General features: G+C 42.7%; 3 protein-coding genes across 7 annotated transcripts; 2 read left to right on the plus strand and 1 right to left on the minus strand.

Moving 5' to 3' along the window:
- The first annotated feature begins 4,745 nt into the window (after window positions 1-4,745).
- Window positions 4,746-15,830, plus strand: LOC136942955 (zinc-binding protein A33-like). Its single transcript, XM_067236024.1, has 6 exons — window positions 4,746-5,147; window positions 14,246-14,341; window positions 14,457-14,687; window positions 14,784-14,806; window positions 14,882-15,000; window positions 15,141-15,830. Exons 1-6 carry the CDS (start codon window positions 4,746-4,748, stop codon window positions 15,674-15,676), a joined length of 1,407 nt encoding a protein of 468 aa, XP_067092125.1. The 3' UTR covers window positions 15,677-15,830.
- Window positions 15,831-39,878: 24,048 nt separating this feature from the next.
- On the plus strand, window positions 39,879-50,366 carry LOC136942802 (adenosine kinase-like). Of its 2 annotated transcripts, none has more exons than XM_067235788.1 (11): window positions 39,879-40,122; window positions 42,602-42,676; window positions 43,644-43,697; window positions 46,572-46,650; window positions 46,787-46,959; window positions 47,104-47,212; window positions 48,127-48,297; window positions 48,449-48,484; window positions 48,582-48,696; window positions 48,776-48,862; window positions 48,982-50,366. In XM_067235788.1, exons 1-11 carry the CDS (start codon window positions 39,980-39,982, stop codon window positions 49,104-49,106), a joined length of 1,167 nt encoding a protein of 388 aa, XP_067091889.1. In that variant the 5' UTR covers window positions 39,879-39,979; the 3' UTR covers window positions 49,107-50,366. The 2 variants fall into 2 exon arrangements, with proteins under 2 accessions (XP_067091889.1, XP_067091890.1); XM_067235789.1 differs by lacking the exon at window positions 39,879-40,122 and adding an exon at window positions 41,094-41,145.
- Window positions 50,367-67,940: 17,574 nt separating this feature from the next.
- Window positions 67,941-71,451, minus strand: LOC136943060 (dual specificity protein phosphatase 13B-like). 4 transcript variants are annotated; one of them, XM_067236212.1, is made up of 7 exons: window positions 71,189-71,451; window positions 70,738-70,853; window positions 70,312-70,553; window positions 69,997-70,210; window positions 69,687-69,812; window positions 68,505-68,728; window positions 67,941-68,300 (listed from the first exon to the last, which is right to left on the minus strand). In XM_067236212.1, exons 2-7 carry the CDS (start codon window positions 70,851-70,853, stop codon window positions 68,080-68,082), a joined length of 1,143 nt encoding a protein of 380 aa, XP_067092313.1. In that variant the 5' UTR covers window positions 71,189-71,451; the 3' UTR covers window positions 67,941-68,079. The 4 variants fall into 4 exon arrangements, with proteins under 4 accessions (XP_067092313.1, XP_067092314.1, XP_067092311.1 ...); XM_067236213.1 differs by having other exon boundaries at window positions 68,505-68,623; window positions 69,687-69,815; XM_067236210.1 differs by having other exon boundaries at window positions 69,687-69,815; window positions 71,189-71,450.
- Window positions 71,452-71,896: the final 445 nt, after the last annotated feature.

A 71,896-nucleotide genomic window follows, 5' to 3' on the forward strand; every position in this document is an offset into this window, starting at 1 on the left:
CATGACAACACGGGTTATTTATTTGAATGAAACACAGTCAGGAACAAGAAATAACGTTAGCCCCATTGCCAATAAACTAAATAATCACACATTCTACCGATGCTAGATACAGGCAGGATACGTTAGCATTGCTAAAACCTGTTAGCGACAACATCATACAGCTTGTGGTTGTGATGAACCTGAAGTCGGAACAGCACCTCTTTTCAGCAACAGCTTCATAGCAAATCCTGCTTTACATTGTCCCAGGTTTTCAAAACTCTCCTCTGTGACATGGTCCGAGCAAATTAATACTTTAGCCGTACTTAATAGGGATATTCCCATAGATAAACATCAGCCATGCCTGACTAACGCTGTGTAGTTGTTTTTTGGGAAGATGGTGAAAAGTGTCAGGATTCCCGGTACAGCCTGGAAAACTGCATTTACGGCGCTCAATTTTCAATATCTTGAAAACGTATTAACTTTCTTATTTGTAATTCCTGTGTATGTACAAAGCAGCGCGCAGCTAGCTAAAAAAGTGTCAGAGATCTACGCGACCTCCGTTAATGTTCCTGGACCAGAAAACCAGAGGGCAGGTAAATGTACATTTTGGGGCGTGACAAAGTTAATGCAGCAAGTTGTGATGTCACAACTTGCACTGTTTCAAAAGCTAGCGTTTTCAAGTTGCAGTTTCAAAAAGTGAAATTTTGATAGGAAAGAGGTTTCAATGGACTTTGAGGATCACTGTATGTCTATTTTATACACCAAACTGTCATTTTTCAACTATGACAAGGTAAAATCGGTTTTGCAATCAATCGCCCCTTTAAAGTCAATTCTGAAGGTAACAGTGAGCCAGTGTAAAGTAGCTAGGACAGGACTACTGTGTTCTCTCCTTTTAGTTATGGTTAATAATCGAGCTGCAGAATTTTGAATGAGCTGTAGTCTTTCAGTGGTCAAGACAAAGAAACTTCCCAACAGGCTTTGAAAGGACCACAAACCAAGGCCGGTGTTGGCACTTCAAACACCAAACGATGAACTGAAAAACATGGTGACTTAAAAACACGTGCAGTATTTACTGCAGTACCTGGAGAATTGAGCGCATTTAATGCATCTACTATTAAAAACGAAAAAAACTTTTGCAACAGAATTTGTTTTTACATTTCTTCTTGCAATTGAACAAGTTGATGACATACTTCTCCAAATGTCATCAGCCCGTTTACTCTGTTGACTATAACGCACTACTTCAAATGCTGACTGCAACAAGTGAATGCACCCATCAGTCACAGTGATCTCCTAGCTACAGCCAACCCGGCTCCTGAGGCAAAGCATCGACCACCCCTCTCAACAACTCATTGCTGCTAACGCTATCGAGCATAGACTGTGTTAAAAAACGAGTCAGTGCAGATGGTTATCGAAAACATTGATTGTATTGGAAAGAAACAAGGTAATTATGTCAAACTCCTCAACGTGTACCTGTCACAATAAAATGATCATGCAGAGTAGTAAAAAATAGACTGGTCCTGAAGAAAGGCCCCCTATATGTCCCAAATTTTTATTATTCACAAAACAATGATAACAAAAAAGGAAAAACAACTACATTCTGAACTCATCGATGTCCTCCTAACTTTTGAAGAACGCCACTTTTAGATATTGTCCTGTATGTAGGAAAAGATTATTTACATTGGCTCAACCTCCATGTAATCTGGCTGTGAGCAGAGACAACAAAGAGCTTCAATAGAATCTGAGGAGCTCTGCAGTCTGCAAATTGCAAACCCTTAAAAAAAAAACTAAGTTCTCCTGTCTGGAGGATGAAGAACCCATCTGCTTGGTATGTCAGACTCCCACTTGCTTTCAGGTCGATGAGGCAGCCCAGGAGCACAGGGTAAGAGGGATCATCTATGGGTTGTGTTAGAAGTAGTAGCAGTATCTCACTGTAGTTTTATCTTTATTCAAATGGTACAATCTGTAATTTCTAATTGTGGGCGGAACTTCAGATTTTCCTGAAGCTCTTAGAAAAGAAGCAGGAGAACTTGCAGGAAGTCAAACTAATCTGTGGTTAAACAGCAGATCACTAAGGTAAGTCTTAGCCAAGGTTGCATTCTGAAAGCATTCCAACTTAATTTACTGTTTCCACTACAATGTCATTTTTGGTAATGGGAACTTTCCCTCTGACTCTTAGAGACCCAGACAGACAACACATAAAAGGATATCAAGGAGTTTAAGAAGATAACAGCACTGAGGTAAAAAGAGATGCAGAAGAGTGAGAAAATGTAAATATTGAGGGGATGAATAGATATTGAGATACATGTAACCTGGTAAACTTGAAATAAAGTACGCCAGGAACAAAACTGTCTTACGGTTCTTTATTAGGCTTCTTACTATCTTACTACCTTCAGAAAAGAATGAAAGTAGCGTGACAGATCACAGACAAAAAATAAGATTTATTCTTTATGCTTAATTTTGTATCTCTCTAAATCCCACATGTAAAAAGAAACACGATATGCTTAGAAAACCATAGCGGTATCTCTTCCAGTTCTGTTACCAAAAAAACATGTGTCCTTCGACAGCCAAATAAAACATTATTTTCAGCTACATGTACAGTACATACATTAACGGTTCCTAATAAAATATACTTCTCTTATAAAATACTCTTTAATGACATTTACATTTCAATGACTCAATTTGGGCAAGTTTGAGGGGAAGCTCTGCCGACAAGTGACGCGATGACAAAGGAGGAGCTGACAGCAAAATATGTCTTATTCCTGTGGGTTAATAATGTTGTATCTTTACATTTAGTCATTTAGCAGACGCTCTTATCCAGAGCGACTTACAGTAAGTCTTTATGAATAAACTGAGTTGTAATTTCTTGTCAATCTCTTAACAGGGTAGAGATGGCTTTACTTATTGTTATTATTATTATTTTCCCTCCTTTTAGAACCTCAAAGCTACCAAGGAAAATAAAATTTAGGATCCCTTTCTCGCTCTGGTTCTGTAATTCAAACCTTCAGCAACACTGATGATGGATTCTTCCAGAACCCATTGTGGTGGACAGATGAATAAAACTGGGATGGTGACCAGGGACAAGCAGATGTCAACTGAGCACAGTCTGGTGTTTCTAGACGAGATATGACTTTACATCAGATGACACCTAAAGAGCACTAAAATGTCACATGATAAAATGTAGACTAGATGTTAATTTATCACTGAAATTAAAGAACATTAAAGATCCTGTAAAGTAAATTCCATGTTTTGCTTCTAAGTACATTATATACGTGTGAAATGAATTCCTGAAAGCATGTGCAAAGCGCTAAAACTTTGTCGCTCTGAAATGTGGAGTTAGACCGAAGAACAGTTTCTCTTCCGTTTTCAGATCAGGTTTTAATGGGCGGAGCCAAAAAATGCCCTATATACGTCATTTCGCCCCATCTACGTCAGATCACTGAATGGCTCCTCCTGCTGTACTGTTATTGTAGCTTACATCAGCTAGCTAGCTAGCTAGCTTCAGGATGTCTCCCACCACCCGCAACTGCATCTTCCCTGGATGCAAGAACTAGCTGCGCTGCAACGCCATTTAAGTTCCCTGTTGACAATGAAAGGAAAAATAGGTGGATAGATTTTATGAAGAGCCACGCTCATGGAAAACTTCGGATAAACTCCAACAGCCGCCTCTGTGCCACTGACCATTTCATGGCGGACAGTTTTAACATGGACCAGAGACAGACAGGGTTCACCAACACACGGCTTCTCTTGCAGCGCGGAGCCGTACCGAGCATCCCCCCCCCCCCCAGCTGTTCATCCTCCGGTCGCACCTGGACCATCCACCGCCGCCAGCAGTTCATAACTCAGTTCTGTGTGCTTGTTATAATTATACTAGATAACTTTTCCAGAGGTATCTCTGCTATAATTAGTGCAAACCGCTAACTTGATATTAGTCTACTCGGTGTAGAATTATGGTATTTTGATGAAATGGTAGCTAATGTAGAAGTAGAAGTTGGAGAGCTCACTGTCTGCTGTCTCTGCTGTAAAGGTTTACTCCTGTGTTACAGCTCAGGGGAACATTTCATTTATATGCATCTGTATGTTTCACTCATTGAACAAATATATTCTAATTCTATACTGTTTTGTTCGGCTTGACGTAGCGTCCATTATCTGGGTCGTAGGTAGCTTACTTGAGAGAGGCGGCGCCTTCCAGCGAGGGGGCTGAGCTTCAGCTCCTTCAGGTGACACGCCCCCCCAGTCTCAAGCAGAGAAGAGTGCTGATTTTCTTACGATTTCAAAGCCTAATTTAACATACTTGTCTGTGTTTTTTTTTCATTCGAATTTGGATGGGTAGTTAATAACACATTATTCTGTGGTGTGGTGAACTTGAAACTCGTTTTTAATTCCACTTTACAGGATCTTTAAAGAGCATGGAATAAAAACACTGTGAACAACTAATCTAAAAGCAGTTGTAGGTCCTGGTGAAACACTGTGTACCCCTGAACAAAACTAGAACAGAACAAACACATCAACAGCAGAAGGAAGGTAGTCTTTAGGCCAAATATAGGTGATTTAAGGCACTTACTGTCATCTACACTGTTAAACCTGTCCCACCAGTTTTTGAAGATTACTGCTTTTTACAAAAGCACAGAGACAGAGATGAAAAACAACTACCATTTCAACTCAACTGTGATCTTCGTGTACCTTTGGCATGTGGATGAATTAGTATTACTTTAAAGGTTGTAACTAGATTTTACATTAGTTGATCCAAAAGAAGGAGGTAAAGAGAGATGGCTTCCAGATCGTCTCTCACAGAGGACCTCACCTGTCCAGTGTGCCGTGAGATTTTTTCTGATCCTGTCATTCTCACTTGCAGCCACAGCTTCTGTAAAACATGTCTGCATGACTGCTGGAAAGACAAAGATTCTACAGATTGTCCTCTATGTAGGACAAGATTTACATTGGCTGAAATTCCTTGTAACCTGGCTCTGAAGAACCTGTGTGAGACCTTCAGTGACATGAGAAGTCAGAGAGCTTCAGCTGGATCTGAGGTGCTCTGTAGTCTGCACAGTGAGAAACTCAAGCTCTTCTGTTGGGAGGATCAAGAATACATTTGCTTGGTGTGTCAGAACTCCAGAAAACACAGATCTCACACCTGTGTTCCAGTAGATGAGGCTGCCCAGGATCACAAGGTAAGAGGAACAAGATTGTTATTGTGGATGCGACTGTCCATAGTCATGTTTGGTTATCACTTACATTCAAAATCCCCAAATATGTTGCAAGTATTCAATGTCTCCACCATATCACACCCTATCACAAAGATCTTGTAAAACCACCACCTGCAAAACATTATACACAACATTTTGGTATGCTTCCCTTAACCTTTTGCCTTTCAAATATTGGAACAATTATTCCCATGGTTCGTGCCTGAATCTTCGCCATCCAATCACCAATGTTATTTCTGAAAACTGCCAGATACTTGTCACAACATAAACTAAAAGCACAACTAATTGGTTAAGGGGTTAATGGGCATGAATAATACATGTATCAACATGTGTCATCATCGTCATCCAAAGTGGAGCCAGAGAGGAAACCATGGAAGATTTCCTCCAGTGTTAGATTTACTGCTTCAAATTGAAAACTGAGGCAATATTTCGAGTAGAGACAAGTTTCTACGAGAAGGGTTCAAGGTCTTTGGTCCAACTGCAGACCTCTCTCCTCTCTATACTTGTTTCAAGCCCCTCTCTCCTCAGGCCCCTCTCATCCAGGTGTTACAGCCTCTGCTGGTCGGAGGATGTATTGTATTTATATTACAGTTTTTCACAACTGCTAAAACACTAAGCCCCATTCATTGAATCAAATATTCAGTGGCCTAAACACATTTGTGGAATCAGACACTCGTTTGTCAAAACTCTAAACACATTCTCATTCACTAGAAACATTTTTAACTGTGATGCACTTCTGCTGCAAAATTGTAAACACAGGCGGCAAACAGTAAACACAACTACAACACAGTTGTCATCTGTAAAACCCAATGACTCACAATTGTTTCTAATGGTGGTTTGGGACAATGTCAGTATGCTTTCTTTTGTCTCCACAAATGCATTTGCTGTGTTTACAGCATGTAGCCTACTACAGTATTTGATTTGAAATATGTTCTGATCTTCTGCACAAAATGCAACCTTTACATATGTAGCGCCATAGATCTATATAAAGGGTAGATGTCTCGTCCGCGTTGCCGGACAACGGAGTCGAACGTCCGCACATGGCAGCCATCTTGCTACAGTCAACTCGCTCACCCATAACATTGTGTTGGTGCTACATGTACTTTTTAAATGACCATAACTTGCTCAATTTTCAACAGATTTCTAAACGGTTTGGTTTGTTATCAACGTCAGAGATGTCGTTATGCCACTGCATACTTCTATTCTATTTGTAAAAAAACTACATAATTATTCATAAGTATGCAGTGGCCTTGAGCTAACTGATAAGTGTCAGAGCAAGGGGAACTCTGCCCCAATGAGTGTACAGACACAGGTAATTTAGAAAAGTACAAAATTATGTTCTTTCATATTTTGAAGGGGGTTGTACCAGCTGGTCAATCAATACATAAAAGGTGGGAATCTTAACGGCCACCAGTTAATCAGTCAAGCCAAAGAGAGGATGAAAGCTAGTGGAAGATACAGTCTCTATACCACACGTGAATAAAGTGCACACAACCCTTAGGGCAACACACCGCAAACTTCAAGCTAAAACACTCGGATAATTGCTTAAGGACAACACAGCATTGCTAGACACTCAGTGAGTTTGACTACGGAGACCGGCTTCCCAAGGCCTACAAGGTGTTACGGCTTGACCAATACCGGGGCTGACTATTGGGAAGACAATGAACAAAACAAAAGAAAGAAAACTCCTCTAACCTGGGGGCTCACAGAGCTAACAGCATGGAAGACCTACCTGGCTAAGGACCCCAGGTATCTGTATTTATGCCCGTCTCAATCACTGCCCATTCCCCGCCCCTAATAATGACATCACCGAAGCAAGAGAGAGTGAGAAGGGGAAGAGAAACCTCAAAACAGACAGAGTGCCCTCAAGCAACGAGTTCCACAGGCTACACATAGACAACGTGGAGAGTACAGTACATATTTTGATCAGTGTGCAGTACTGGTGTGTTGTGTTCAGTGATGGGCAGTAACGCGTAATCCGGTTACTTCTTTCAAGTAATGAGTAAAGTAAGGGATTACAATTGCAAAAACAGTAATTAGATTACAGTTACTTTCCTGCAAGCAGGCTGCGTTACTGCGTTACTAAACCGTGATTTTGTTTGAGAGTGTCTCATGACAATCACGTAGGAGTGGTGCAAGGTCAGTGCGTGTGTAGATCAACAAGAGATAACATCAGAGAATGTCTAATCAGAGCCTGTCTAAAGGAGAACCTGTCCACTCCCTATTAAGCCCCATTGTACCGAATTTTGTTGCGTTCCACTGGGAGTGATCGCGGTCCAGTGCAAAATGAATGGGAGTCTATGGAGCTAAACGGCTGAATTTGGCTCTATCGCCTGATTGTCGTTGAGAAATCTCAGATTTGATTGTAGTTTTTGGATGTTCAATGTGGATTATAGGTTGAAAGTTGAATGAACGAGTACTTATGTCCTTTACATTTCTTACAGGGTGAGTCGTTGTTTCCCATAACACGCTAGCATTCTGCTAATGAATGCTGATTGGTTAGTGAAGTACTGACTACGAGCAGAGATCCCGCTTGATGGTATCCGAAGCGGAACCAGAATGTCAGAGCATTTTCAACATTAGAAACAACATTAGCAAGCCAAAACTCTTTCTAGCATGTGTATTGACAGGTAGAGCCTAACCTGTCAGCTGTGTTGTCGATGCCTGGAGAGAAAAAAGGAAGAAACCAGAGCTTGCCGTAAAGCAGTATCTCTGGTCGTACGATGTGTATGACGTCATTGACATTTTAAAAGGCCTTTTAGAACAGAAAGGCGACTTTAAAAAAACCTAACACCCAGCAGTGTGTATTGTTTTTTAAACAAAAAATGATATCCTGAGGAAAGTGGATTTTTATGGGTATAGCTCTATAGACCTCAATTCATTCTGCACTGGACCGTTGGCGCCCTCAACTGGAACTAGGGTGGAACTGCAACCAGTTCAGAACCCGGAAGTTTCCCGAGTGGCAGTTCTCCCATAGATTTAAATCGAAGAGTGGCTGTTTATCAATCTGAAGAACGCAAGTACAATCTTTTGAAGAACGTTTTTGCAAGTGTCCATGCGAGAATGGTCTTGGAAGACCGCAAGGACGGAGAATGAATTGAGATGCGGGTTTTCTTTAGCCTGGTCCTAACCAGACCCTTGTACATTTCATTTGTACAGAGGGTCTGGGATCGTTCCATTGACAAGCGTTAACTTCCTTGAAGGCGGGTACTCTGTTGAAGTTTAAAACTATTGGTCTGCCATAACCAATCGCTAGTGTTCGCCTTAGCCAACTCCTTCACCACGGAGCTAGCTGCCGTATCTGGAAAATCAAACTTTTCCCGAACCCCGTGGGGAGGAGGGCCACAACATCCTGACCACCAACAAAACTCAGCAAGTATTGTTCTTGCTCCGGCTTTAACTTATGGATATTCGGCAGCGTTGCCACAACCGCAGAATAGCTTCGCTCGCATCTTTCTCCGCCGCCATTACTGAACTACAACTCAAACTAGTGCATGACATCAACGTCATCGTTCTCAGCCACTCCCTCTGTTCGCTGATTGGACCTACAAAAAGTGTTTCTGACCGTGTTTCTGACTGATGCACTGAAATCCCAGACCTAGTACAAAAGCAAAATCCAAATTGAGCGGAAGTACGTAGGAGGGCAGAGCCAGGCTAGGTTTTCTTGGCTATTGCGCAATACCCTGGACTCGCTAGGTTACAAGCCCCCACCCCTCGCCCCTCGGCTTGAAGCAACGGCCCCGGTGGATGTAGGTGGTATTGCATTTCTTGTTAGACTTCCGGCTCTTCCGGTCGTTTTTATTCTATTAACTCCAGTCAACATTTACAAAACTATCTCCCCCAATAATTTTTGTTCGATTCTCGAACCTGGCTCATACTACTAGCTTTTTCATAATTATTTTTTTCCTTATTTTTGCTAAATTTGAAACCAATCCGAAATGGGTAAACTAGCACCCCATTTATTTGCTTACGTCAATAAAAGTTGCCTGCAAATGTGCTCGCGGATACTAACAGGGCACGAGCACAAAAGTTCACATTGGCCGATAGCCGATTTACCTGGAGCTGAATGAGCCAGATTGAATGAGCACAGGGAGAAATGGCTTGAGTTGCCTGCCCTGTTGTAGCAAGTTTAGCAAATGGTTGTCGCACATACATGAAATGTTGTTAATATAGTTTATTCCCGTTATTTTAAAACAGATTTGATTTTTCTGTCAAGAACGTTTTTACGTTCATGACACGATGGCAAATATTACATTATGTTAAGCGTGAGCATAGATTGTTGACATGTCTATCTGGAGCAGAGATGAAGATTAATACTTTAACTGATAACCACAATAAGAAATGATATAAATATGATTAGTCTTGCCTTCAGAAGCTTTTGTTAAACACACCCATTATTCTTTTTTTTAATCGTGTCATCAAGCCAGACTGCTTTTGTGGGACAATGAAGGTCCTCAGTTACTGTTTCACCCCCACTTATATCTGATGGAAACGTCTTGTATATAGGTCTAGTTCTGTTAATATGCCCCTTTCAAAGGCAAATGTTAAATAAAGTATATTTTAGACACACTTCTCAAGCTTTTATTTATTACATTATTTCCAAGTCTTGTTAGATCACGTTATATCCATTAATAGGCGTTTGGTTTTGTAGAACATATAAAACACAAGCCACATTTCTACACTGATATGTAAATTGAAGGCAGTGTGAAAAAAATAGCTTCTGTTTAAAGCTAGACCGGAAGACTCGGAAGTGGAAAGATGGCGCGGTCCAGTTTCGCGCTCTCGCTTGCCTCACTGCGCCACTGAGCACTTTTCATAGATATGAATGGGGACGCCATCTTGGAAGACAAAAGTTGCTTCCTCTAGTTATATTAACTCTATGCTAGGTTATCGAAAAGTCGGAGCAAATTTACAAAGTAGCCGTATCATCAATAAAATAAACACATTTTCTGCGACTACACTGCCCATTTTTTGTCACATTTTAATTCAGATGCTGATTTTCATGTACTAGCTGAAATATGAATAGTAAAGTTATGAAGTTTGTCCGCCTCTCCTGACATCTTGCAATGACTTCTGGGAAATAATGTGCGTTCTCGCTGGCCAAGTCACCATCCAATGCATCCTCGATAAAAGTGGCGGATCAAGAACATTTCCGGGTATTTTTGGCGTTCTTGGTGACTTGTGTTCTTTGGATTGGAACTGTACTTGGGCAATGAAAGATGACGTCAAACGAGTTCGCAAGAACGGAGAAAAACTTGGATTGATAAACAGCCAATGTCTAATATGGGGAGAACTGCCAATCTCTGGAAACTTCCGGGTTCTGAACTGGTTACAGTTCCACTCTAGTTCCATATGAGGGCACTAACGAGCGAGTGCAGAATGAATGGAGGTCTATGGAGCTATACCCATCAAAATCCACTGTTCTCTGGATATAATTTTTTGTCTAGTAATTTGAATTCTGAATTCGAAAGGGGAGGAAAAAAAATACACACTGCTGGGTGTTAGATTTTTTTAAAGTCGCCTTTCTATTCTAAAAAGCCTTTTAAAATGTCAATGACGTCATACACATCGTACGACCAGAGATACTGCTTTACGGCAAGCTCTGGTCTCTTCCTTTTTTCTCTCAAGGCATCGACAACACAGCTGACAGGTTAGGCTCTCCCTGTCAATACACATGCTAGAAAGTTTTGGCTTGCTAATGTCGTTGCTAATGTTGCTAATGCTCTGACATTCTGATTTTGCTTCGGATGCTATCAAGCGGGATCTCTGGCAAAATAAATTAACACAGGACTGGATGATATAGCAATTTCTTTTTATTTACAGTTTTTTCCAATTGCTTAGACACAAATGTCAAATAACACACAGTTAGTGAAATTTGACACTCAAGGAGCACAACAGAAGGCCAGACCTGCACAACTATAAGCACATTCTCATCCTCACACTATTTGCAAAATACTACACACAGTGTTTTGCAAATCATTAAACACACTTTTCTACATTAGACACAAAAATTTAAGATTAGGTCACTTCATTGCCTTTTTAGACACTGCCTTGTAAAATGCCACATATGTGAACAGATGGATCAAACACGGGCGTCAGGTGTACAAGCACTAAAGTGCTAAACTGTAAACATACCAATCAGGTGTAAGCACTATAAAAAGGCAACAGGTCAGTGTCCTCATCAAAAATGGAAGGCAATGTTGCAGGTAGAGGAAGAGGGAGAGGTAGGATGAGAGGGGGAGCCCGTGGAGGAAGGTAGGGAGAGGTAGACCTGGAGGCCATGGAAGAATAGGGCCAAATTTACAGTATCTAATGAAATTCAAACAACATTGAACATTGGTTGACCATGTTGTGAACCATGGGGCAACATTGACAGAGGCTGGAAAGAGAGTTCAGCCCAACCTCAGCAGATATAGTGTTGCAACAGTAATTTGGACAAGAGCACAGGTGAAAACTACTATTCTCTACTGTCTACAGTACAGTACAGTAAAATGTAGCTACATGTAGCTACAGCTATATGCACTACATCAGTACTTTTTTTGTACATATTTACTGCAGTCCATAATTGAAATAATATACTGTATTTCATTTGCTGTATTCTTTCTTTTGTCTCCACAAATGTATTTGCTGTGTTTACAGACTACTATGTAGCCTACTACAGTATTTGATTTGAAATATGTTCTGATTTTCTGCACAAAATGCAACCGTTACGTAGACAATTTGGAAAAATACAGTAAATATTTTCAGCAGTGTGCTGTAGCGGGGTTTGCTCGTTTAAAGATAGAAATACTTAATTTATCATAAAGTCTCGGGGCACCACCCTAATATTGGTTTAGGACATTAGGGAATCCTATGTTTAATATGTAATAATCAGTCTCATCTTTAGGAATGAATTCGTTCTAAGTGTAGAGCCAATCGTAACATCAGTGAACACGCATGTCAAAATATCTTTACAATGAATTTATTCAAGTAATGTAAACAGATCTTATGAACAAGTTGGATTATGGGTTTGATATGAGAGATTGGTTTCAATGAACAGAATGAAATGGTCTAACTTAAAAAAAGACAGAAATTGTACAGTCAATGATTACATCCTTACAAATCATAAACAGAGCTCACGCCAATGCCATGTCGAGGAGGAAAGAGCGTTAGCCATAGTTACGTTTGATCAGGGGTTGATCAATGATGTTGAGGGCGGTTTGCACCAAAGGTCCATTTGAAGAATCTAAAGTCACAGCGCGGCTGCGCTGGGTCATGTGACTGAGTCTGCGGGATCTCAGTGAAGTCGCATTTGGAATTTCGTTTTTGGTTCTTCTGTTGAAACGTCCAGATAGTGACTCGTTCACTATGAAGTTGAATCTCAGGAGAAGCTTGGCGACGTCCTTTGGAACGCCAATCCTGATGGCGCTCATGCCATGGTCGGTTTCGCTGGAGTCAGAGATTGATGGTCATCTTAGGGCTTTATACAGTTCGAGAGAGGACCCGTCTGGGGTCAGATGTGGATTGGGGGAAGCTGGGTTCTCAACTCCCCCCTCCTTCCTTCACACCTACCAAAGGTGTGATCTGATCTCTGGCTGGTTCATTCGATGGTTCAAATATTGTTCTGGACATCTTGGTACAGTTACAAAATATAGTTGAATGATTGTTTTATTATGATAGCTTCGTGTAGATACCAAGAATGACGTGGTTATCTTTCAGGAAGAAGGAGTTGTTACTAGAATCAAGATTTCAGTGAACACAACGTAAGTTGGTAAAGGTGAAGTCTCAAGAACTTTCCTCAAAAGTTCTGATCAAGGTATGTTCTTTGTTCAAATTGCCGCCAAAACGGATAGCAAATGGTCGCTGGAGAAGTGTTGTCTAAATCAGGCCCTTTGAAGCTTGCAAGCTAGCAGGAGGGCTGATTAGGTAGATTGGGGAGGTCCCCCCCCCCCCAATTCTATGGCTCCTTTGCATCGGCGTTTGGTGGGTAATCAGCATACTGAGGGTGTCACAAGGGCTGATTAGGTTTGTCTGATGTGATTGAATCTCTTCAGGTGTGGCAAGGTGTTGGCTCCGTGTGGTCTTGCGGACCTCACTACAGTGCAGTACTGGTCTTGTGTGTTGTGTTTGGTCAACATATTCATGTACTTGTACGTACTCTACTCGAACAATATCTCTGACAAAATCAAGCAGGTTATATCATTAGATAAGAATAGTTAGTGTAAAGGTGTTTTAAATTTTGCACTACAGTGTGTAACTGGTTCAAACAAAGTCCAATTTTATGAACCATGTGCGTGGCATAAGGTGACAGAAATTGGTTTTTATACATGATTGTATAGTTTTGAACGAAGTGTTTCATTTAGCAAAATGAATGGAAAAAACTGTAACTTTACTAACGATGGGCTTATCGTATTGATGCAGCTGAAACACTGGTTGTGTTTGGTCAAAATATTTATGTACTTTACGTACCCTACTGTAACAGTATCTCTGACAAAATCAAGCAGGTCATATCATTAGAAAAGAATAGTTACTGTAAAAGTGTTTTAAATTGTGCACAACAGTGTGTAACTGGTTCAAATAGAGTCCAATTTTATGAACCATGTGTGTGGCATACGGTGACAGAAGTGTTTCATTTTCCAAAGATTGGAGGTGTTCTGCTACTTTTGTGTCTGGTTGTGTGAATCGTGTGTTGTGTTTTGACAAAGTGAGCCCTGTTTTCAAAATTGTGCTTAAGCAATCGGAAAAAACTGTAAGTGACATAATCTTATAGTTCTGTGTCTAATGTAGAACAGTAAGTATAGTAATTTGCAAAACACTGTGTGTAGTATTTTGCAAATAGTGTGAGGCTGAGAATGTGCTTATAGTTGTGCAGATCTGGGCTGCTGTTTTGGTCCTTGAGTGTCAGGTTTCACTAACTGTGTGTTATTTGAAATGTTTGTGTCTAAGCAATCTGAAAAAAACTGTGGTAGGCCTAATCGTTTTATTCTAAATATCATCCTTATTGCTTGTTTTGTGCTTTATAATTTCTCAAGAGAAATTGTTTAGAGTGAAATGTCTTCATGAAACCCTCCATCATGTCTTTGCAGGAGGAACTTCAGACTGCCTTGAATACCTTAGAAGAGAAGCTGAAGGACTTGAAGAAAGTCCAACTCACCTATGATCATACAGCAGATTACATTAAGGTCATAGTCAAGGTTATATTTCTAAGGCATAGCAAATATAATAAATTTTATATTCTGAGTCAGTTAGAACAATAATGTAACTTCTGATAATATGAAATGTTTTTACAATTTACAGACCCAGACAGTGAACACAGAGAGGCTCATCAAGGTGGAATTCAAGAAACTTCACCAGTTTCTACAAGAAGAAGAGGAGGCCAGGATTTCAGCACTGAGGGAAGAAGATAAAAAGAAAAGTGACAAAATGAAAGAGAAGATTGAGTGGATGAATAGAGAGATGGCATCACTTTCAGACACAATCAAAGCTGTAGTGGATGAGCTGAGAGCAAAAGACATCTCATTCCTGCAGGTAACGATTGCTAGATTGTATATGTAGAATTACATTTGGTAAACTTCATAACATGATGAGATGGATGCTTATCATTATTATTTCGTCTTCCTTCAGAACCTCAAAGCCACCAAGGAAAAGTAAGTTCATTTAGAAAATCTCTTCGGTTCTGTAATTAAAACTGTTAGCAATACTGAGAAAGAACATTCTTCCAGAACCCAGGTTACACTGCCAGATCCACAGCTAGTCTCGGGAGTGCTGATAGATGTAGCCAAACATCTGGGCAACCTGACCTTCAGAGTCTGGGAGAAGATGAAAGGGATGGTCAAATATAGTCAGTACTGAAAATGAGATATAATACTGATTTGTAATGTTGTTATAGTTTTCTTAGTTTAAAATACACTCAATCAATTAATATCAAAGTAAACATATACTGTATCTAATGGGTGCAATTCTTCTGTCTTTGTTTTGCAGCTCCTGTGATTTTTGACCCCAACACTGCACATCCATGTCTTTCTCTGTCTGAAGATCTGACCAGAGTGACATGTCAGAACACATGGCAGCAGCTCCCTGACAACCCAGAGAGGTTCATGAAGTATGCAAATGCTCTGGGTTCTAAGGGGTTCAGTTCAGGGATGCACAGGTGGGAGGTGGAGGTTGGAGACCATCCTAGATGGAACATGGGAGTAGCTGAAGAGTCTTTAGACAGGAAGGGGGTGGCATATGCAACACCCAAATATGGCAGATGGGTTTTAATGCAGGACAGTGGTGCATTTGAAGTGGATGGGGGAGAGAACCTCACTCTGCAGAGGAGACCCCAGAGCATTAGAGTGCAGCTGGACTATGACAAGGGGGAGCTGTCCTTCTATGACTGCAAGGACATGACTCACATATATACCTTTAAACACAGGTTCGCTGGTACACTCTTCCCATACTTTGCTATTGGAGAATCTGATGAAGGGGAAACCTCTGATATACAAACGGCTCTGACTGTGATGTCATCCAAGTGAAGTGCGTGTGTGAAGAACCTGATAGGCATAGTAGGATTAGGCATATTAGGATAAGAAGAGGATGTAGCTGTTTAGTGGTGTGAATCAATCTTCTCCACTTTTTTTAAGTGATACTTAAAACAACATAATTTCAGGTTAGATTGTAGTTTTTAGTTTTGGGATTATGTAACATGTTAAATTTTGTCGTGTTTCATTTCTGTGGATAGATGGAGCCATTCAATAAATAAACAATACTGCAAAATTCAGACAATGGTACATCGGTTATTTTTATTGTCACATTAATTGTAGAGATTAAATTGATTTAGGTCTAGAGACCATGATTGCTTAAGACAGGTTCACAAAACAAGTAACGTGTAATGTTTTCGCCACATAAATGTAAATTATGCCTTAACCGTAAAACGAAATCTTCGCAGAGATACAAGTAACGCAATCAGGACCAAGACGAGCATTTTGACTCCGACATTGTGTTGAGAATATAGGTTGAGCCTTTCCAAAGGCAAGCACACCCAATGAATGCTGACTCCAAAAAGCTCTCAGTCCTTGCCCTTCTGGATCTGTCAGTGTATTGTCTTGTGTTTTGGCCTCTAGAGGTCCTCATGCCCGGCTTACTCAGTTTGTAATTATGTTGTTAGGTTCACCTGGGCCTCGTTCTGCTATGTGTATTTAAGGGACTCTGTCTCATAGCTGCCTTGCTTGGTGTTTAGGTGTTCTGAAGCCGGTTGCCTAAGTAAGTTCTCCAAAGTCATTGTGTTTTCTGTTGCCTGTGGAATATTTTTGTGGAACGTCCTTTTGGGACTGGTTTTGTTTTGAGTACTACTTTTTGCTATTCTTTGCCAACCTATGGATTATTGCTCGAACTGATTAAAACGTATTCAGCATCTCCAGTTCTAAGTGCGTCTTACTTTCGGGTTCACCATCATCCAGAGGCTCAAGGAGTGTGTTGGACCCTCACACGGGAGACCTGAGTTCGAGTCAAGACTCTGACAGGATCTGTGTGACCATTCAAATGAATGGTCGTTATCAGCCTTCCACAGAGCTTGATAAAAACACATTTGAATCAGGTGTGCTGGAGCAGAGAAACATCTCACACTTCAGTGTTGTGCCTGAACGCGTTCATTGAACGAAAGTTCATGAACTCGTTAATAATTTTGGTGAACGTGAACTGAACATACTGTATTACTGCCTGATGAACGATACTGTGAACGCGTTAATTCTGGTGTCTGTGAACGGCACGTTCACTCTTTTAAATTTTGTTCAATAAGGTGCCAGATTTCTAGACTTCCAAGCGAAAAACACCGTTGACAGTACTGTATCCAGGGTTGCCCAACCAGTCAATCGCTGCATGTGCTTTCTTCTACTGTGTATGCCTGGCAACTGTGAGAGCGCCAAATTTGCGTAGAGGCCGAGAGCGGTGTGTTGATATGCAATGTAATACTGGATGTGACCAGTAGAGGGGGCTATCCAGTGGTAGAACCTCTGTGGTGTTAGAAGAAGAATGGGTAGATGATGTGAGAGTGGGAGATAATAAAGTCAGGAGCACATGTAGCCTGGTCCTAACCAGACTCTCCTACATTGCATTTGTACAATGAGTCTGGCCTCGCTCCATTGACAAGCGTTGACTTCCTTGTAGGCGGGTACTCTGTTGAAGTTTAAAACTATTGGATCTGCCCAGAGCCACTCTGATCTGCCATAAACAATCACTAGCGTTTTCCTTAGCCAATTCCTTCACCACTACTGTAACAGAGCGAGCTGCCGTAGCTGGAAAATCAAACTGTTCCCGAACCCCGTGGGGAGGAGGGCCACAACATCATGGCCACCAACAAAACTCAGCAAAACTTGTTCTTGCTCCGGCTTTAGCTGTTGGATATTCGGCAGCGTTGCCACAACGGACCGAAGGGCTTTGCTTGCATCTTTCTCCGCCGCCATTACGGAACTACAACACAAACTAGCGCACAATGTCATCGTTCTCAGCCACTCCCTCTGTTCGCTGATTCACCGGTAGAAAATCAACCTGAAAAATCAGACTTACGTACCTCATGGCCAGACCTATGTACAGAAGCAAAAATAAAATTTAGCGGAAGTACGTAGGAGGGCAGAGCCAGGCTAGAGCACATTCCCATGTTAAACTTAAAACAAACCAAGTCTCATCCTTGATACACAAACAACACATGGTACCAGGAGTAAACAGTTTTTGTCAAGCTTCAGATTGCCTTGTAAAATGGATGTTTTGAAGCCACCGGAGGGACTGAAACTGGTGGGTAACGTGGACAGCAATTGGCGGTCTTTTAAGCAACAGTTTGAGTTGTATATGGCTGCCATTGGACTGGACAATAAACCTGACGCCAGGAAGATTGCGTTGCTACTGAAGGTAGCGGGTCCCCAAGCCATTGAAGTGTTTAACACGTTCGAGTTCGGCGCAGATGAGTACAAAGAGAAGTAGGACAGCATAGTGGGGAAATTCAGTGCATATTCAGTGCACAGAAGAACATTGTGTATGAAAGGTATGAGTTCCAATCACGGATGCAACAGCCCAACGAAACTTTTGATTGCTTTGTGACTGATTTGCAGCTTAAAGCGTAGTCATGTGATTTTGGAGATCTAAAAGAATCTATGATCCGCGATCACATTGTGTATGGTATCCAAGATAAGAGGATAAGGGAGAGGCTGTTAGCAGATGCTAAACTGACTCTGGAAGTCGCAGACAGACTGTGTCATGCTAGCGAATTAGCCCAACAGCACGCGAAGACGTTCAATGAAGCGAATGCCACTGCAGTGCATGACAGTGCCAGTGTGGCTGTAGTCACACATATGACAAAAAAGTATTCTCCACAAAAGAAAGACGGAGAAGATGCAGCAGTATATTCCTGCAAACGTTGTGGTGGAAGACATGAGCCAAGGCAGTGCCCTGCCTATGGCAAAATATGTTTGAATTGCAAAAAAAAAAATCATTTTGCAAGACAGTGCTTATCAAAGGCCAAGTCGGTGAGGCTAGTTGAAGATACTGACCTGAGTGAGACTTTCTTCTTTGGCTTGGTGTCATGTGACAATGTTAAAAATGATACCATAGAGGAAAATGTAAGGCACTTAGAAAATGAAGAAACATGGATTGTGTCATTGCCAATTAATGGAGCTTTAGTAATGCTAAGGATTGACACAGGCGCACAGGTAAACTTAATCAGAATGACGGAAATTAAGGCCATGAAAGAAAAGCCTAAAATAACCACGAAACCAGTGCAACTGAAAGATTACAACGGACATGACATAGAAAGCAAAGGTCAGTGTAGGCTGAAAGTGACAGTAAAGGACAAAAGCTACAATATCCTGTTCTTTGTTGTACCTGAGGGCCGGGAATCCCTGCTCGGTGGTGTCTTCTCAAATAACCTGAACCTGGTGAGGAGAGTCTACCACATTAACTGCTCAGAAGCAGTAAGTGGACACACAGACACAGTTGAGTCCATTGTGCATCTTTACTCTGATGTTTTTAAAGGACTAGGATGCCTTCCATGCACGTACAAAATCAAACTCAAAGAGGATGCATCTCCAGTGATCCATGCACCAAGGAGAGTTCCAGCTCCACTTCGGGAGCGCCTCAAACAGGAATTGGAGAGGATGTGTCAGCTAAAAGTCGTCACAAAGGTGGAAGAACCGACTGAGTGGGTAAACTCGATGGTCTGCTTCGACAAAAAGAACGCAAGCAGAGAACTGAGAATATGCAAGGACCCAGGAGATTTAAATCAAAACATAAAAACGTGAGCACTACCAGATACCAAAACGGGAGGAAATCGCAAGTATGATGGCTGGAGCCAAATACTTCTACTGGCAAATCAAGTTGGATGATGAGAGCTCAAGATACTGCACATTCAATACTCCTTTTGGGAGGTATAGATTTCTGAGAATGCCGTTTGGCATAATCTCAGCATCTGAAATATATCATAGAGCAATGGACAACATGCTAGAGGGTCTAGAAGGGGTTCGTTGCTATATAGATGATGTGGTAATCTGGGGCTCCACTCTGCTAGAGCACAATGAAAGACTGACAAAAGTGCTCCAGAGGGTGTGTGAGAATGGACTGAAGTTAAACAGCGCCAAATGCCAATTTGGTGTGCAAGAAATAACATTCCTTGGAGACAAGCTTTCTTCTCGAGGGATAGAGCCAGATCAAGACAAAATAAAAGCCATTTTAGGCATGCCGTGCCCCACAGACAAGAAAGGTGTGCTCAGAATAATGGGAATGATCAACTTCATTGGAAAGTTTATACCCAACCTATCGGTGAAGAAATCAGCACTGAGAGGACTTCTCCATGACTCCAATCAGTTCAAGTGGACATCGGGAAATGAGCGAGAATGGAATGCTCTGAAGGTCACACTGACGAATGCGCCTGTGCTTGCGTATTATGATCCAAACAAGAGCCTGAAGATTTCGAGAGATGCGTCGAAGGACGGACTGGGAGCTGTCTTGTTACAGGCGGAAGGGGATAGCTGGAAACCAGTTGCTTACGCTTCTAGGTCCATGACTAAGACTGAAACAAGATATGCTCAAATTGAGAAGGAATGTCTTGGATTATTTTATGGACTACAGATCTTTCATTGCTATGTCTATGGGCTTCCCACATTCACAGTTGAGACAGATCATCGTCCTCTCGTATCAATCATCAAGAAAAGCCTCAATGAGATGTCACCGAGGATTCAGCGGCTCATCATGAAACTGCAACGGTATGATTTTGAGCTTATATATATGCCAGGCAAGCACCTAGTGCTGGCAGATGCGCTATCATGAGCGCCAGAGATGAGTACTGCAAGCTCTACAGAAGAAGAGATTGAGAATCACGTCAACATGATCGTTGAGTCGCTACCTGTATCCTGCAAAAAAGAGATAAGTGACGAAACAGTCAAAGACAAGGAGCTACAGACAGTGATGGAAAACATTCACAGTGGCTGGCCCAAGGGGTCCTGTCCAAAATATTATCACATTAGATCAGAGCTAAGTGTGGCAAATGGACTGTTATTGAGGGACTGTAGAATTGTCATTCCACACAGCCTGAGGCCAGAGATACTTCGTAGGCTACACGAGGGACACCTTGGCATTGAGAAATGTAAAAGGAGTGCCAGGAATGCCGTGTATTGGCCTGGAATCAATAAGGAAATTGAAAACATGATAGGAAAATGTGAAACATGTAACAAGTACAAGAGCAAACAGGCAAGGGAGACTATGTTGATCCAGGATATCCCCACAGCTCCTTGGGAGAAAGTTGGAACAGATTTGTTTCACTGTAATGGCAAAGACTATCTGCTAGTAATAGATTACTATTCAAACTTTCCTGAAATTGCTCTGCTCACAAGTGCAACTTCCAGCAGTGTCATTACTCATGTCAAGTCCATGTTTGCCCGGCATGGGATACCAAAGGCTGTAGTGAGTGACAATGGTCCTTGTTATAACAGCAAGGAATGCCAACAGTTTGCAAGGCAATATGGATTTCACCATGTCACTTCAAGTCCACAGTATACACAAGCAAATGGCAAAGCTGAAAAAGGAGTGCATATCATCAAGCAGCTTCTCAAAAAAGCAGCGCTATGACAAGTCAACCAAAACTCTCAGACCACTTGCCAGGGATGATGTGGTGCGTATCCAAGACCAGGATGCGTGGAACCGGAAAGCTACTGTTCTTCAGGAGGTCGGACCAAGATCATATGAAGTAAGGACTGAGGAGGGTCACATGCTCAGAAGGAACTGTCGCCACCTTCTAAGAACCGAAGAGTCTTTCAAAGAAACCGAATGTGAAGATGAAGATGGACCTGCTTCTGTGTCACGTGGAGGAACAGTGCCAGACCTGGAATCAGTTGGCTGTGTACCTGATGTGGACACAAGTAAAGGTCACTCATGGTCACCTGTCTTGAGGAGATCTGAGCGTCAAGTGAAAAGACCAGGGCTGCGTTTCCCGAAAGCATCGTAAGCCTACGTTGATCGTAGAGTCCATCGTACGATGGATCTTAGTTGTACGGGCCATTTCCTGAAACCATCGTAGCTAAAGAGGCACTTGAAAATCCTTGTAGATTAACGAGAGCTCCAGACCAGTCGTAGATCGGTAAGTGCATCGTAGCACAGAGACTCAGTGGAGACACACGTAGGCCGACCATGAAAACTACATTAGACTAATGCTGAAAGTTACTTCCGATGGAAAATAAGATTATTTTGGTTCTCTTTTTACAGCAGTTACGCTGGAACTGGGATATTTCTTAGTGAACCATACAAGTTTAAGTGCCGAAAAAATATCAGAATCCGGTTTATTCTCAAGTAAATTTAGGTTACACAAAATAATTTGATTTGGTGGGTTTGGCGCATGCAATGAAGGTATTTAAAAAACAAATGTCAGTCTTATTCAAAATACTATAAAATTGAAATGTGGCTGTTGTAATGTGCAATAGTAACTAGAAATGCATTAACGTAACGCTTGTACAAGTACAATAACACAACAACAATTGAACATTGAAGATGTTCAAGCCCGGTGGATGAAGAGGCTGGTGGCAGAGCCGAGCCTGATGTTAGGAGATGGTGGTGCCCAGGAAATGGAAAGACTCCACAGGGTTGACTGGGAAGTCACACAGGGTGAAGGGGCTGGGAGGGAGTGAAAACTCGTACAAAAATCATAAAAGCCATTGAAGATAGCCTAAGTCCTGCACCGCAGACTTGTTCCCTCTGGTTGTGGGGAATTGGATGTGGTCTGGGATGTGGCAAAGTAATGCAGTTGTGACAGCCTGCACAGATCCTGACACTGAGGCCTTAGAGAGCCCATGTCCATCTCCAATAACCTCCAGAAAACTGCCAGTGGCATATAACCTTAACACTGCCAGTAGTTGGGTTGCAGGGGTCAGTGCAAAGGACCTCCTTGTTAGCCTCTGCATGTCTGCTTCTATGTGGTTCAGGAGCAGTTAATTGATTAACCATCAATTAAAGTAGAGTTGATTATTCATGTCAGAAATAATGATTCCATGTTGAAGATGGGGTATTCATTACTTATGTGTTTGTCATTTGTCACAATGTCATTTGTGGCCAATATGTGAGAATTATGAGATTGCAAACATGGTCTTGGAAAGCTGTTGGCCTATGCAAGATTGTAGATATAGTCAGCACTAGAAAATAAGACAGTAAATATGTTGGATTGAGATGCTTGTATTTGTACACTGAATGATTTAGGCTGCTAGCTGGGACATGCCATGTGTGATACCATTTATATGCATGGTTTTTAACCTTGTAGTTCAATTAAGTAGTAAATATAGGACTATATATATATATATTTGCCTATGGATAGTGGAGTAGCCTACCAAGAAGAGTTAAAAACCAAGGCACAAGTAATTTGAGAAATAGTTGTTTTAGTGGAGTTTGTTCTCCCTGCTCCTGCTCCTCACATGGATCTATAAGGTAAACATGTAAGGATTGGACAGGCAACACTGAATATATGATACAATACACAATTCAGCCTTTACTTAATTTAAATAAACATTGTATGCTTAGGCTATAAGGTAACCTAAATTTGACACTACCTTGTTGATTGGGAAGAAGAATAGGCACAGAAATGGAGGGCCTTGTGAACTTCATCTCTTCAAACAAGAGCTTCCTCCCCTCAATTTGGAGACAAGCCCACTTAATTTCCAAGACCTCCCATTGGTATTTAGCATCCTGTGTCGCTGATTGCAGGGTCCTAACACCGGTGTAAAACTCAGACGCAGCATAGTTTGCACGTTCACCTTATTGTCTTTGCCTTCATGTAGCATCATACAATGTTCATTGAAAAGTACAAAAATAAGTAGCCTATAATAAATGTAAAGTTTTCTGTAGCGACAGAAAATATTTTTTGTGTACCGTAATTCGTCAAATATTTTGGTTAACGTTTACTTTTTAAAGTCTTAAAGTTGCGTCAGAAGAATCACATTTCAGTACAATGGACAGCGTCTTGTTAAGTGCAACTTAAGAGACACGTACGATGGTTCTCCTTATGAGCATGTTCGGGAAACGCATGTAAGAAACTAGAGAGGATACAATTTCTGGGGAAATTGTAGGGTGTGCTTGCTTGCGTCGGTTGCACAGGGGTCTGTATATTTTATATAAAAATGCATCGGGCCTACTTATTATTTATAAAGATTACATAGATTTAAAAGCATCTTTTTTTTGCTGCTCATTTACAACTCAAAATACGAGTGAAGTGTAGAATGAAATATGATGTCTTCTCATTTCCCCTGCAAGAGGCAGCTGACAGGCTGAATCAAAACGAATACATTTGGCAGACCGGTGTTAAAATGGACCTAATCTCTATGACTTAAACGTCCTTTTAAGTTGTCCCTTCTCGTGATATTTTCAGGCATTTAGCCTACTCATATTGCATTCATTCATTAATAAAGAACCCCCTTTGAAGATTATTCTACGACTTTACCGGCAGAAGATAGAATCGCGATTCAAACAGTACCATCTGCTAACTGAAAATATGCCCCCAAAAACGTAAATAAGCTTGACATTTATTTAGTGGAAAATCGCTCATTCATAAAAAGCTCACTGGTAGCGATCATTGTCAGTAACAACGCAAAATGCGATATAGCCCTGTGTGGAGAAGCTGCCCCGGTAAATTTTACTACTACAGTACAGTACTAGACTACTGCTGTGTTCGTCTTGTTAGCGATTGCGTTGGTTGAATTCGATTTAACGTTCCGTTGTACGGTTTAGGCTGAAATTAATTATTTTCATGAACAGATTGACAAAGTTTAGGCTGTGGCAATGAAGTTCAGGTTAGTAGTCAGATTGTTTCAACTATTGAAAGACTTTTGAGTAAGGGGAGTGCCGAACATGTTCTGTCGCCGTTTGACTTGAACAGCTGAGGAGTTTTTGTTAGCTACTCACACTAGTGTCTCGGGGAGGCTACAGCGTTGCAGTGAGCTACACTGGTTTGAAACAACAGGTAATGGTAATTTCACCAACAAATCGTTTAATAATGTCAGAATAAATAATACAACGAAAATGTATATGTGAGGAATGTTTATTTTAACGATTGAAAACAGATACATCATAGACCACTGTAGTATGTGTTGCCCGGGCAACACAGGCTAATGTCATGATGCTAATACTTCAGTGAAATAGTAGACTACTGTTTCCGAAAGTAGATGTACTTCCTTAATAATATCAGCTTATATTGTACATTACACATCACAATTGTGTGTCATATCACAAAGTAAAATGAGTAAATATTTATCACCCTGGCCTCTTTGCTTGTGGCGTTTCTGCAGCTGCCTTGCAGTAAAGCTATAGTTAGCCTAGCTATCCCCCAAGTTAACAGATGTGAAACGAATGTTCTGCCAAAGGTAGTCACGCGTGTTTTCGTGACGTTAGTGACGTAGTGACGTTAGTAACGTCAGTGACTGGGGCTAGCAAATTAGCCACCATTAGCTTCACTTTTCGCCACAAAAACTTAACTGACGCCTAAACCATGCAACGGAACGTAAATTCCAATAGAAGCAACTCAATCGCTACCAAGACGAAACTTTTGACACCTACGTTGTCTATGTAGGCCAAATATTGACTGAGTTTTAGGGGGGCAAAAAGAATAAAAATAATAATAATAAAAATAATAATATATATGTGAGAGAACAAAGGTTGTGCCCTTGCCGAAGGCAAAGCACACCCAATAACGATGGATCGTTATTTTGATCGTAGAGAACCCTCGTAACAGCTACGATTGTTATCGGGAAACGCAGCCCAGTCAGACTCGATCTGTGAATCAAGGGTCTAAAAAATATATATATGTGTATAAGTTGTGAAGAAATTGTGAGTCTGGTTTTTCATCATTGTCGTTTACATATGTTAAAGCATGTTTTTGTTCACTGCTTCAGGGAAAGGGGGATGTGTTGATATGCAATGTAATACTGGATGTGACCAGTAGAGGGGGCTATCCAGTGGTAGAACCTTGGTGGTGTTAGAAGAAGAATGGGTAGATGATGCGAGAGTGGGAGATAATAAAGTCAGGAGCACATGCCCATGTTAAACTTAAAACAAACCAAGTCTCATCCTTGATACACAAACACAAGCGGTATTGCAGACAGATAGAGATTTAAATCTGGCAACGGCAGCCACCAGTGTCGCACCGCCGCACTGTCTGTGGTTCTATATGGGCTGTGGAAATAATTTAGAAAAATTATAGCCCGTAACATATTGAAAAAAAGAACTGAACTAGTTCATTTTTTGGAGCTGTGAACTTAGTTCAAAATTTTGAATTATGAACTATGAACTGAACTAGTTCATTTTAAAATTTGTGAACTATGAACTGAACTAGTTCATGTAGAAAGTGAACTTTCCCAACACTGTCAAACTTACAGGACAGTGGACCCAGAGGACCAGGATTTTCTTTCAGTTTCTGAAAACCAAACCGGAAAGTTTCCAAAGCAGACATCATGTTTATAAACTGGAAGCAGACCAGGGATATGTTTATAAACTACAAGGATACTGGAGGATCTCCACAGCCTGGATGTCTATCGTCCCTCGACTTTTATAGATCAGAGTGCAGCTGAGCAGAATAGCCAGAGACAAAAATCTATTCAGTATTAGAGCACCACGTAGTGGCCTGTAAAGAAAATCGTTTATAAAAACGTTGCACAGTGGGCCTGTGAGACTCAACATTTAATGACACAATGTGTCTGTATTGTTCTGCTTTTGGTGAAATGAAAAATAAAGTGGACTTGAACTTGATCCTACATTTTCATCACCTGCAATTCTTTCATAACAAATATGCTGTACATGTAGCCTAAACAAATTTGGAGAACTGTTTTAATGTTTGTTTGTTTTGTCATTGTACATGGTTCAGTCAGTGTTCATCCAGATGCCCTTAGTCTTGGACTGTATGGTGGATAAAAGGGGAAATCCTAAAATTGAAGCAAGCATTTTAAATTTGTGTTTACACTATACATTTTGTGTCAAAGCAACAAGACATGTGACAGTATTTTACAATCGCTATGACAATTTTTTCAATACTTACAACAAGTTTCCTAAACTCCTGACACAGTTAGCACAACATCCGTCTGTGTTGGCTATTCAATTAACACATTTATTGTTGCTTTGACACAAAATGCATAGAGTAAACACAAATTTAAAATGCTTGAACTTCTTTTACACACAAGCTCAACCAAGATCGATCTTGATTTTTACTGCCCAATTTACCAATGCTTTCACACTTTGTCAGAACAAATAACATCATGTTCAAAACCTAACTTATTGGCTGAAGTCAAAGTGAACAGCTGTTAATACTGTGAATTGAAACACAAATATATCCCCTGTATTTAATTCCATTGCTACTGACGAACAGCTGGTTGAAGTTATGCAAATACTGTAAATCACAGATGATTCCCAACTAGGAAACAATCAGGTGATGAGGTTCTTTCAATCGCATGACCATATGGTATAAAGAGTACCTCTTTGGGCTGATCTTGTGTGGACAAAGAACAATATAGAGCAACAAGAAGAAAGTGTAACCAGGTTATATTTTGAGGTTGTTAATTTCTTCTCAGTTGTAATGGGACATGTATCCTTTGAATGCCAGAAAACTACATCGACATCATGTGGTAATTCCTTGGTTGGGTGGCTTGAGGGAGAGTTGGTGGTTCTTGGTTAATATTGCTTGTAAGTGGGACATTTGTCTTAAAATACTGTAATAACAATGCAATAGTGTATATATTTGATTAAAGATCCTGTAAAGTGGAATTGAAAACAAGTTTTAAGTTCACCACACCACAGAAGAATGTGTTATTAACTACCCATCCAAATTCGAATAAAAAAAACACAGAGAAGTATGTTAAATTAGGCTTTGAAATCGTGAGAAAATCAGCAGTCTTCTCTGCTTGAGACTGGGGGGGCGTGTCACCTGAAGGAGCTGAAGCTCTGCCCCCTCGCCGGAAGGCGCCGCCTCTCAAGTACCTACGACCCAGATAATGGACGCTACGTCAAGCCGAACAAAACAGTATAAAAATATAGCTGCAAGCAGCAATGGCGGATTCCTCCTTCAAAATGGCAACATGTTGTAAAATTGACGTAATACACTGGGATTAACTAGAAAACTTGAAATGGTAATTTCTGTCAGAATAAAATAAAAATAAAAGTTTATACCTCTGACTGGATTAGAACCCACCACCCTTCACACATCAGCACTGCATCTCATCCTACTAAGCCATTCACAGACTTAGACATTTAATTGTTCAGTTTTTGTATCAGGAAAATAAGATATTTCTCCAATGGCACGCATTGTCAGATTTGGTAAGTTCAAACAGCTGTAATTTAGTCCTATTTATATATGGGACATAAAAACGGGACAACGGGATGACTGGGTTGCTGCTGTAAAGAATAGCTTACTCGTAGTGCTTTTAAAAGGTTGTTTGGGGTGCCATAACTTGTCATGGAAGGGAATTTCAAATCATGCATAGCATCAGTGGCGATGTGTCCTGGCTTAGGTAACTGAAATGAATTTGTGCAACAGGCAAGGGATCCACCTGAACAATCAATACACTTCATTTAAGCTAACTCGGTTGTGAATCTGACACTACCATGCATAGACTACAAGTAGCTAGCTACTGTGGTGAACCTGGCTTGTTTTGCAGTGGTTTACACAGTCTCGCTAAACAGATGATCGGAGTGTTGTAATGGGCTCAAATAAATACTCATTGCTATGTTTTACAACCGGAGGATTGACCGGAAGACCAGAAACCGTTCTGTCAAAAAAAAAAAAAACTTCGTTTACCAGCACAACATCTCATCCAATTGAGCCATTCTCAGGACTTTGCCATGTTCAGTAACTGGATAATAAAATCAAACGTTTCTCCAATGGCAAGCATTGTCAGATTTGGTCCAAGCTCAAACATATGTCATATTTTCACATATCAAGGTGAAACTTTGTAGGGTACGTCAGGGGGGTGTCACCTTAAAGCCTATTAGGTTTGAAAAACCATCATTCAAAATGACATTTGATTTAGTGACACAAACATATTGAGGCAATGTGGATCTACATAAATACACCCCTTTCAGCCATTTATTTGATTCAACTTTCTTAGGTAACATTTTTAAATACGTCAATGATACATATCTGTACAAAATGTCAAGTCAATTTGAACTTTTTTTTAAGAGGAGATCGATTTTGAAGGTTTTCCCAAATTATCACTGCACAGAAATATCCATCATGGCGGACCTTATGGGTCCTTGGGGCTTTTTTGTTCCTCATGAAAAATGAGGCATGCACACCAAGTTTCAGAAGAATTGGAGCAATGGGGTGGAAATGCCATCACTTAGGGAGGAACCCTAATAAGAATACTAACAAAAACAATAGGTTCCCTCCTACCGGAGGAACCTTAATAATACCAACAATTACAATAGGGTTCCTCCTGACGGAGGAATCCTAATAATACCAACAATTACAATAGGGTTCCTCCTGACGGAGGAATCCTAAATATAGCTGCAAGCAGCGATGAGGGTTCCTCCGCAAAATGGAAAAATATTATAAAAATTTACATTGTAGAAGATCAAGAGTTGGACAACAAGAGAGAAAAATTACTTCATGTTGACCAACGACAACAGGCTGAATGGAGATTCAAACTCAAGAGCATGAGGTTGCAAGTCAGCCTCTCTGCTACACATCAACTGTTGAGAGTTTATGAATAGCCATATTGTCTTGTACTTTTCCTATAAAAATGGGACAGAAAATAAGACATTTCTCCAATGGCACGCATTGTCAGATTTGGTTAAAGTTCAAACAGCTGTAATTTAGTCCTATTTATATATGGGCCATAAAAACTGGACAACGGCATGACTGGGTTGCTGCTGTAAAGAATAGCTTACTCATAGTTTTTTTAAAAGGTTGTTTGGGGTGCCATAACTTGTCATAGAAGGGAATTTCAAATCATGCCTAGCATCAGTGGCGATGTGTCCTGGCCAGTGTTGGGGGTAACGCGTTACAAAGTACTGTAATCAGATTACATTTGTCTGTAACGCAGTAATGTAACGCATTACTGTTGATAGTAACTGTAATGCGATTACTGAAGTTAATACAAATATGTCTTGCGTTACTTGCGTTACTTGCATTACTGCGATCTGCATATCGGGAGGAGAGAAAAAACAACAAATCAAACTTCCCTTTACAGTAGGCTACGTGTGTTTGCTTAACACTCGTCAGCTGATTTAGCCCCAAAGTTCATGAGGCGAAACAAGAATGGCAGAGCCGCTTAGGACGTCTTTTGAGGGATGGAGGTATGCACATTACTTTGTATTAGTTGCGGGAAAGGACAAAAACTTAACTGTACAATGTACATTGTGCCCACGCCAAAAACACCTCTCCACCGCCACGAACACAACCTCTAATCTGTCAAAGCATCTTCAACGGCAACATGCTAACTCAAGACTTCCCTGCTTGGCTGTGTCTGTGTCTTGTCTTGTCTCAAGATACTCTCTCATCATCACTCTCCGAAACTAGAAGCATGGAATTAATTAGCTGGTCTCTTAATGCTATTGACACCATCTTCTCGAAGAGAAGCTCGGGTGCGGGGGAACCCAACTGTCCGGACGGGACGTTCGCAGCTGGCTACACGATGGACGCGTGGGAGAATTGGCGTGTCGTGTGTCTAACGGCGCTTTCCGTGGAGGACGTTGAAGACATCTTCATATTCGGAACCATGATTACAGGCTTTCTGCTGTTTGGAATAGGCGCTGGCCTTGTATATCGTAAAATCAAGGAAACGGCTGCAGCCGTCAAAAGCCCCGTTAGGCTGCCCGATATGATTGAAGCGGTGGGCAGAGTTGCTGGAGCTCAGTCTGTGAACTTACAACGCAGCATTGATTACAACAGGGATAAGTTTGCGGCTCTGCAGAGGAAGATGGAGGACTTGGAGACCTTCCTGAAGGGTGGACGCGAAAATTGAGTTGCGGCTACTCGTCAAAACAACTACCCCAATCTTATCCTCTTTCGGCCCCGTAACCAGCACAAGGCCTGGCCAAGGTCGTTGCTGGAAAACAACTCCCCTGGAGAGCGCTGAAGCGAGACTATCTTGCTCCTCCCTTCACCCCCCCCACCGACATCTGTGGTTTGGTCTCTTCCCGGGTCATGACCAAGGATGTCTCCTGGCCAACACAATCTGCATAGGGAGAATCGGACTGATTGTGGCCTAGGTCGAGGGCGCCAACCCAGACTTACTCACACATTAACTTTCACCTACTACAGATATCACCACCCCCCCACCCCCATCCAACGCCTTCGCCTGCTTGTTTCCCCAGGGTGGCTGGCGGTTCTGTGTCCAGCGCTTACATGGCTGCAGGTCCAGATGCTGCTTGTCTACCCCCCCCCCCCCCCCCCACTCGTTGCAAGTATCGTGTTTTTGTAAATGTTGTTGTGCTTATGTGCTGAGGTTTTTGTCTGTTCCCACACTGTACTCCTCTAGGAGCATTGTCTGGGTGTTGCCTTTTTCTCTCCTCCTCTCTCCTCATGTTATGCTGTAACTTTCTAGTGGCGCCGAAATTGGCTGCCTAGGTAGGCTCTCCTACCGAAGTAAATTCCTTGTCTGTGCAAACTTTCATGGCGAATAAAAACCCATTCTGATTCTGATTCTGATGCACTAACCTACATGAGAATATGATACGTGTTTGCAGTGGACGGATAATCCCCCCCCCCGTTGAAATGAACGAATTACTCGAAAAAAGATTTGTTCATTTTACTGAACGAGATAGAAAGAACCGAATCAGTAAAATGATCCGAACTTCCCATCACTATGACGCAGATAAAAGGTTGCCGTTGCCATTGTTGCCGACACCAGCCAAGCAGCCACGACTTGACTTTCAACATCAGCAGGTTACCAAAGCAGAGATAAAGAGGCTTGTAGCAGCATACATAGTAGAGGAAATGTTGCCATTTAAAGTTTTAAGCATTATTTTTTTTTGCTTACTGCCAGTACTGTAGCCTTGTTATGCTTGACAACTTTTAGGTTGATGTTCACAACTTTTTTGCCAGCTTTGTGGTATTGTGTAAAAAGCATAAAAGAGAGATCTGTCCTCATTATAATAAGTATGAGTTGATTTGGGCATATATTGTTATTTGGCAAGTGCATCTCAGGTGATGTCACGGAGTAATCCAAAAGTAATGTAACTAGTAGTGTAACTACTTTCAGCAGTGAGTAATCTAGTAAAGTAAAGCAAAGTAACTAGTAATGTGTAATCTATTACTTTTTTTGAGTAACTACCCCAACACTGGTCCTGGCTTAGGTTACTGAAAAGAATTTGCGCAACAGGAAAGGGATCCACCTCAACAATCAATATACCATGTGTAGACTACAAGTAGCTAGGTTAAAAGTTGATAGCCCTTTTTATGAGAAACATATCTAGGTCCAAATAGAACCTTCCCTCAGTCTGGACACGGACCGAGGTCCGCCAACTTTTCTGTGTCAGGAAGGTGCATACGATATACGAATCTTATAGAAGTAGAAAAAGTACAACAGCCTAAATAATTCTAAACAATACTATACAATGGAAAAAAGAAGATCTAAAATAAAAAAGTGCACATGACAGGTAGAAGACTTGTGCAATGTGCAATAAGTGATAGATGGACTAGTTAGATAGAAAAGTTATAAATAGAAGTGTTAATGGCAGTGGGGGTCCTTAGCCTTGTTGAAGAGGCCAGCTGCGGATGGAAAGAAACTGTTCTTATGGCGTGAGGTTTTGGTCCTGATGGCCGAAGGGAATTGGCTGGAACAGAGTGTGTCCAGGGTGGGAGGAGTCGGCCACAATCTTCCTTGCTCGCCTCAGGGTTCTAAAGAAGTACAGGTCCTCGAGGGAAGGCAGATTGCAGCCGAATCACGCAGATGCAGATGATGCGCTGCAGCCTGTTCTTGTCTTTAGCAGTGGCAGCAGTGTACCACATGGTGATGGAAGAGGTGAGGATGGACTCAAGGATGGCTGTGTAGAAGTGCACCATCATTGTCTTTGGCAGGTTGAATTTCTTCAGCTGCCGCAGGAAGTACATCCTCTGTTGTGCTTTCTTGTTGAGGGAGCTGATGTTCAGTTCCCAATTGAGGTCCTGGGAGAGCATAGTGCCCAGGAAGAAAAAGGACTCCACAGTGTTGACTGGGGAGTCGCACAGGGTGATGGGGCTGAGTGGGACTGGGTTTTTCCTGAAGTCCACAACCATCTTAAGAGCATTTAGCTCCATGTTGTTCTGGCTGCACCAGGTCACCAGGTTGTCAGCTTTCTACCTACAGTGCTGTGCAAAAGTTTTAGGCAGGTGTGAAAAAAAAAAGCTGTAAAGTAAGAATGCTTTCAAAAATAGACATGTTAATTAATTATATTTATCAATTAACTAAATTCAAAGTGAGTGAACAGAAGAAAAATCTACATCAAATCCGTATTTGGTGTGACCACCCTATGCCTTCAAAACAGCATCAATTCTTCTGGGTACACTTGCACAAAGTCAGGGATTTTGTAGGCATGTAGTCAGGTGTATGATTAAACAATTACCAAACAGGTGCTAATGATCATCAATTTAATATGTAGGTTGAAAAACAGCCATTAACTGAAACAGAAACAGCTGTGTAGGAGGAATAAAACTGGGTGAGGAACAGCCAAACTCAGCTAACAAGGTGAGGTTGCTGAAGACAGTTTACTGTCAAAAGTTATACACCATAGCAAGACTGAGCACAGCAACAAGACACAAGGTAGTTATATTGCATCAGCAAGGTCTCACCCAAGCAGAAAGTTCAAGGCAGACAGTGGTTTCCAGATGTGCTGTCCAACCTCTTTTGAAGAAGCACAAAGAAACGGGCAACGTTGAGGACCGTAGACGCAGCTGTTGGCCAAGGAAACTTACTGCAGCAGCTGAAAGACACATCATGCTTACTTCCCTTCGCAATCGGAAGATGTCCAGCAGTGCCATCAGCTCAGAATTGGCAGAAAACAGTGGGACCCTGGTACTCCCATCTACTGTCCGGAGAAGTCTGGTCAGAAGTGGCCTTCATAGAAGACTTGCGGCAAAAAGCCATACCTCCGACGTGGAAACAAGGCCAAGCGACTCAACTATGCACAAAAACACAGGAACTGGGGCGCAGAAAAATTGAAATATTTGGCTGTTGCAGAAGGCAGTTTGTTCACCGAAGGGCTGGAGAGTACACGAATGAGTGTCTGCAGGCAACAGTGAAGCATGGTGGAGGTTGCACGTTTAGGGCTGCATTTTTGCAAATGGAGTTGGGGATTTGGTCAAAATTAATGTTCTCCTCGGTGCTGAGAAGTACAGGCAGATACTTATCCATCATGAAAAACCATCAGGGAAGCATCTGATTGGCCCCAAATTTATTCTGCAGCATGACAACGACCCTAAACATACAGCGAAAGTTATTAAGAACTATCTTCAGCGTAAAGAAGAACAAGGAGTCCTGGAAGTGCTGGTATGGCCTCCAGAGCCCTGATCTCAACATCGAGTCTGTCTGGGATTACATGAAGAGAGAGAAGCAACTGAGGCTACCTAAATCCACAGAAGAACTGTGGTTAGTTCTCCAAAATGTTTGGGCCAACCTACCTGCCGAGTTCTTTCAAAAACTGTGTGCAAGTGTACCCAGAAGAATTGATGCTGTTTTGAAGGCATTACATAGGTGGTCACACCAAAGACCACACCAAGATTTTTCTTCTGTTCACTCATTCTGTATTTTGTTGTGATAAATATAACTATTAACATGTCTCTTTTTTGAAAGCATTCTAACTTTACAGCATTTTTTCAGCCCTGCCTAAAACTTTTGCACAGTACTGTATATTCAGACTCATCCCCACCAGAGATGAGCCCAATGAGAGTGGTGTCGTCCGCAAACTTTAGGAGTTTGACGGACTGATGACTGGAGGTGCAGCTGTTTTCTGTACATGGAGAAGAGCAGAGGGGAAGGATGCAGCCCTTTCCCCTCTGTAGCAACTGCAGAGGGGAGACGACTGTGTCGTCTACAGACCTGTTGGCTCTGTAGGCAAACTGCAGGGGGTCCAGAAGAGGGTCTGTGATGGATTTGAGGTGTGCCAGCCCAGGCACTAAAAAAACTTCATTACCACAGAGGTCAGGGTGACAGGTTGGGAGGTCATTAAGTCCTGTTGGCCTTGGCACCGGGATGATGGTGGAGGACTTGAGGCTTGCACATGATATGTCTCCAGGGAAGTGTTAAAGATGTTGGTGAACACCGGAGACAGCTGGTCAGCACAGTGCTTGAGGGTTGCTGGATAGACAGAGTCCGGCCCAGCTGCTTTGTGGGGGTTCTGCCTCTTGAAAGGTCTGTTAACTTCTCCCTCCTGAATGGAGAGAGTCATCTCTGTAGGGGGGGGGGGGGGGGGGGGGGGGCTCTGGGGTGGGTAGGTGCGGGTCAGGACAGTCCAATTTTTTTTTCAAATCAAAAGTCGAACTTGTTCAGGTCGTTGACCAGACGAGAGTCGTTAATGCACTGGGCTTGTAGTTGGTGATCTGCCTGAGCCCTCTCCAGACAGAAGCAGATTTGTTAGCTGAGAACTGGTGTCTTAGTCTCTCAGAGTGCAGTTGTTAATTATACATTAGTAATATGACCACTGCAAATCATCGAGTATGTGAAAAACAAAACTGAATGCAAGATCATTTAAAGTAACTTAATCATAGCATATTCTGGGAAGTGTTTTGTGAAATATTTTTATCATACTGATTTACAAATGTGATAGGTTGCCCTCATGAAAAGCATTTTACTTAAAATATCTATCCCTAAATTTACTTTATAAACAAGATTGTATATACAAAATAATGTATTCAGAAATAATTTGATTGATTGTGGTAACTGAAGGATCTCTCGTACAACACCTGCAGAAAAGTATCAATTAAATGTGATGAAGAGCGTTGCACTACTGCAACTCGCTGCTCGCCAGTCTCCCAGCATGCGCAACCCGCCCTCTCCAGAGGATTCAGAATGCGGCGGCCCGTCTGGTCTTCAATCTACCCAGACGCTCCCATGTTACCCCGCTCCTCATCTCCCTACACTGGCTTCCCATCACGGCCCGTATCAGATTCAAGACTCTGGTACTGACCTTCCGAGCGGTGAACGGGACTGCACCCGACGACATCAAGTCTCTCCTCCAGCCTTACACCCCCCCCCCCCCCCACACCACCTACGGTCTTCTTCTGACAACCATCTGGTGGTCCCACCGCTCAAGAGCACCCGGTCCCAACACAAGCTCTTCTCCTGTCTGGCCCCCCAATGGTGGAATCAACTCCCCACCTCCATCAGGGACACTGACTGTCTCCCCACCTTCAAGAAAAGGCTCAAGACGCACTTGTTCCGGGAGTACAATGGCACTTAAGAATGCTTGGCTGGACCTGATGTTAGTTTCCTCCAGGATCACAATGACTCTTATTGAGAGACTTGTTGCTCTTGTTGGTTAGTTGTAACGGTTTTAAATTCTTGTACTTGCTGTGAAATATTTTACTGTTGATTGTTTTTCTACAGGTACACTCTTGCACTTTTTGAGTTTCATGTTGTTTAATTGTAACTTGTTTTACTGCATGCTCTTATGGTTCTTCCCTTTGGCACTTATTTGGTTTTTCACAATGTATGCTTCATGTTTTGGCTGCTCGCAATGTTTGTGGCTATCTTGTTGTTATGATCAGTGACCTATGCTCTTTTGTAAAGCTCTCTCTTGATAGTCGCTTTGGATAAAAGTGTCTGCTAAATGCATAAATTTAAATGTTTACTTTGCCAAAATGCAATGTTTTACCATTACCACGTAGAAAGGATATAGTACAAAATATAGCAAATGATAGTTAACTTGATAACTAAAATAGTTATGCCTTACCTGTATTGTGAAGTCTAGTGCCAGGACCAATGATGATCTCATCCCCACTGTGAAAAGCCCCATACCTAAGTTTTCTGTTGGATGTAGTAAGGGATATAGGCGTGGTTATTTATTGTAAAATAAATCAGGAAATAAGAATAACCACTTTACTACAAATTGCTGTAGCCGGGCCTGTGAGACATTATGTTGAACAAAGTTAATCTGATCCAAACGATACCATATCGACTAATACTAATAATTTGCTGCAGTCTCCCGGTCGTGTAGATTCACCCTCTACAACATCCGGAAGATCAGGAGATACCTGTCTGAGCATTCCACCCAGCTGCTAGTCCAAGCACTTGTCCTCTTCAAATTGGACTACTGCAACTCGCTGCTCGCCGGTCTCCCAGCATGCGCAATCCGCCCTCTCCAGAGGATTCAGAACACAGCAGCCCACCTGGTCTTCAATCTACCCAGACGCTCCCATGTTACCCCGCTCCTCATCTCCCTCCACTGGCTTACCATCACGGCCAGTATCAAATTCAAGACCCTGGTACTGACCTTCCGAGCGGTGAACGGGACTGCACCCGACTACATCAAGCCTCTCAAATCAAATAAAAATGTATTTGTATAGCCCTTTTTAAACGCAAGCATGTCACAGAGGGCTTCACATACGCCCATAGCACTGCCCCTCAACCAACCTAAACCCTCAAGGAAGACAAGGAAAAACTTGCAGAAAAACTCACTAGAGGAGAAAAAATGGAAGAAACCTTGGGAGGAGCAATTCAGTGAGGGTTCCCCTCCTTCACAGACGGTTGGTGAAAGAGAGGAGCAGAACACAGGCTTAACATAGTCATACAGCAGGGAAATGTCAATGGGTTTTTGAAACACCAAAATCCATTGTTTAACTTAGTAGATGTGGGAAGGGACTGGGAAACTCACTGTTGCCCGTCATGGAGACTGGTTTCCGGTTGGCGACCAGGTCCAGCGTTGGCAGACCGACGACCAGGCAGGTGCTGACAGCTCAAACCCCACACACCACAGGGGATGTGTGGGGGGGGTGGACAGAGAGGAAAGCAGGGATTAGAGAATGCCAGGAGCAGCTAACACTCTCCACCAGCCTTACACCCCCACCCGCCACCTACGGTCTTCTTCTGACTCTCATGACCCAAGCTCTTCACCTGTCTGGCCCCCCAATGGTGGAATAACCTCCCCACCTCCATCAAAGACACAAGAAAAGGCTCAAGACGCACTTGTTCCGGGAGTACAATGGTACTTGATTTGCTGGACCTGATGTTAGTTTCCTCCAGGAAAACAATGACTCTTTTTGAGGGACTTGTTGCTCTTGTTGTTTAGTTGTAACTGATTTAACTATACTCGCTTTGAATTATATTATTGTTGCTTGCTTTCCTACAGGTACACTCTTGCACTTTTGAGGTTCATGTTGTTTAATTGTAACTTCTTTAACTAAATGCTATTGTGTTTCTTCCCATTGGCACTTATTTGCTTTTCACAATGTATGCTTCATGTTTTGGCTACCAACAATGTTTTTGGGACTATCTCGTTGTTTATGATCATTGATAATATGATCACTTAAGTAGCTCTATCTTGGAAGTCGCTTTGGATAAAAGCGTCTGCTAAATGAATAAATGTAAAATGTAAATGTGGGCTCTCAAGTGTCACGTATTGAGCGTGACAGTCACTCATTTTGGTATTTTGTCATGCACTCCCGCCACACATTGTATTTCTCACGCGGAAAAACTATTTATAACATATTTAATATGCCGCAGCGCCCAACCAAAATTCCTCTGGCCACGCCTCTCTTATTATGGAACCGGCAGGAATGAAGCGCGTCTCCCCTGGAGTTCTTAGTCGAGCCTGCCACTTATCAGCCAAATCCAAAAAAAAAGAAAGGTTCTACACAATAGCCAATCATAAAATAGAACTATTGTATCTGGGTAAGATTGAACGCAACAACCAATGAAAAAAAGCATCATATCCTGGAATTGTTCAGGTGATTCTGCTACAAGAGGTACATTCGACTTCATGCAGCGCCGGCGCCGCCGACAGGGAAGCTTAGAATGCCATTGGCTGTTTCAAGTCAGCCGGGCTGACGGCGACGCCGGCGCTGCATGAAGTCGAATGCACCTAACGTCTTCCGACCGTTCACCCACAGAGCAAACCTCTGGAGCTCGAGCATCACTTTCAGCACAGAGTAATGTCATGATCTCCTGTTTTAATGTTACAACAAATTCACAACTTGTTTGACACAAACAATGACAACTTGACTGCTGTTAGAAAATGTTTCCCAGATAATTAGCATCAGTTTTTCATGAGTGTCTGTAACTTAACCAACAGTTTCACAGCCTGTTCACTGACAACACCTGCTCAGAACAAGTCTATAGGCCTAGTCATATTTTTGTTATCACACGATGACTGACATTGTCACATTATAAAGATCTCTTTCCAAATAGGCTTAATAATTTTATTAACACTATATACATTTAAGTGAACCTAATCATTGCTGCCTTTCAAAGATGTCGGGTAAAAAGCAATTAATTAATTAATTAATTTATTAATTGGGGGGGAGGAGGAATGTCACTCTTGCCTGTCTTCAGAACTTGAGAGACATGTGTAATACTTTAGATCTTTTCATCGCCATGAGTTGCCCATTAATTTTTTAGTCACCGTCGGGGGTGCTGGTCAGCTACCTGCGCCTCAACCGTGTTTCAAGAGCTGTGATTCCATATAAACACTTTATTCACTTCATTAACCTAGTTAGTTATACCTTGGGAACTAGACCAATCTGCGAGCTCATTGGCCTGATGCCAGGCTAAGCGACTTGGTAATGACAATAAGAAAGATTTCCTTCACGCTGATAGTGTATATAATGTTTTCATTATTTATAATGTGAGAATCAGAATCAGAATTCGGTTTATTCGCCATGTACGTTATACAAACACGGAATTTACTGTGGCAGGGAGGTGCAAAACACTAAATTAAGTAAAAGTACAAAAGTTTAACTATTTCTAAGAACTAAACAATCTAAGAATACAACCATTTAAATATAAAATAAAATATATATAAAAATAAGAATAAGAATGAGCAGCGTGAGTGGTCAATAGTGGTCAAGAAGTGAGTGAGTGGTCAAGAATAAGGACTTCCAACCAATGTGCACTGAAATAACGCCTGTTTTAAATATGTACATGCTTACCACCACACAGCATCAACGTAGTCTTGGAATACATTCGATACACAATGCAGTTATGTGTCAAAGTGCAAGTATGAGCAAGCCAAAAGATGCCTGATTATTTGAACAACGTCTGACTTTAGTCTTTTCGCTCAGGCGCAATGCGTGGACAGCTTACATTGGCTCGTGTGGTTGCTGTAGCTGTGGTCCATTGATTTTATAGCAGTTCCTTTAGATATCTCATTCGCAGTCAAGCATTCATCTCATTCGGCTGTTAAGCAGTGCAACTGAAAGAAACATGGCATCTGGAGAACCCAAATCGAAGAGACTCCGACTTTCCACGAGGGGTGGGAAAGAAGAGAAGGCAGTCTCAGAGAAGAGCCCTGCAAGGAAAAGCCTAGCCAGAAAGAGCAAAGGGAAAAAGAGTCCAGTTAAACTCAGGTAGCTATCGAGCTTGTTAGATTTCCATTCCACAGGGCTAAATCTGAACTAATTTGCAGAATGCACGTGCAAGGCATTTACACTGGCCTGACAGGACAGTCAAATCCGTAGGGATTTGAATTAGAATCGATCGTGTATTCAAACAATAGGCTAGATAATTATGCATTGACGGTGTTTGATGAAAACGTGCCGCTTGATTTCTAAATGTATTTAGTCTGTTCGGAGTGTGGCTCGGAGTGTGGTTGAAATCATATTGTGTCACTGATGCAAAGTTGTGTGTAAAGTCCGGCAGGCGTGTGGGGTTTCCCACGTGTCTGTTGCTAGGCATGCATGAGTTTGAACAGGGTAGTGCGATAGGCCTACTTAGAAAATATCAGCTGTAGTAGAAGATCTTTGTCTGAAATCCAAGGTTAAGAAACATTTTCACTTGGCCAGGGTAATGTTCAATTTCACCGTCCAGTCACTAGGTAGCCATGGTCATGGTTGTACCTAATGTACAACAGTGTTGCAAGACCTGTGATTCAAGATAAACACTTTATCGACTTTTACCTTCTGACCAGAACTGGGAACATTTTTGGAAGTCTCTTGCCCGACCACGTGATGTTTGCTTTGTTCTGTAAAATATGATTGCCATGTATACCCTTCTGTTTGGTCAGTGCGTTATGCCCGCATATCAAGTATGATCATATGTTCGTCAGCTAATAGTCTCAGTGCCCAAGCCAATTATTGTAGTGGTACACTTCTCACGGTGTCATCCAAATACACAAGTTCCTTGTAGGCAAAATATTGAAAGCGGCCAAACACCGCTTCAGATTTGTCCACCTTGCCCCGCCCACTGGCCACATGACCAATCAGCTAAGCCCCTAGAGGAGGGTCTTTAGATGCAGACGAAAATCGATCCAGCTGCACAAACTGAAATTAACAGTTTTGGGACGCAGAGTCCTTTTTGGGTTTATCTCTGTTAAGACAACAAGTCTTGTTTTTGTCTGTTGGTCTTACTGAAGACATCATGCCTGCTGCACGGTAGGGGCACTGACCTACTGGAGGGAGTGTGTCATCTTATTACATGGCTCTTTTCATTAATTGTAATGTTAACAGATAGATGCAATGGGCATGGTTATATCTGGTGCTTTGTAGTCAATGTTCAGCTATCTTCAGTGAGTTTATTGATTGGATGATAAGGGATATTTCCTGTGTGCACTGAACAATCAATGCAGGGTCTTCTGGACTGATGTTAATTGGTGAAAGAGGAATCCCCTACCTAGAGACGGACATTGAAACAGCCGTCTGTTTCTGTAGACACTGCTCTCGTCTCTGCGCCTGTCTGAAAATTATTTGGATGTCCAGTGTTGGTGTTCACCACAGAATAGAGAGATAGGAATTTGTATTGGGTTGTGGTAATCCAAAGGAGATGCTTTTGTTTGTCGAGAGTGAGTAGAAAGAGGGTGTGTATGTTTTACTGTGTAGTGTTTGTGGAACGGGAGGCACCTGTAATGAAATACTCTTGCTAGGCGCAACCATCAGGGCTTTTCTCAGAGACGGACGGATCCTGTTGCTGGCCAGCGGTGGGATGAAAGACGGACATAGAGGCTGCTCACTTCACTGAGGCAGAAACAGTACCAAGAATACAGCTGTCTGTTGGTTTTTAGGATTGAATATTAAAAAGTGTTTGTTAATGTGTGTTAAACTGATGCTTGTAGGGCTTCTGTCAATGTTTCTCAGAAGGACACGTACACACGTTGCCTGCAGTGCAGAATAATACTATTGTGTGTCTTGAGTTTGCTTTACTTGAGTATGGCGAAAAGCCAACTCAAGCCACACAATGTTGCTGTCTGTGAATTATGTCCTTCTATTGGGCAGCTAAGAGGGGCGGGGGTAGAAGGCTGGTTTGAGAATTTGTGTTTTCGAGCACTCGCTTCATATTATAGACTCCATAATGCATGTAGTGTACTCAGAGAATCCCAGAGAGAAACTCAAATGGATGCAGTCACACACACTGATCATGGCTCACACAGTCATGTCCTGTCCTGATGTTGCCTCGTGGTAAACATTTAACATAATTGAATGATTGACTGAATAGGACTCACTTCAACATCTCACTTCTGTTTCATTTTGCTGGCAAATCATAAACATTATATTTTGTTCCCCTTTTTATATAATGTTCCTACAAAGCACCTCTAAGGCTTTTCATAGTGAGGCTGTGTGGCCAGAAAAAACTTGGGAGTCGTGTGTGTGTGTGTGTGAGGTGGGGGGCACAACATTTTATGATGTAGGCAAGTACATTACTATGCCTTCATCCAGGTTGTGTATAAATGCAATTATAATGATTGTTCAGTAGTGTTGTGTATGTTAATTGTATAATAAAATAAGTAACATCATACATTATTTATCTGTACCTATGTTTAGACACATGTATTACTGTTTCCTTCATGTGCTGTGTGGTTTCTAATGGAACTTTGTGTCTGTCTGTGTGTTTCAGTGCTAACTGTCTGTTTGGGATGGGGAACCCTCTACTGGACATCATATCTGTGGTGGACAAGGACCTCCTAGATAAGTGAGTGACTGAATTGGACTCCCAGCTGGTCACTCATAGCTTTGGGGAAAGAGGCATGCAAAGGGAAGATGTTGAATGCAAAGTATAAAAGGGTTGTCACCTCTTTCTTTGTGTGGTTCTCTTTCTGTCTGTGTCTCTTTGTCAACCCACGTAAAGACAGAAGTGTGATAGCACCAACAGTCGGGCGGTTCCACCGGCCACAGCCCCACTATGCTGCGTCCTCTCACTCTCCTCTTGTCATATCCCCCTATGCTCTCCTCTCCCTCTCCTAATTTGTTCCTGTCATTCCTTTCTCTCACCCTTCATCCACCTATTTACTTTTCACTCTTTCCACCCCCTCTCCTGCGCGCGCGCGCGCGCGTGTGTGTGAGAGAGATCACGTTACTAGTGACTTTATGGCAGACATTATTAAAATACATCACACCACTTGCCAGTCCCACCACAAACAACCTCTGATATGTTTGTGACAGCTCCTCCTGCTCTGTACGTTATAACAGGCAATCTTATGTGTAGGTGTAGATGTGGTATAGTGTGGCGTCTTTTGTGGTATGTTGTCTCGTGTGGGTATGGTGTTGTGATATTCATATAGTTAATTCCCAGCCCAGTCTTTTTAGTTCAGGCTAGAGTACGACAGGAGAGGCCTTGCTGGGGCAGGCTGCTTCAAGACTAGGGCAAAGGCCTCCTTTGATTAGTTATGGAGTCCAATTTCTCAGGCCACTTGCATAAATGTCTGGATTAGAGCTGGGCAAAACTCGCTGGATGTCTGGCTTAGAGACTAAATGGAGAGTAGGAGATTGAACAATTTACAGAGTCAGCTGAGCCACTGTGTTATAATGTGTGTGTGTGTGTGTGTGCTTGTAAATAAGGTAGAGGATAAAGGGGCTAATCTACGTTACATACAAGAGGCTGAAAGTATTAGGTATGGTGGATTTATGTTCCAGCTTTGACTTTGTTCTGTCTCCCTTAGGTATGGACTTAAGGCCAATGACCAGATCCTGGCAGAGGACAAACACAAAGAACTGTGGGTATATCACCATTCTTCCTGTTCATGCGCCTTGTTTCTCCCCCCCCATCTCGAACACACTCTGAGCTTGCTCTTGCTGTTCCAGAGCAGACTAGATGAAACAGGAACACTCTAGAACTCGCCAACCACAACCAACCTCTGTCCCTTTCAGCTAGCCAATGAGCACAGCAGGAGACTCCGCTCAGAGAGCTGGTTTTGGCCAATAGCAAAGCTGGAGGCTTCACCTCCCATTCCCTTTGAGATGAAATGCTGGTCAAGGCAGAAGGCAAATATTTGACAAGAGCGTAGATAAGACGGACAAGAGATCTGTGAGAGTGTGCATCAGCCCTATGGGTATAGCTTAGCATGAGTAAAAGCAGCAGACTACCAAACAGATGTAGAGGTCTTTAGGTGATGGCATTACATGGTGGCTAATCCAGCCTCACTGAGCTGTTTCTACCCTGCTCCTGTTGATCCTGTCAGCCCCTCGGTTCTGTGGCTCGATATCTTAATATCTGGATGACATTACATTCTCCATTTATCACATCAGTCATGGGCCCCAGAACAGGACCATGTAAAAGCTGATGTGTATCTAGAGACAAGACCTCTCTGCCTCCTTCCTACCTCCTCCCTTTTTCCCTCTCTTACCCACCTCTTATCTCCCTCCCACCTCCCCTTCCCTTCTTCCTCATAGGGATGGGCGTGGTTAATCGAATATCCGGATATCCTAAAGTAAGTTAGTATTCGAATACTTTTTTCGAATACTTATGAGCATAGTTTAATTAAAAAACTTTTTTTTTTAATGAGAAACCGTCGCTTCGTGGTGTGAATTCTAATAGTTGTGACGTTAGAAATGATGAAACCCATCAACAAAGGTATGCTACGTGACCCTGCGTTCTGCTGCGAGTCTCCTTTCATTTCATTTGGCGCTACAAGAAGCTTAGTTTCCTGGCTAAGCAGTAGGTACCTCGCCGCAACCTCAGTTCCTGCAGAGTCGTTTCTACGCCGGCCTGCTCGTATATCGACTCCGTACTCGCCTCTCCCCTGTTTATATGCTCATTTTCCTGAATAAAAATGCGTATGGCTAATGCATTTGTGGCTTATTTATTTTTGTATTTACCAGTAGCCATGTAGAGCTAGCATAATCGGCTATTTATGTTTGCATTGTGTGGTGGAGCACCGTATCCTATAGGATTCCGGTTCCAAGTTAATATGCAATATTTCTCCATGTGTGTCTTTCGTTTTTATCGAGGATAGCCTACCCAATGTGTTTAATTTCGTCCAATGTATTTTTTTTAACTTTATATTACACATAATAGCTCAGCGCTATTCCGCCAATTTAAGAGCCTATACGTCTGAAGACACAGCGTTTTTTCAAGTTCATTGTCTTTTCGTCATGTTGATAAATTGATCTTTCATTTGTTTTCTTTATTCAATCCTTATTTAATATAATAGCTTAACAGTCCCAATTATTGCCAGCATGTTTGGTGGTTCATGTGTTTACTGTATGCTTTGCGTCATGTCAGGCTAATTAGGCTACATAACGGAACCACATTAATAAAAATAGATTATCCGGATATTCGAAAATCATTTCGGATACTATTCGAATAGTGAAATCAGTTCAAATCTCCATCCCTACTTCCTCACTAGGGTGACCAGACGTCCGGATTTCGTCCGGACAGTCCGGTTTTCCAGTCCTTTGTCCGCCCTTTTGTCCTCCTTTTTGACCCTTCCTGCCCACCGTCGCAATTTACCACTCGCGTAGGCTTTCAGATGCCAAAAAGAAAGACCTCCTTCAAACCTAGTTCAGAACTTTGCCACTAAGAGCAGCAAAGATCAATATTGTGCCTTCTGTAAGCTCTGTCGCAGTAGTAGGGGGGAAGGGGCTTTAGAGCGGCATGCCTGCGCAAGGCAACGACGCAAGGATAATGCTATTTCTGCCGGGCACTCGTCTTAACATCAGTTTTTGCTCCGCACACAACAACAATTGAAATAGTTTGGGGAAGTCGCTCTGGATAAGAGCGTCTGCTAAATGACTAAATGTAATGTAATGGTACTGTCTCATTTTCTTTATCTTTTGACAACTTTTCTCACCAAAGACAACAGAAAATCAGTGCACTTGTATTGAAGTATTGGATTTGTATTCAAATTACAAATGCTGACTTACTAAAATGACTAATGTTACTGTTGTTGTTGTTGTCCCGTCCCGTCCCCGGTCAACAACTTTTTGGGATTGTCCTCCTTTTTTACCCTTTTTTCCTCCTTTTTGGACCCAAGTGTCTTCCTTTTCAGGGTCATGCTTCCGGTCACCCTATTCCTCACAGAGAGAGAACTGAGTATTTCCCCCTTCCTTGCTCTTCCCCTCCTTTTCTCTTCTCCCTCCTGTAGTCCCCTTCCCCTGAATTTCTCTTTGAAACACCCGTCAGTCTCAGGACCTTAGCTGCAGTTGGCCTATCAATGTCCGGTGATCTTAGCCATTCACACATACTCAAACCCTTCATTGGAGAGGCTGATAAAGCTTCTATATTTATAATGTGTTTAAACATGGGGGACATGTGCGTCAAGCTAAAGAACAATAAACAATGAAGAGATTGCACTTAAAGTTTCAGATGAGAAATATTGTCATTTAAATGAACCTTTTAAATGGTGCAGCCAAGTGTTGAGTGGCTCATCAAAGGGAGTGCTGATCCATGCAGGATGAGACAACAGCCTTGATTAATCAGAGTGGTGTATTTGTCTGTTATTGTTGGCGGGGATTTCACTGGACAGCTGCTAGGTTCATCTGCTCTCTCCAGCACGTTGGGTACCCTGTCACTTCCTCTCTCCGTCTACCTCACACCCTTCCTCTCTTAACCTCACTGTGTGTGTGTGTGTGTTTTTTTTTTGATGCAGGTTTGAAGAGATTGTGAAAAAGTTCAAAGTGGAGTACCATGCTGGAGGAGCGACCCAGAACTCTATAAAGATTGCACAGGTGGTCCCCTACACACGCACTACACACAGCTACACATATGGTGCAGCTTCATCCGTGTCAGTTATATTTACCCCACCCAGTCTGACGGTGTCCAGACTAGTTCGTCTGAACTCCATTCTGGTGGTGTCTTCTGTAGTGGATGATCCAGGAGCCCCACAAGGTGTGCACGTTCTTTGGCTGCATCGGGAAGGACCGCTTCGGGGAGATCTTGAAGGAGAAGGCAGAGGAGGTCCACGTCGACGCCCACTACTATGAGCAGGAGGAGGAGCCTACCGGAACCTGCGCCGTCTGCGTCACTGGGGACAACAGGTACACACACACACACACACAAACACTCTGAGACACGCTTACCTTGCCTTTCACACATCCACCATGTTAAATGATCACACCCAGCGGTTTGTCATCCACTACTGTATTTCTGTCTTTCCCCTCCTCCCTTCCCTCCATATTCAGGTCTCTGGTTGCTAACCTGGCTGCTGCTAACTGTTACAAGAAAGACAAGCATCTAGACCTGGAGGAGAACTGGAAGCTGATAGAGAAGGCCAGGGTCTACTACATTGCTGTGAGTGGTCCTTTCATTTTATTTAGTAAATGGGAATTTGCATACTATGTAGTTTGCTTGCTATGTATTGCGATGACATGACCTGTGCAGAGCTATGGCAGGTTATACAGTTCTGTGACAGGTTTTGTAATGCTGTGACAGGCTATGTAATGCTATGGCAGGATATGCAGTGTTGTGACCAGTGACGGTTGGTGGTAATATTGGGTGGGAGGGCTAAAAAAGTGCAAGTCAAATCCTTTTTTTAGCTACACTTGCCCTTAGCCAGTCCTTTCTTTCCTACCAAGTTATTTTAACCTTTGGACGGTGTGTCTCACGTCGATGTACCTCCTTCTTTCTACCTTTTCTTCTAAAGAAACAAAGGAAATGGATGACAAAGAAATGATCCACCTGATCCAAAATGATTCGCCAGCCATCACAAACATCACGTTCCCCACTCTCACACACAGAAGCCACTAGCACCTGACAGTCTATGCGTCCACTGTCAGTGATCAAAAAAGTAAACGGCCTCTGTGGGCTGAATTAATTTAGGCAAATCACGAGGGTGTGCCAGACACTTGTCACTTACAAGTCCATAGTCTTGTACAGTAGCACCCCCGGCTGTCATTGGTCAAACGTCAATGGCCTGTGGGCTGAATTAATGCCTTAACCTGTCACACTCACTATGAAGATGAACGGTAGCTGATGCATTTTGGCTGGAAAAAATAAGCCCATTTAGATATTTTTTAGTTTTTCATGTGAATATTTGGTGTTGCTGTTCTAGGTGCCACCAACATTTTAAACAATCTGTTGCAAGTTGTTTAATATTTTCTCTCAACTTAATTGTAAAAGATAGGGAGGGCTTAGACTTAGGCTTAGGGCATTTATACAAGCCGCCACTGGCTAAGACGGGTTCTAACCAGGTGGTCTCCTCCCAGGGGTTCTTTCTGACTGTGTCAGTGGAGTCCATACTAAAGGTGGCCAAACATGCATCAGAAAACAACAAGCTGTTCAGCCTCAACCTGTCCGCCCCCTTCATCAGCCAGTTCTTCAAAGACGCTCTGATGCAGGTCATGCCGTACGTGGACGTGCTCTTTGGCAATGAGACGGTAATGACAGCAGGACACACGCACTCATTTACTCTCTCATGCACACTCGCACCCAAACAGACTCTCTCTCTCACACACACATACACACACAGCAGTGCAGCATGGCTGAAATGAAGGCCCAGATATCTCATGGCTTCCCTGTGTGTTTCAGGAGGCGGCTACCTTTGCTGATGAGCAGGGCTTTGAAGTGAGTGAGCTGGCAAGATGTCACACACATACCAGTATAATTATGTATGAAAGAGGATGTGTTTTGCCAATGAATGCAAATTATTTTTTGTGTGTAGACTAGGGACATCAAAGAGATCACCAAGAAGACCCAGGCTCTGCCAAAAGTCAACCAAAAGAGACCGAGGGTTGTTGTTTTCACCCAGGGCAAGGAAGGAACGATCATGAGCATTGGTGAACATACACACGCGCAAACAGACAAACAGAAACTGACTGATGGAAGAGTATCTACTAGAGAAATGTGTTTGTGTAGGTGACGAGGTGGATTGTTTTCCTGTGCTGGAGATTGATCAGAAGGACATCGTGGACACTAATGGAGCTGGAGATGCCTTCGTTGGAGGTAGGGTGTATGAGAGAGAGAGAAATTGTGTGTGTGTGTGTGTGCGAGAGAAAGGGTGCATGAGTCATGTGGGATAGGGTGTGTGAGTACTCTGTGTAAGAATTATGTCTGTTTGGCAGGCTTCCTGTCAGAGTTGGTCCAGGAAAAGTCTCTGGATCAGTGTGTGAAAGCGGGTCACTATGCCGCCAACGTCATCATCAGACGAGCTGGATGCACCTTCCCTGACAAACCTGACTTCCACTGAAAAGCCCCCCCCTGTCAACCTTCTTCACCTGACCCAAACTCCCCCCAACCTCTCCTCCACTGCACCTAGCTCAGACGATCTCCTGCAATTATTTCTACCCCTCAAATTAACCAAATCTCCTACCCTTTTCTTTGCTGATCCATCCGGACCCTTAAATGTTTTCTATCCATCCATCTTCCATGTGTCAACCTGCATGCTCACTTGTATGGCTGTTATGGTAGTCTTCCACTGGGGGGGTGATCTAAGGCCAAGCAGGTCATAGATTCTGAACTGAGAGAGTGCTAACCATTTAGGGTAAATCTGGCTTAAGGCTGCTATTGATGTTCTAAAGTTCTATATAAGTACAGCTATTTCATGTGTCATTTGGTGCCAACCTGGTACATCGTTTGCCTCAGTGTGTATGTTTGTGTCTCAAACTGATTTTAAATCAGCTTTACTGCCCAATAACCCCCCAACACACACACTCACAGCTCTAGTTTCCTCTGTAGGAGCTAAGCTAAAAGAGGATTTTACTAAATGGAGTATAATACGGAACATGAGACAAGTAGAGTGCAATATTTGGGTTTCTTATATACTAGTGTAATAATTGGACCAATACGCTGTTCCTATTGGTCCAGAAGACGTTCTCAAAAGTTAATAATACCGTTTATATACCTCCTGAAAGTTCGCAGAGGTAAATAAAGTTTTTACAATTCATTTAGCAGACACCTTTTAAAGTTTCATTAATTGATGTATATTAATTAGACAGCTTCTTGAAGCAAATATACGTTTTAACAGGCCAGTGATGCTATGAAACCAAATAGATTCCTTAAAAATGCACACTTTTCTAAATGTTTCAAGGCCTTTATTGTATGAAATGTGTTTTGATAATGATGAGATTTATTTCCTAATGAGCACATTGATCTTTGTAAGAATATTTTGGCATAAAAAAAAGATAAAAAATATTACAATCTTGACGCAAACAAAGCTAACTGCTGTTGTGAGGGGAGAACAGTGTTCTAACAGGTGTGTACTCCCATCCATGTGCCTTCTGTTCTACATTATATGTTAAGGGATGGTTCTCCACGCACAATTTTCCCAGAAATCTAGAGACCAGATCCAGATGTGGTATCTTCTGCTTTTGGTACTGTGTGAGCAGGTGCTGGGATGTGAGAAGGAGTTAAGAAGTTGCTCTCTTCTGTGTGTTTGTGCTCATGTACAGTAAAAGTTCTGTGTCTGTGATGCCTCAAAAAACTAAATTAAAAAAGACTGACGATCTTAAACGTGCAGCGTGTCTGTTTCTGTATGCCTTACACTTACATGTTGTCATTTAGCAAACACTCTTATCCAGAGCGACTTACAGTAAGCACAGGGACATTCCCCCCGAGGCAAGTAAGCTGCCTTCGGGTCACATGACCCAAAGGTTCATAACAAACCATCGTTGTGTTTACCCAATTTTACCCAATACAAAAACAAATAAAAATAATTTTCTTTTAACCGTCGCAATGTTGGGGGTCTGAGACAGCCCAACGGTTAAAAGAAAATGCTTTACTTTGTTTCTGTATGCGGTGAAGTTGTCGCAATACGACGGTGGGTCACAATGACTGATGGGTCAGAACGACCCGAAGATAAAGGGTTAAGACTGGGTTTTTACCTGAGTTCCTTTGTACCACCTGAATAATGTCTAATATTGAAGTGAGTGGAGTCCATAACACATTTCCAATTATTTAATAAGAATTTATTTAACCAAAATAGTCACGTATTTGAAATAATAATTCAATACCACAAATAAGATTTAGGCTATTAGAACGATATTGAGGTCTAGTATAACACACTTTAGGCCATGTGTTCACCTCTTACAACAAAGACATGTATGCATTAGGGCTGCAACAACAAATCGATTAAAATCGATTATTAAAAGCGTTGGCAACGAATTTCATTATCGATTCGTTGTGTCGCGCGATCATTACGCCACTCAATATGTCGCGGAGATGTTTGAGTATTAAAAAAAGTTTAGTTGAGCGTGGAGCGGAGCGGAGGTAGAGGAAAGGCCATCGGAGAGACGTTGTTGAGTAACGTTGTTCTGAAACACATGGCGGAGGCAGAGAAATCAGTACGACCCAAGGTGTGTGAGCATTTCACACTAAATACATCGAAACAATGTGTTAATTGACCGAGGTGAAGTTTGTTTCATATTCGACATTCGTCTCACATTCGGAAGACCCAACTTTGCAGCATCACGTTAGGGACCGGGTGAAAACAACCCATACCATTTTGAAAAATGTATTTTATTATATTTTTAGGAATATAAAACCTCAAACAGACACCAGAGTATCTAAACAATGTCTGGTATACTTCCACAGCCTTTTTCAATTAAGTTTCAAATAAAATGATAGAAAATCACTAATCTTTGAAAACAGCTTAATCCTCGCAAATCTGAATTTTTTTCTAAATTTTGTCAACAAATCTTAAATATACACCAGATTATTCTAATAAAGTCTGGCCTACTTCCACAACCTTTCAATTTTCAATAACGTTTTAAACAAAACTCAAATAAATTGCTCATCTTGGAAAATAGCATTACATCCACACTAATATGAATAACTTTTTCAAAATTGTGTGCTTGTTTGTGCACATTCTAAAGATGTTTTGCACTGTCTGTTCTGTTTTTGAATAAAGGGTTGGAAGTTAATGCTTTTTTGTTTTTTTTATCCGATTAATCGATTAATCGAAAAAATAATCGACAGATTAATCTATTATTAAAATAATCGTTAGTTGCAGCCCTAGTATGCATACAGGTATAAAAAAAAATACAAAAGCCGGCATGGAAACAACAAATAAAATTATCAGTTCAACCCCCGTTGCAGGCCTGTTAAAGGAGACATGACATGCTGTTTTTGGATGCTTTTATATAGGCCTTAGCCAGAATTACAGCCACTACTAGCAGTCCCACAAGGAGCTTTCCTCAGAACCCGCTGTTTTGGTGTCTGTAGCTTTAAATGCTAATGAGGAGCAGAGGGGCGGCACCATGCGCTAATGTTTACAATGGATGTATCGCAATGGCTGTAGCCCCGTTGCTGTAAGATGCCTCGAATTTGCCCATTCTCATCTGATAACCCTGGTTTGCATAGGTACACACTCAGTCATTTCAATGAGGGGAAAGGCGGATATCGCGCGCGCCATAACACCAACAGCAGAACGGTTATCCAAATAACAAAGAAGTGTACAACACTCACGTTACAGCATGTGTATTCACACACATACTTGATGCTATCTACCTTTCCATTAGCGACAGTAACTCAGCTGTTAGCTGCAGAGCTAATGTTACAGCCACATTCTAGCAAGCTAGGTAACCATATACAGTAAAGCTACAAAATGATATAGCGTTAGTTAACTTGTCCGAGGTTAGTAGCTGGACGAAGGAGAGTTAGTACTGATCCAGAATTTAATTTCAGCAAGGCCAGTTTTGTATTAGCTCAAGTTGAGGAAACAGTCGTGGCTGAAGTGTTTGGCGCAGACATACAAAACAAATGCGCCTACAACAGAAGTTGTGTAGGCACATTTCCAGAGAAAATGAAATTAAGATACTGGGTCTTCAGAGGCTCGGATGAAGGAACTGTAAAAATATTTTTGTTTTCCTTTGTACATCCAAACTGAGCAAATGTAATGCTTCGTTCGTTTGCGAGCCATGATGTCTCTCGAGGATAAAAACACTTGCACGGTCGTAGCTCAGTTTCTTATGGGCGGGCCAGATTCTCTGGGCGGGCAAAGCAGAGAGAGGGGAGGTAACCTTCCTCCTTGTGACGTCACAAAGAGGAGATTTTCAAACAGAGCAATTGAGCTTTCATTTTCTGAAAGGCGGAGAAGAACACCCAGGGCTTGTTTTACACCGATCGAAAATGCTAGCCACTGGGGGACCTCATATTAATGTTAAATAACCTCCTAAAGTGAAGTTTTCATGTCATGTCACCTTTAACTGTGTTCCTCGCGCCCAACATGGGCTACTCACGACCACCACTTTTGTGCCGCGTGCACAGTTGATATTGCCTTTAGTCTGTCCGTTAGCAACCCCACGTAGCTAACCGGCAATCGCTCCTGGCAAACTGGTCGTCCCACGTAACGTCACTGTGTCCAATCCCGACCGCTGTAAACTACTATTTTCCAAACCCGAACGGGGTTTGGACACTCAGTTTCCGGTCTTTTTGCCAGCATTTTCTTTTGCTATCGCCACCAAAGTGTAAGTAGTATTATTTTAGGCATACCAAACAATCTACGTGTAAAATTTCATGAACACATATGGACGTTTACATGTCTAAATAATATAGGAAAGTTACTTTGGCCGAAGGACCACTCGGCGACACTCGGGCGACGCTTGGGCGACGATCTTTACTCTGACAAGTGTGTCTGTGTTGTCATCGTACTGCTACTATGGGTTAGCATATGAGTGTATTTCAACGCTAGCTTAACATTACTTTGTCTTGCCAATGAAAATACACGATCATGTGTGACGTGATCTGTAGTCGAGGGGAGGAAGGGATGGGGGCTAGCAAACTTTGAGAAGAGTTCAACAAAACATCCAGCAGGTGGTGGTATACAGTCAAATTGAGATTTTATCGCATAGTTTGGAGATGTTGAAGCATAATATCTTATTGTGGAGGACATAACTATGTCCCCGGATATGTTGACAGCATTGATGGTCAGTTTGGTGACCCTGGATCAAGTTAATATACCCTGAAAAACCGGCTAATTTACCGGCGCCAGCGTAATTTTACCGGCTCTAGTAAAGGTTAAGCTAACTAAATTTTTTTTTAACAATATTTACCTCGAAAGGTAAGAAGTTAAAGCTTAACGTGAAGTCAGTAAATCAGCTGAAAACGTGATACGATTTTTATCAATATTTGAAGTGGCATTTTATCAGAATGTTAGCTAAAAAACGGTCAGGATTGGACACAGTGACGCTAGCTGAAATGGAGCTGCTAACGTTTCCGGTAGCTAGCAGCGCTATTCAGCGGCGTGGCTCCCACGTAGGCCGCCTCAAAGGAACCACGAGTGCCCGGGTTACTCGGGTGCTATTTGAGTATGGCGTGAAATTAGTGCCAGGAGAGCGAGCTCTGTAAAAACGATTTGTAACTTGCAAAAAAGATTTGTGTCTCTGTAGAAAATGATTTGTGTACTTGCAAAAAAAAGTTTTGTGTCTCAAGCAAGAGTCATTGTGATCCTTGAGGAAACTAACATCGGGTCAAGCGAACCATTCCTAAGTACCGTTGTACTCCCGGAACAAGTGCGTCTAGAGCCTTTTCTTGAAGGTGGAGAGACAGTCAGTATCTCTGATGGAGGTGGGGAGTTGATTCCACCACTAGGGGGCCAGACAGGAGAAGAGCTTGTGTTGGGACTGGGCGGTCTTGAGCAGTGGGACCACCAGGCGGTTGTCTGAAGAAGACCGTAGGTGACGGGTGGGGGTGTAAGGCTGCAGGAGAGACTTGATGTAGATTGTAGACCAGGCGGCCGCTGCGTTCTGAATCCTCTGAAGAGGGCGGGTTGCACATGCTGGGAGACCAGCGAGCAGCGAGTTGCAATAGTCCAACTTGGAGAGGACAAGTGCTTGGACTAGCAGCTGGGTGGAGTGCTCAGACAGGTATCTCCTGATCTTCCGGATGTTGTAGAGGGCGAATCTACACGACCGGGAGACCGCAGCAATGTGGGCCGTGAGGGAGAGCTCATCGTCCATGGTAACCCCAAGGTTCCTGGCAGAGGATGAAGGGGTCACTGTCGCAGATCCCAGGGTGATTGAGAGATCGTGGGAGATGGAGGGTTTAGTCGGGATGATGAGAAGTTCTGAAGAATGATTCTGTGTTCAGTATTCCTTGGGTGCAAAGAGAGGCCTAACCCCAAATCTGAACTCTGGGTAAACATACAGGACCCTTATCTTGGGGCTGAGGACTTAGAAGAGGGGGTTGTTTTAAGATACTTTGTGACAAGGACTATAGGTGGAGACGCAAGGTCTGGTGACCATTTGTTGACACCTATGTGAAGGAGTTTACGACCCCAGGACCGGAGATCCTGTTGTTGTGTTTCAATCAGGGTTGATGTCATAAACACGCACACACGTAAACATGCACGCACACGCGCGCCAGGTCTATGCAAGGAGCCAATGAAGAAGAGCCATGGGACATTTGCATGCCTTTGTCTTAACCAATGACTGTAAAGAGCGGGGCTGCTTAAATAGGTAGCTAGCGCAACATGCTAGCAGACAAACTTGTAGCACAATGGCGTGTGATGTTTTTGTCTCCTTGTGGGCCGGCCGCAAGCAATAAAGCTTTCTTAAACTTGTTCACCGACTGACTGTGCAATGCTTGATAGATTAATATTCCTGACAACCCCAGGTCTTCATCACGGAGTGATCTCGTGAGCAGTACTCCTAGTTCCGCTTGCTGCTCTGGTGTACCCCCTATCTGCAATCTACTTAACAGGTTCTCTGGGTCAGTATCAGACCCTGGTTTGACATATTGGTCTACGGTCATTTCTTCGTGATCAGCAGAGATACGCTGGAATGTCACTTCACAGGGGTGACTCATAACACTGACAGTGGCTAAGCACTCCAAGACGCATTTTAGGAGAGAGCCAAACATCGTCCTGTGAAAGGTTTACCACTTGTACTGGAAATACTCTACTACTAAAGGACACCACAGTGGGAACGGGAATCAGCCCACCTGGTAATGGCATGCTCACGGGCTCTAGCATCCAACAAGCATTGGTGTCACTGGCTCCCTTGTTTACTCTAGCATAGACTGTGGCAACAGAAGATGCTGGTACGCGTGTTTGTGCGCACCACTTACTCTTGCGTTCAGCGTTGTTTCGACCAGTTCAGCCCCCTGTACCCGATGGAAGGCTTCCCTCCATACAGAGTCCAGCTTCCCTCCTAGGGTGGTGTCAAACTCAGTAAGTGCAAGCTGTCTGCATTTTTTTGCGATATTCATTCCTATTATGCCCGGGGGAGAAGGGTCTGACTCTGCAGCACCCCCATCACGAACTACCAGGAACCCACACTCAGGGAGAGTTAACCCCAGCACCTGAATATCTAGCTCAACATATCCCAGGTACGGCAAGGGTAACTTATTGGCTGCAGTTATCTTTAGCCACTTAGCCGTGCAGTGGAGATCTTTATCTTCCCCATGGAGGTTTTCTCTAAAAAAGCTTTCTGCTAGGGTACTCACTTTACTTCTGGTGTCCAAAAGACATCTAACTGGAACACCTCCAATGGAAATATCTACTTCAGGGCACTTGCCAACTGCATTCTCTAAGAAACGCTCTTTGGTTAACGAGCTACCTGTGGAGCCTTCTGACTTCCCTCGCATTGCCCGGCCCACTGCAATGGAGGGGCTCCGTTTCCCTGTACCTCAGAGCTGGTGGTGGCAATGGACTGGTTTCTGTAATTACGTGGCCCAGGACACTGTCTGGCTACATGCCCCACCTCCTCACACCTTAAACATATGGGTTGGCCATCATCTGCATACTTGGGTTTGAACCTAGACTGCCCAGTCCTACTACCATTTGAACCAGCTTTCTGTACAGTAAGTTCGCGAACTGCAGCAGCGAGTTCCCACATGGCTTTACCCTGCTGAGTGATCAGTTGTACTACCTCTTGCAAAACCCCAACTACCTCACTTGGTGTACTGTTACTGGGGTTTGGACATTCAGACATTTTCCCAGACTCTGTACTAACGATATTCCAATTTCTGTCCACACTAGCACAACGGGGTCTGTCTTCCACCACCCACAGCATGGCTTCCTCACGAACATCAAAGAGAGTGGACTGTGGTTTCTCTCGGACAAGCTTGCGCAATTCCCTACGCAGGAGGGCATCCCTTACCCCTTCAACAATCGGGTGAGCTGCGGGTCAGGCACAACATTAGTGGACTGTTGGAGAGCAGAGTTTAGCAACTGGAAGAGAGCATGGGAATATTCACAAAAATCTTCCCCCTCCAGCTGTCGCCGTGCATAAAAAGCATGCAACAACTGTGGGGTGGTACGTTTCTCTCTAAAGGCTCCCTTCAGATATGCAAACAGATCTTGAGGTGGTTTTGTCTTCCCCCCATACACAGCTTTAATTCATCTAATGCTGAACCCCTTAAATGAGAAAGAATGAAATATACTTGATCCTCAGTGTTTAAACGTTGGAGTCAATCGGACTAGTAATCTGAAGGTTGCCAGTTCGATTCCCGGCCATGCCAAATGACGTTGTGTCCTTGAGCAAGGCACTTCACCCTACTTGCCTCGGGGGAATGTCCCTGTACTTACTGTAAGTCGCTCTGGATAAGAGCGTCTGCTGAATGACTAAATGTAAACCCCTTATCCTGATTCCACGTTCAACTTTGTCTATGAATTTGTCTACAGTTTGACCATCTTTACCTGGGTCACCACTGAATGGCACAATTGGACATTCTCTTGGGATTTATACATAAGATCTGGTATTGGCATTACCCATGTCTGCCAGCGTTGACATACGTAACTTGGTCGTGCCTTTGACCTCATGAATTTGCCTCTGTAGTTGGGCAACTGGATTACCCCCATCCCCATGATCCACAGCATCCGTGCTGTTCACGTTGGGGCTGGGTCCAACCTGAGCACCAGACTCACCCTCATCACCAGACTCACCCTCGACCTGGTCCATGTTGATACAATGTTCACACAGACACAAAACAGTCATAGTTGCTTCAGCCCAACCTGAATGACCGATCTCTTTGGGCCTCCTTTGCCAGCGGACTCCACAACGGTGCGGCCACCCTCCTGTGTTGCTGGAAACCGGTCCCTTGCTTCCTCGCAGGATCTCCAGGCACGCCACACTCCACGTCGTTGATCCTCTTGGCACTGGGACTCGGCCACTCTTCACTACTACTGTTGCCCTTCTCAACTCTACTTGCCTGCCGACCCCAAGTAAGCAATGGAATCCCACTTCTGACACCATAATCTGTGGCCCGGTAATGTGACTGAATAATAGCGACGGGGCACAGGTTGAAATTATTAAATGTGGGTTGTTTCATTCCAGACTGCACTTGTAATTGTGCAGCATTAATTGTGCCGCATCTGGGGTCTATGGAGAATGGCTTTATACATGCAACAAATTAATTTCTATGGCAGCATAGACAACGGTAGCAGCCTCTTTTCGATGATGTTCCACTGTTACTCGACAATAAGCACGGAGGGCCTATGAAGCACGTTCTCTTCCCTGCTCTTCGCGGGACATGTGATGAGATTAGCTCTTCACGGGGAGAAGAACCTCCACGCCAATCTGAGTTATTCTCTGATACCCAAAGTCATCCGTGTTACCAACCCGATATAAACAGCTTTATATGTTATTACAAATGTACATTTCCTATTATTTTGTAGTCTTATAAACTTTTATTATTATATTTTAACCCTGCATAAGCACCACCTTGCTTGCAGTGCACCTTGCATTAACGGCATCTAACCTCTCACGGCACTCCCGGGCCGAACGGTAACTTGCAGGCCTGTCTCTTAAAGGGCCAGTGTGACATGGGATCGCTATCATTTCAACCTTTGACAGGCGGTCTAACTATTTAAATATTGCCCAACTTTCCACCTGGCTACATATGCTTACATTTATCCACGGTGAAACTTGCTGCAGCAAAATAAATCTGTCGTCCCCCGTCACCAAGTCAGGGGGCGGGTTAAAGCCTCTGATTGGTGGTTCAACTTCAATCGACTGCTTTTGACTAATTCAACATGGCAGCACCTAGTGTGTATTCAATGAATAAAATATTGCATGCTACAGTGGTCGAAATTTTGGCGGAAGCTGAAGAGATGGAGGCCACTGCCAATTCACTTTTTTTACATCATATTGAGAGCTTCGCTGAAATTATAGCAATGATATCGGCCCTGACTGACACAGACATCAATGAAAATGTGTTCACAATCCTCGGCGAGATGGTACAGCATAGGGGTGGGCGAATCTATCTCAAGACCGATTGTATCGATACCAACGTTGGTATCAGTAGCCTATTGATTGATACTGGCGTGAGAAGATCGATACTTACACGTCACCAACCTGGTGACCTGGTGCAGCCAGAACAACTTAGAGCTCAATGCTCTTAAGACAGTGGAGATGGTTGTGGACTTCAGGAGGAACACAGCCCCACTCACCCCCATCACCCTGTGTGACTCCCCAGTCAACACTGTGGAGTCCTTCCGCTTCCTGGGCACTATCCTCTCCCAGGACCTCAAGTGGGAGCTGAACATCAGCTCCCTCATCAAGAAAGCACAACAGAGGATGTACTTCCTTCGGCAGCTGAAGAAGTTCAACCTGCCAAAGACAATGATGGTGCACTTCTACTCAGCCATCATTGAGTCCATCCTCACCTCCTCCATCATCGTCTGGTACGCTGCTGCCACTGCCAAGGACAAGAGCAGACTGCAGCGTATCATCCGTACTGCTGAGAAGGTGATTGGCTGCAATCTGCCTACCCTCGAGGACCTGCACACCTCGAGGACCCTGAGGCGAGTGAGGAAGATTGTGGCCGACTCCTCCCACCCTGGACACTCCCTGTTTCAGTCACTCCCCTCCGGCAGAAGGCTGCGGTCTATCAGGACCAATACCTCACGCCACAAAAACAGTTTCTTCCCTTCCGCTGTTGGCCTCTTCAACAAGGCCAAGTGTCCACACTGACTCAAATGACTTGATTAAAACACTCTGCTTTTTGCACTGCATTACAACATGGTATCTTGTACATTTGTATTTTTTGTAATATTTGTATTTTTGTATTTTTATATTGTAATTTACGGCAACTTATATTTTATTGTATATTTAATTCTATTCTAATCCCACTTAGTACTGCTAGTTTATGTACCCTTAGTATAGTTAGTCCACATATTTAAATTTTAGGTATATGTTTATTGTATGCACCTTCCTGCCAAAGCAAATTCCTTGTCTGTGCAAACTTTCATGGCGAATAAATCCCTTTCTGATTTTGATTCTGATTAACCCTTGTGCTGCCTTCGGGTCACATGACCAAAAGGTTCATAACGAACCATTGTTTGTGTTTACCCAATTTTACCCAATACAAAAACAAATAAAAATAATTTTCTTTTAACCTTCGCAATGTGGGGGCAGCCCAACGGTTAAAAGAAAATGCTTCTCTTTGTTTTTGTATGCAGTAAAGTTGTCGCAATACGACGATGGGTCACAATGACTGATGGGTCAGAATGACCTGAAGATAACACACAGGTTAAGTTTCAATTTCTGTTCTCTACATTCAGTACACAACTCCCTTTACATCATAGTGGTTGTGCAAACCGTCTAACTTCACTCAAGCTCACTTTGCCACTCCCCTGCTAGGCTGTGACACACAGTGTGAGTTGTTGCCGGCGTGTACGTGCAGAAACACCAGGGTTGCCAGGTCTGTGTGACAAATCCAGCCCAATGGCCAATCAAAACCAGCCCAAAACCAGCCCAATGGCCAATATATCAGCCCCAAAACCAGCCCAATATCAGAACTCAAAATATGCCCCTGCCAAACCATATACACTGCTTTTAAAGTCCAACCGCATTGCTATCATTTCCAAATGTATTGTAATATCTACAAAGTAAGACCGAATGTTTAATATGCCAGCATTAAAAGCAGTTTTCAGTAAGTTTTCTCAGGAGACTGAGAGCATTAGGCTCGTGTGAACACGCAGTGCGTGTGTGTAAGTGGGCTTGTCCCATGTCCATGTGTGTACGTGCTGATCTAGAGTCTGCTTGATAGGATTTGGGTATAAATACATTATTTCATTTAAAATATGGATTTTTATTAAAAGATATTCATGTAATTTGCATGCAGAATAGGTCTACCCGAATCAGCAGACAAAAAATTCAACCCGCGGCAACACTTCAAAAGTAGCCCAATTCCGCGGGAAAACCGCGGACCTGGCAACACTGAGTAACACGACTCAGCGGCACACACTAACAGTGTGTGAAAAATCATTCAATGATCATGAAAATTCACATTTTCATTCAGATGTTCATATTGATGATGCATTCACTTCATAAATTATAAGGCATTGCTTTCCACGACACGAAAGTAGATAAACTGCTTTTCTAAGTAAAAAGTATCGGTATTGGCAATACTGGCCCTGTATTTACTCCTTGGTATCGTATCGATACCACATTTTGCAGTATCGCACACCCCTAGCAGCTGCAGAGTGAGACGATAGAGAATCCCTCTAGATCGAAGAGAGCCTGATTGACTGGTTGAGCCTGCCTGATGTGTAATACTGTTCATTCACCAATCAGAGGCTTTAACCCGCCCCCTGACTTGGTGACAACCGATTTATTTTGCTGCAGCAAGTTTCACCGTGGATAAATGTAAGTATAAATAAATAAATGTAAGTATAAATAAATAAATGTGAACACATGAAAACGTAAATATATATATATACACACAAATACATGTAACATTTATATAAATTATTTAGTGTCTCATTTAATTTGTAATTTATATATTTTGGATGTCAATTAGGCATTAAATTATATAATTAGTCTTTTATTTAAGCTTTGTGTTGTATAATTATTTATTTATCTAAGTATTTAACATTTCAATTATTTAATTATTTATGTATTTATTTATTTCGTTTTGGCCCCTATAATCCTCCATAACCGTCACACTGAGGACTCGTGACCAAAAAACTAACTTGAGTACCGCATTACTTTTTGGAACAAGGAACTTGTTACGGATTCATTCAATTAAATAAGTAACGTGTTAAGTTACTTGTTACTTAAAGGCCATATGGCAGGTTAAACACTACTGTTGATTAATGGGTACATGAAGCACTCAAGATATGTATAGCCTATCATTTAAAATATCTCCAAATGGTGTCTCCAAATGGTGTTAAAGACCAGTTTTTGGCGTTTTTGGTGTTAGCATTAGCATATTAGCGCAATTCGTCGATGACGTCACGTTGGGGAGTCGTGGAGGAGAGTATAGCCTCAGCCTAGTACTAGAACTATGGCGACTGACTGGGATGAAGAAGAGGTGGCAAAAAACACTAATGTGTATGATGGCCCGCAGCCGTATAATGTTTAACCAAGTAGACATGAGAGGGCAAATGAGGACTTGCTGAGACCTGATGGCCGTCAAAGCCAATTAAATGGATGGTCCGAGGAGAATGTGTGGAGAGTTGATGAAGTGTCCTAGTGAGTTGTTATCATTTAGTAACACAGCAACGAGCTCTGGAGCTAGTCTACGAACAGCAGTGCACATATAAAAAATGTTTTTACTGTCAGTGAATAGCACCGAGTGAAAGTCAATGTTTTCTTTATATCTAGTGACAGTGATCATTAAGGGCCTGACATTAACTTTTTGAGGCACTTGTCCTTTGGTCAATTCCCATGATGCAAGGCGGAAAATAGTGTTAAAATTTGCTGAGAAGTTTGTCGTTTGTTTGAAATACAACTGTAATTTCATGAATTTAGTTTTTTAAATGTGTCTGCTTAGAATGTAGTGTTTTGTTGGGTGGTAATTGTCATTGTTGTGCTGGTTTACCATTGTAACCATGAGTTAAATGACTGTTACGTTTGATCAGAAGAGCTGGATTTTCACAATGTGAGTGCATACACAGTAATTAGCTTGTTTCAGTTCATAATCTGCAGTGTCACTTGGCGAGGGCCCCGTTCTCGTCAAGTGACGCAAGATCGGCGGCGTTTGAGGGGCCCCTAAACATTACATTTACATTTACTCATTTAGGACCGCTACCCACACGGTTAGCTGTGTTGCTCATTCCACGAATGCACAATCCTTACAAGTTGTAGCCTACCTCGTTGTAAAGGTAACTAATCAGGCTTTCCAATGATATTAAATACAATACCAATTGGTATTATTGAAGGGGAGGAATAATCAACCGAAATAACGTTTCGGTTGATTATTATAAGATTATTATAAGACTATTTTTTGATTACTCCTCAAAAAAAATCTTTTTTGAGGAGTTTAGATCTAGAAATAGAAGACATCATGCTAGCTATGGGCTAACTTGCCAGTCCCACCTGTGAAATCCCCCCAAGATCATCCCTAATTAACTATTTTCCCTGACATTGTAAACACATTTCCGATTAGATGTCCCACGTTTTGATGGTACTAGCAGAGCCCATATTAGATATTCTCTGGTACTAGCCTAGTGTTTATTTCTAATCGATTTCAATTGTCTCAAAGCGGGCTTTGGTCTGTCGTCTCCCCAACGTGATGTCATGCAATGCATTGTGGGGGAAAGAAGAATCATTGCAAAAAGTAGCTACTTTTTCTTATTATATGGCAATGACAGTACAAGCGTTCTGATTGGCTAATGGGTAGTCATGCCAGACGCGTATTGATCTCATCGCTGGTCTGCGGTCTGATACGGATTATTATTGCCCTGCTCTGATATCTTCAAACTGAGCGATATCAAGGAGTCAGCTGAGTTTTACTATCCAGGCAATACTCAAGACATCAACAGCGACGAAGAAATTGTTAACTTTCTAAAAGAGTCGTTATTTGTGTTGGAAGTAAAGCCATTTTAGCAGAACCGTGTTGTCCGCTTTCTATCAAAAGAAATTGGTTGCTGGGTGTTACGCGCACGCCAAGTGGCAGGGTGAGAGGGAGGTTTATATTCCTGTCTCGGGAGTAACTTTTAAAGATGACACTTTAGTGGCGCGGCGGCCTTGCACAGGGTGGTGATTGGAAAGGGGAGTGGGACTGTGTCCTGATTGGGGCCCAAGTACTTAAGGGGAGAATTTATCCTTTTTGAACTCCCGGATGGCGGAAAGATGGGGGGAACCTCAGAGTTGTTGTGAGTGAACGTCACCATCGATGCCGACCGGTTGTCCCCCTGGGTTTCTGTTTCCCCACTACTGACGATCTTTCTTTCTTGTGCAAACGCCTTGCTTAATTTACTGAATATATATGTAACCTGATCAACACTACCAACCGCGAGCGAGCTGTTCGCAGAACGGAACGGTCAGTCATGCCGGGAAATATCTGATATATATTGATATATCGGCACAGCAGAGTGACGTCAGTAGCCGCTCTTCTTCAGCTCCCTGCTGACCGAGCTACCCATCTTGTTCGGTAGGGGGCGGTGTGCACATCTGCATTGCATTACAATTTGAGGGAGCGCCATGATTTGTGATGCGTCCTCTAAAGACCCGGCAATTCAATCAATTTCCCAGCACATTGCGCCGCTCTGCGGCGTCACTCTGCGCCGACACTCTGCGCCGACACTCTGGTGCTACTTAAGAACCACTTTCCCTGGTTCGGAGCCGGTTCTTAGGCTGTCGAAAGAGAAAGAATTGGTTCGAGATTAAGCACTGGCTCCGAACCAGCACCCAAAATGCATTGGTGGCAAAGGGGTATGCCTAGGGCCCCCAAATCACTAGAACCACCTCTGAGCAGGTGTAAACCAGGATGCGGGTTTCCTCGCATATGCTTCCTGGTGAAATGGCAGCAGTAATCCGAGCAAGACGAAGACATAGGCCAAGGAGAGGAGCTGAAAGGATTTTGCCACAAGGATCACACTTTTTCAGTTGAGTGAACACAAAATCATTATGCGTTACAGATTAAGCAGCCATGCAATAATACAGTTGCTGGAATTTGTAATTTTGGTCCAAATGGCATTGCTTTGTGTCGGTGTGGAATTCCGGCCTTGTTAGGAGTCCTCCGTCAGGAAGAACCCTATTGTAATTGTTGGTATTATTAGGGTTCCTCCGGTAGGAGGGAACCTATTGTTATTGTTGGTATTCTTATTAGGGTTCCTCCGGTAGGAGGGAACCTATTGTTATTGTTGGTATTCTTATTAGGGTTCCTCCGGTAGGAGGGAACCTATTGTTATTGTTGGTATTATTATTATTATTAGGGTTCCTCCGGTAGGAGGGAACCTATTGTTATTGTTGGTATTCTTCTTATTATTAGGGTTCCTCCGGTAAGAGGGAACCTAAGACAGTTGAATCAAATACAAAAGACAGTTGAATCAAATACAAAATGGCTGACAGGGGTGGTACTTATGTAAATGTCCACATTGCCTCAATACTTTTGTGTCACTAAATCAAATGTCATTTTGAATGATGGTTTTTCAAACCTAATAGGGTTCAAGATTACATCACTCTGAAGTACCATAAACAATTTCACCTTGGTATGTCAAAATATGATTGAATTATAGCAGTTTCAACCTTGGCTGAATCTAACAACGCTTACCACAGGAGAAACGGCTTACTTTTTCATACAGTAACTGAACATGACAATATTCAACACTGTGAATAGCTCAATGGGCTGGGACGGTGACCTGCTAAGTGTAAGGTCGTAGGTTGGAATCCCGCCACAGTGGTTGAGACTGTCTTAAATTTGAATATCTGTTTAGTTAAACAGGATGACATCGTTCTGAAGTACCATGCGCAATTTCACCTTGATATGTCAAAAGATCATTGAATTACAGCTGTTTAAACTTTGGCCGAATCAAACGACCTGGAAACGAGTTTTTAAGTTCGCCACACCACAGAAAAATGTGTTATTAACTACCCATCCAAATTCGAATGATAAAATAAAACCGACAAGTATGTTAAATTAGGGTTTGAAATCGTGAAAAAATCAGCAGTCTTCTCTGCTTGAGACTGGGGGGGCGTGTCGCCTGAAGGAGCTGAAGCTCCGCCCCTCTCTGCCTAGTGCCTACCTCCGACCCAGATAATAGACAGTATGTCAAGCCGAACAAAACCGTATAGAATTAGAATTTATTTGTTCAATGAGTGAAACATATAGATGCATATAAATGAAATGTTCCCCTGAGCTGTAACAGTAAAAATGGACACCAGAGACAGCAGACAGTGAGCTCTCCAACTAGGCTACTTCTAACACATTAGCTACCATTTCACCAAAATACCATCATTCTACACCGAGTAGCCTAATATCAATTTAGCGGTTTGCACTAACTCATAGCAGAGATACCTCTGGAAAAGTTATCTAGTATAATTATAACAAGCACACAGAACTGAGTGATGAACTGCTGGCGGCGGTGTATGGTCCAGGTGCGACCGGAGGATGAACGGCCGGGGGGTGATGCTCAGTACGGCTCCGCGCTGCAAGAGAAGCCGTGTGTTGGTGAACCCCGTCTGTCTCTGGTCCATGTTAAAACTGTCTGCCGTGAAATGGTCAGTGCAGAGGCGGCTGTTGGAGTTTATCCGAAGCTTTCCATGAGCGTGGCTCTTCACAAAATCTATCCACCTATTTTTCCTTTCATTATCAATAGGGAACTTAAATGGCGTTGCAGCGCAGCTGGAGTTCTTGCATCCAGGGAAGATGCAGTTGCAGGTGGTGGGAGACATCCTGAAGCTAGCTAGCTAGCTGATGTAGGCTACAATAACAGTACAGCAGGAGGAGCCATTGAGTGATCTGACGTAGATAGGGCGAAATGACATAGATAGGGCATTTTTTGTCTCTGCCCATTAAAACCTGATCTGAAAACGGAACACAAACTGTTCTTCGGTTTAACTCCTCAGTGTGACAAAGTTTTAGCGCTTTGCACATGCTTTCAGGAACTAATTTCACACGTATATAATGTACTTAAAAGCAAAACATGGAATTGACTTCCGACGCCCGTCCAGAACATCTGCTCCAGTTCCAAAGCCCCCGGAGTGGCGTAGCTGCTGTCTGGGTCAACTCGCACCGCCTCGTATGGGTTCCTGCCTTGGCTTTTCATCTGGTAGGATGCCATCACCTCTACCGGACCAGCGGACCCACGCACGCCTCACACACACCCCACAATTCTCTCAGTCCAGGGGTCAACACTGTCGGACCAGGAAGACTCCCAGCAGTGGAAAAACTACACTTAACTACATCAAGTTTTATGGACGTGGCACATTCCACCCATGCACATGCAAGGTTTATTCCAGTAAACAGTAATTACACCTGTTACAGCAGTCCACTGGACTACATCATGGGATTTCACAAACCATAACTCACAACAAAAAAAATGTTCTTCCAATTTTTACTGTACATATGTATATGTCTGCATTCAACCTCAATAAAGTGATAGAATACTGGATGGTGATGATGGTATATTTTTCTATAATAGGGAAAGCCAACACAGAAAGATAGCTTACCTCTTTCTCTGTCTCTCACTATCTCACTTTCTCTTCCTTTGTCTCTCTCTTTCTCTGTGGTCTACTATGTCTCGGGTGTGTGGAGAGTCTCAGATGAGTGGCCTCACTGGCCTGGCACCGATGAGTTGGTTGATATTCTCCTCAGAACGCAGTGAGTGTTCTTGTGAGTATGTGCGTTTTCGTGGCTGTATGTGGGTTGTGTGTGGTCAGTCAGAGTCTGTATGTACAGTGGGGTCCCCAGCATAAATGGTTTCTGCCCTCTCAGGCTCAACATTATATTTTTAGGGAGCTGAGCTACAAGCCATGAACTCTATAAAATGCAACTTAGCATGTAGGAAGAAGCACACTTGCACACACACACTCAATCACTGGCATTATCTATCATTGGGTAACATGAGCTGAATACACTAATGTGACAATGATTACTTTTAACTTAGCAGTCATGAATAGATCTGTAATACACCTCAGTTTTCAGAGGTGTATTACATGAAAGAGTGAGTGACTTACAGTGTAACTCCCAGTTACGTAATGAAGAATGTTACCCTGCATGTCATGTCACTGAATGTCAACAATGAATAGGTGTATGGAGGAAGGGTTTGTAATAGTTATTTTGGGGTCCGACTGTTTTCAGTTGGATTATTTTAGTTTTAGTTTCTAGGCTGCATGTAATGTTCTAAGCCAATGGTGGAAGACTTTCAGCCTTATGAGGTCACGTCTAAAACATAAACAATGATAGACTCATGTTACAGCACGTCACTTTAATCATTAGTAAATTTAATACAGAGCTCTCATCTGTGTGCACGCCTGTGTGTGTGTGTGTGTGTGTGTGTGTGGACTTGTCTGACTGTGTAGGCCTGTGTTTGTGCAGGTGTTTGCATCTCTTCATGTTTGGGTCTCTGTCCTCTCCAGTCTCCTCTGCTGTGTCAGATTTAGCTCCAGCTGTCTAAGCTGCAACAGAAAGCCTGCGTTGGGTCCAATGTCCCGGTTCAGACGGACAGCCATGATGGCGTCTACCAGGGAGACATGCTGGCAGATCATCAGGTAGGCCAAAACCATCGCTCCGGACCGACTGACACCCATGGCACAGTGGACAAACACCTTCCCTACAGGACACACAGGGTCAAAATGCTGCTGCTGTGTGTGTGTGTACATGTGAGTGTGTACAATGTATGTGGGCCAGATTTCTATATGTTGTGTGTCAAATCAAATCAAATTTATTTGTATAGTCCTTTTTACACGCAAGCATGTCACAGAGGGCTTCACATACGTGTTCACGTGTGTGTGTGTGCATATGCAAGTACACTCACCATTGTGTTTTAAGGCATTGTCTATAAACTCTGCTGTGGAGCTGAAGAAGGGTCGGAGGTCAAACAGCGGATGGTCTGCTGCCTCAACACCGATGTACTTCACTGGTACTGGCAGATCGCTGTAGAATCCAGGCCCGGTGTTAATGCGGTGAAGACCGGCTGCTGTATTCACAATGTGAGTTACACCCAAAGATGTCAACATGGGTTTGTCCCGCGCTGCAGACCTACAGACACACAGCCCTCAGCTACAAACATCATAACAACCTATACACCAAGACCAAAAATGCTTCATTTCAACAGATTGGAAGTCTGAATGTGTCTGAGTTTGGCAGTTGGCATTGAAGAGCCCATATAAACCCTACTCTTGTCTTAAAAAAACACAGTCATCATAACCTTTGGATCACAATAACCCAGGGTTCAATTTATCTCATGATTCAACTAAACTTTTAGAAATGTGAAAATTGGAACAATGTTACAGCTATGGTAAGTGTGGAATACTACCAAATAGTCATTAAAAAACTGTTTTGTTAACTTTCTAGAACCCTCCAAATCTTTAAACTCATGAATGCCAATGAGACTGCATACAGACTTCAATAAATAAGGTCAAGGAGGTCTAAACTGCCCAATGAAAATGTGGTCTTTTTTGGGGGGCAAGGCAAGTTGATTCAAGACTGATTACAGAATCTTTGAGTTTCTGCTCTTTCCAACATCCATATAATCCAAACATTCACATGAATAACTGACAAAAAAACAGTAGGTCTTATATCTCATCTTTGGCACTCCTTATATGGTTGGACTTCACAAGGACAGGTACACCCCTATCAGTATTATCTTGGGTCATGTTGACCCAGAGACAATAGGCATTACTTTTATTGTGGTAGCTACACAGTTTTTTTTTTTCATTCCCCAAAGTTCTATTTTCCACATATTTTGGATTAATGTTTTGTATAATTTTCTTAAGTTTAAATATGATTTGGGGTCATTATTACCCCAGGACAATAGGAGGGTAAAGGATGGTTTTTAGTGTCAGAGGAATTTCATAAAAAGATCTTTAGACAATATAGATACTGTATACTGTAACAGATACAGTCTGTTTTGACCAGCTTATTATACACTTTAAGATGTAAATATGGGCCATGATGACTTCTGCCTCTACTCACTCAATGATCATTAATTACTTACTCGTTTCCAAGATAGAGGTTGGGCCAGACTTGATTGACCGTTCCTAATGGCTTCCTATCGGTCAACATGATCCGTCGCAACTCTAAGAGAGGGGGAGTGTCTTCCTGGTAGGTGGAGTCTGACTGACTTCTGTGGGGATAGAGACCAATTTGTGCTCTATAGTGTGTTTGTGTGTAAGTGTGAATGTATGTCAGCAGATTTATATATGTATGTAGGTTTGTGGGTGTACCTCCTTTTCTGTGTGCGTGTGTGAGGATATGTGTCTTCAACTCTGTGTGTCTGTAACGGTGTGTGCATTATGTGAGTTTACAGTTTCTTAGCCTGGATTCTCCTCCTCTCCCTCTCCAGGCTGGCATCCAGTCTGTGTAGCTGCAGCAGGAAGCCAGGGTTGGGGAAAATATCTCTATGCTGCCTGACTGCAGCTGCAGCCTCCTGCAGCCTCAGGCCTTCAGAGATCATGAGGAAGGCCAGTACCAAAGTTGCAGACCGGCTCACTCCCATCAGACAGTGAACAAACACATGGCCTACAGCACAAAGGGGGTTAGGATAACTTCAGTAAGTCTTATAGAGAGACACTTTAAATCAAGTGTGAGCACACACCTACGTGTGTGTGTGTGTGTCTCACCCTCCATGGCCAAGGCAGCTCTGATGTAACGTGCTACAGGGTAAAAGAACGGACTGAGGATAAAGTCCACAGCATCATCAGCCTCAACCCCATAATAGTCCACAGACATGTCTCTATAGAAATAAGGGCCAGTGTTGACAGAGAAGCAGGGCTCAGGGCCTTTCTGTGGGGGTTCATGTGCAGCGTTGACTACGTGGGTGATTCCCAGGCTGTGCAGGGTTGCCTTGTCACGGGCTGCCACCCTAAAATACACATCACAAAAAATTATGATGGTATAGTGCTTTCACTTTTCGCTTTTGTGCGTGTGTGTTTGTGACTTTGTGGGATTGTATTTGTGACCCTGTATGTATGTGCTTTTGTGTGTGCACCAGTGTGTGTGTGTGTGTGTTTGTGTGTGTGTGTGTGTGTGTGTGCGCGCGGACCTACTCGTTGCCTATGTAAACGTTGGGCCAGACCTGGTTGAGGTGTCCAGTGGGCTTTCTGTCTGCCAGAAAGAATTCCTGCAGCTCAGACACTGATGGAGGTTCATAGCATGGCTCCATCTATGCTGACACACACATACAAGCACACACACATGAACATATACATGTACACACATGCATGCATATAAACACATGCACCCACACAGACATTCATGTGTACATGCATGCACCCACATGTAAACAAACACACACATAAAGATACACACACACACACACACACACACACAAGATCAGTAAAAGGTACACAGTGTGCCCCATGTTTCTTTGAACCATTTGAAAATAGAGAGAGATGTGAGTTACTGTACTTCAAGAGCCAGACAAATCCAGACAACCATCTGACTCAACAAGATATACTAGATTTATATGAATCCCAAACTGAAAAGATGCAAACTTACCTTAAAGAGACAGTTCCTCTTCTTATACAAGCTTCTTCTCCTTGCACTCTCTCTGTCTCAAACACAGTCACACACACTGCAGTCTTTTTTTAAATGTGTAATTATAAACCCCTTCAGTGACAAATACACCCTCCAGAACTCAAGACTGGAAAGCTGAATGTCTGATGTCCCATCGGCTTATATCTAACACACTTTCTCACAACACTATTACTCACACCACCACTCCATCCTCAAATATTATTTGAAATCCTCTCATATATGTATCCTTGAGTTACCTTGGGTTTTAAGTGGGTGGGCATTTTAGAGACTGACAGAGACACCAAATAGCTTCTTGTTTTCTCTGTATTTTTAGCTCTCGTGGACTGTGTTTCTGCTATTCATACTACAGTGTCACCCTGTGAAACAACATGCATCAAGATATTACTCAGAACTCACCAGACATAAACATCTACCTGCACCAACTATGGAAGAAATGGGATATCCTATATGTTTATGCTAATCACCTTAGCTATTACCTCATCATCCATTCATATATGCTATATGTGTTCCAACAGAAAGCTACTGTGTTCTGGTGACTCTCACAGCTCTATGGTGTTGTATCTGCCTGCCTACAAGAACACCTATTGGCTGTATGTTATCTTTGTTTTTCTCTATTCACTTTAAACACCGTCCTCTGGCCTTCAGAGTGGAGACATGATTGAGACCTAA

The sequence above is a fragment of the Osmerus mordax genome, chromosome 5, assembly GCF_038355195.1.
Source record: "Osmerus mordax isolate fOsmMor3 chromosome 5, fOsmMor3.pri, whole genome shotgun sequence".
Classification (NCBI taxonomy): Eukaryota; Metazoa; Chordata; class Actinopteri; order Osmeriformes; family Osmeridae; genus Osmerus; species Osmerus mordax.

Bases quoted from the DNA above. Each gene is read 5' to 3' on its own strand.
- LOC136942802 (XM_067235788.1), top strand. From the start codon at position 39,980: ATGGCATCTGGAGAACCCAAATCGAAGAGACTCCGACTTTCCACGAGG. The intron at 48,298-48,448 runs GTAATGACAGCA...TGTGTGTTTCAG, and splicing joins TGCTCTTTGGCAATGAGACG to GAGGCGGCTACCTTTGCTGA. The intron at 48,697-48,775 runs GTGAACATACAC...GTGTTTGTGTAG, and splicing joins AGGAACGATCATGAGCATTG to GTGACGAGGTGGATTGTTTT.
- LOC136943060 (XM_067236210.1), bottom strand. From the start codon at position 70,853: ATGGAGCCATGCTATGAACCTCCATCAGTGTCTGAGCTGCAGGAATTC. The intron at 70,554-70,737 runs GTAGGTCCGCGC...TGTGTATTTTAG, and splicing joins AACGTTTACATAGGCAACGA to GGTGGCAGCCCGTGACAAGG. The intron at 68,729-69,686 runs GTAAGTAATTAA...GTGTGTCTGTAG, and splicing joins AACCTCTATCTTGGAAACGA to GTCTGCAGCGCGGGACAAAC.
- LOC136942955 (XM_067236024.1), top strand. From the start codon at position 4,746: ATGGCTTCCAGATCGTCTCTCACAGAGGACCTCACCTGTCCAGTGTGC. The intron at 14,342-14,456 runs GTCATAGTCAAG...TACAATTTACAG, and splicing joins ATACAGCAGATTACATTAAG to ACCCAGACAGTGAACACAGA. The intron at 14,807-14,881 runs GTAAGTTCATTT...ACATTCTTCCAG, and splicing joins CTCAAAGCCACCAAGGAAAA to AACCCAGGTTACACTGCCAG.